The sequence below is a fragment of the Amblyomma maculatum genome, chromosome 3 (assembly GCF_055883805.1).
Source record: "Amblyomma maculatum isolate TAMU_Amacu chromosome 3, ASM5588380v1, whole genome shotgun sequence".
Lineage (NCBI taxonomy): Eukaryota > Metazoa > Arthropoda > Arachnida > Ixodida > Ixodidae > Amblyomma > Amblyomma maculatum.
Window position 1 is genome coordinate 39,232,442 of NC_139346.1, and position 72,089 is coordinate 39,304,530.

Here is a 72,089-nt window from a genome sequence, read left to right on the forward strand (position 1 = left end):
AGAAATAAAATTGCAGTTGTGCCTTATATACATGCATTGTCACATCGGTTTAAAAAAGTAGGCGCTAAATATGGCGTACAGGTGTTGTTTTCAGCCCCTAATAAGATTGGAAAGGTAGGTGCAGCAATTCAAAGAAAGCTGGGGGGCACAAGAAGTAAGAACAGATGCCAGGTTAATCACGCCAAGAGTTTCATTAGTTGTAGGATGGGTGTAGCATATCAAATACCATTGTCCTGTGGCCGTACGTATATTGGGCAGATAGGCCGTTGCATCAACATTAGGCTGATGGAGCATGCGCAGTTCTTAAAAAAGAATGAAACAAACTTAGCAAAACATTGTAACGCGTGTGAGTGTGTACCTTTCTTTGTTGATACTAATATATTGTTTCTTCATATAGACCAGACTACTCGAGAAATCGCCGAGGCTTTCCATATTAACCGAAAGCAAAATGTTTGTGTTAGTAAAACGGCCGTCGCATTGACAGAAAAAGAGATGACCATGCTGCACAATCGATAGTGCGTCGGCAGTTTTTACCACGTGCGTGTGATGGGGGGAGTTTTACATGTGTTGATATATATTTTTATAAATTTTGACTATGCGCATGTGGGCACAACAAGTGCGTGTACATATATATGCTCTTCCGTTCTTCGATTAAATCACTTGTCAGTTCTGCGCCGTCGTTGTCCACTTCTCTTTGTCTCGTCTTTTTGCGCACGTATATTACTGTCCATCTTCGAAATTGTCCTGGGAGGTTTTGCCTTAAATACCGAGGTGTTCACGTTTCAGAGTTCTTAAAGGCTAACACACAAATTGGAAGGCTAACTGCAAATATCGTACAATAATAGCTCAGCAGACAGTATTTGCTCGAACAAACTCAGGCCCTAATGTTTTTCTTGCTTTTTCATTATGCGTAAATGTCGCTATTACAAAACGAGGACAAAATTTTATTCTTAGTATTCGTCTATATTTTTGTCCTGGTTCGCTTAAACGGCATTAATATTTGCTCGCTTCTCTCGCAGCTGAGGCTACCAGTTAACGAATCAGTATAAAGAAAACGCAAAGAGACTTCTGGATTCTTTGCTGATCAGCGGTTATGCGCACTTCATGCTTGAGCTGCCTTGTTCGGACTCGATATTTTGTTTCGCAATACGATTGCCTTCCGCCACCGTTCACCGGCTCTAGTCCTCCGGAAAACCCAATAAATCCCTCTTTGTTTGCATGTGGTGTGGGGTAAGACCCGTATACGATCGCCGTGAAGCTCCGCAGCCGTACGATACTCATGACGACAAACGAGGTAGACCAAAGCCAGTAGTAGCGCCGTAGCAGTTCATCTCGTGCTCCGGCGCCATTAGGCAGCGATACCCGCCATTTTTAGCGAGCAGAGCGACCAGGATGTTAAAGATTTGTTATCCTCGTACAAGCGGGTTAGTCGTCATAACGACGGGGTTCACCGCATAAAGCTCAGCAATGTCATATTCTACATGAGTGACATTACTAACCTGTGGTAAATGAATCATGAGACCGACATACCCACTTCGGCCACCTTCACGATAATGTTCGCGGACGTTTTTAGTAGCCCACAGTACTGAAAGTATGCTCTGAACAATCCTTGCAAGTGCGAGCTTTGCATAAAGACGAAGCGTTCACTAGCTAAATTGAAAATGTCGTCGATTTATGCAAGCGTCTCGACCTATTATGGCTAAAGCTGAAAAGATAAACATATCGAAGTGCTCTGAGGATGATACATTCTGATATAAATGGTAAAGAACCACAGGACAGTGGCCTCCCACCCCCCCAACCTCTGTCAGAATTTTGAAGAGTTGCACAATCAATGCCTCTGCACTCGTCGCTCTCCAGCCCCTGCCGCGTCCATCTCTGGCCTGGCTGTGAGCAGTGACCTTTTGGCTCATGCCAGAGTTCGTCCGAGACGAAGTTTCCCCGCAGCTTTTGCCCTGATTGGTGCAAATCCACCGTCGCCCAGCTGTTTACACCTTTGTACCGACCCGCCATCAGGACGCTGCTTGTCGAAGCACTTCCTTTTTTGTTGGCAGCCGGCGCCAGTTTCAAATCAAGTTGATCCCGTTTCACTGCAGGCCACACCCGTTACTGCATCATTAACCTAAAGCTCCCTTGGTCGTACCGCCTCTCCCTGTGCCGGTTCAGTTGCCTCCCACGTATATTGAAGTAAATGCCTGGCCTTTACCACAGCAGCGATTTCCATACGCGTTAACGCCAGCTCCATAAAATCTTTGGCGCACGAATGATAACCGGCATTTCTGCTAAGTCTCCGGTATTCCAGGCCACCTCGCACGCCTATGTTACCATGCTCAGTGTCCCGCCCCTGCCCGCGCACTACACCTGACTATGGTTATCCGTGCGACACCTTGCGCCCACCTTCGATGACATCTCCAGGGCGCCCCGAGCACATTCCGTGATCTGCACGTCATAGTTAATTCTAGGCAATGCGGCTTCGCAGTGCGACCGAAGACTCGCAAAACTACCAGCCTCTGTTCCTGGGCCACGAACTGCGCACATTTTGTTTGCACGTCCTCGTCTGCCGAACTTTCTAAAAGTTTTCGTTGATGGTGCTCATATACTTGCTCTTGTTGATAACAGGGTTACACTTTCCATCGTTGGCAAAAGGTTTTGCCGCTCGCTGCATAAAATCACCATCCCACTTTCAGGACTTTCTCGATTCTGCCTTTGGAGCAACGCCAGGATCCCTGGATATCTGCGCTCCCGACGTCTTCACCGCACCCTCTATGTTTTCGTTCCCGCAAGCGTTTGGTCGCCAAGCTTCGCGTTTTACAACCCGGGGCGGTCTTCTGTATCAAAGAAGCTATCGCCCGGATAGCCGCAAATGACTCTTGGTTATTCCTCACCACCTTCGCTCAGATATTTGTGCCCATACAATGCCGACACGCAAAGCGCACATGCTGGCTTGCTGAAGACAAGAGCGTCTCTGCCAGCGGTACTACTGGAAGGGGCTGTGCAACGTTGTCCGCCGCAATGTTCACCCTGCCACTGCCGAAGTCGTTTCCGAGCACCTCCACAGCCCGTCCAGCTTCTTCCTTTTCCACATCGACCCGTCGATTGTGTCGGCATAGACCCTTCATCATCGAACGAAGGCAACCGATGGGTAATCGTCGCTGTGGACCACCTTACTCGGTACGCGGCAACTGCAGCGCTTCCAACAACTAGTGCTCGCGGCATCGCCTCTTTTATTCTGTATCAAGTCGGTCTGTATCAGCAGGTGCTTCGCGAACTTCTCAATAACCGTGGCCGCGTCTCCGTCTCACAAGTGGGCCATGAGCTGTTCGATATGTTTGCCGCACAATACAACAAACCGCCACTGCTTATCAGTCTGAAACAAATGGTCTCACAGAAATATTTAACCGGACTCATGACGATATGCTCGCCATCTACGTTTCTTCTAACGCCTAATATTAGGATCATTTGCTTCTCTACGTCACCTATGTCTACAACACTGCGTGTCAAGCAGCGACTGCATTTTCACTATTCTTTTTTTACACGATCGCAAACCTTCCTGTCTGCTAGATACTATACTTCTCTAATATTCAGACAGCTCAGAGTACATATCTCATATTCTTCGTAATACTGAGCAGTGTCACCAGCTGGCACGCTCATTCACATTCAGCATTCAAGATCTTCGCTGGCATGACAGCGGTCATGGAAGCCCGCTTCTGCGTTTCCTACTAACAGGCTCATTTAGCTGTCTGCTCGTGCTGATTCTAAATTCTCGACAAGGTATCATGGCCTTTACCGCGTATTAGAGCGTACGTCTCCAGTTAACTACATCGTGGTACCAGCTAAGCCTTCTTCGGACCCCCGTCGCTGCGGGCTAGAGGTTGTTCACATCAGTTGCCTGACGTAAGCTCTGCTAGGATCCCGTCGCATTTAGTCACCAGGATGACTCCCTCTTTTCGGCAGGGCAGTTGTAAAAATGATGACACTGCGCCGACGCAAAGAAGCGTAGGCTTCTCGGTTCTTCGCCGACCAGCTGTCGCAGGCACTTGAAGCTCGAGCTTCCTTGGTCGGACTCAATATTGTGCTTCGCAAAACTATCGCCCTCCGCCACCGGCCACTATCTCCAGTCCACCGGACGCCCCAATGAATCCCACTTGGAAATAAATATTTTCGGAGCATAAACGTTACTTTTTGGGAAAGGGATAAGAAAATTTCGCGTTTTGCTTACCTGTTACCAAAAGTGTACTTGCGATCAGCACAGTTAGTAAAATTTGCTGGTTCATATTTGGCTCTGAAAAAGGAAGAAATGCTCATAAAATAAAAATATCTAATCATTTTGTGGACGAAGAAAAATGCCTTGTTCTATAACAGGGGTAGAACCAGGGAAAAAAGATGTCTACACGGAATGAAAGAGCACTGAACAGGGATAGGTAGGGAGCCTCTGTTTGCAAACCGAGCCAGCCCTTGTTATGTGCTTTTGCTCCATCACCGGTAACTTGTATTAGAATGTTTTGTTTAGTTTGAACAGCGTAACTTCTTAAAGCAACAAGGCTATCATGGACACCATAGTTGAGGGCTATGGAAATTTCTATACCAGCGACTTTTTAACGTGCACAAACATAGCACAGTGCACGGGCGCCTTGCATTCGCCTCCACTGAAAAACGGCCGCTGCGGCCTCTCTTCGATCCCGCGTCCTCAAGTACCATAACTACGGCGCCACCGCAGCAGGTTAATAGAGTGGCATGCGAATATTTTTTTCTTGGTGGTGTGCGTTCTCGCACAATTCTGTAGCTCATCAATTTACCCTGCAATAAACGCGCAATCAGATCACCTCTGGTCTTTGTTAGAGCACCTTCGATCGGCACGGCAAGAACTCCCTGTATGCATATAGTCTGGCTTCCATCCGCACGCTACATGAATTAGTTTTCTAATAGCATCGGACCAACGAACCGTGTCAGCCTTTGGTCTCGTTCATATTCCCTTCACACAAAAGTCGTAATTGGCTTTACGCTCATAACTAATGCCCCGCCGGGGTGGTGCAGTGGTAAGACGCCCGACTACTGTGCCGGAGTTCCCGGGATCGAATCCCGGCCTCGGCGGCTGCGTTTCGATGGAGGCGAAACGAAGTGGCGTCCGTGTGCTGTGCGATGTCAGCGCACGTTAAAGATCCCCAGGTGGTCGAAATTACTCCGTAGCCCTCCACTACGGCCCCCCTTTCTCTCTATCCACTTTCACTCCCACCTTTATCCCTTCCCTTACGGCGCGGTTCAGGTGTCCACAGAGCAAGTGTGACAGATACTGCGCCTTTCCCTTCCCATGAACCAACCAACCAACCAACCATAACTAATCTTTTATTCTAAATAAAGCGTTCTAACACAATAATTATATTTAGTATGTAAACAGTACGTGGCCTTAATGAAATAATTGATTTCCACTATCTTCTTCATTTGTGGAGATGACTAGCACTTGAATAGGCATAAGTTTCGAGAACAATTCAGCAGCCGCGTGTTTATACCTAAACGTAAGGACTATCTCAAACAGCAAGCAGACATAATTGAAAGTATTTCCATACATGCAAAACCAGGACTGAGATACGTGGAAAATAAAGCTTGAAATTTGCTTCCTGAGGTTTCCGAAATTGCCAAAGTGAAAGATATTATATCTCCAAGAATTTAGCTTAGACTTGTAATTCCACTTACAGTTGATTGATGCAGGGAGGCAAACTCAGAAATCTTGGTGGGCGTCTGTTGCTGCCACCTTTTATCTGTTTTGGAATGGAATGTTCTAGACATTATCAAGACCATAAAAGGCGAAGCATTGCCTAGGGAGCCCACAGTCTCATCAGCCTGTTGTGGTGCAATAGCTTTCTTGCGGATGAAAAATATGTTACTCACTCCCTTACGCAACGCCAAGGATAATAATGAACTGTTGCAGCCGGTCTGTCATAGCACCAGCATCTATTCTGTAAAGCCACGATGAAGCAGTTGCACAGGTATCTACTGGCAGGTCCTCTTACGAGACGCATCTGCGAAACACCACAGGTGGTAAGGCTATACAATGCCAACGTGCAAATATTTCAACAGGCTTTGTTTTTTTTTCTTTTTCTGGCATAATGTTTAATTATTAGAATGCTTTTGGAAACCTCCTTGAGTCCAATCAACTTTATTTTTTACAGCGCAGACAGCAGATGGTTTAGTGGTGTTGGAAAGACATCTCACTATCCATTCAAATTTCTTCTTATTTTTACTCTTGTTTCCAAAGCCAATAATTACGTCGCACCATAGTTATTGTTGTTAATAAAGAAATTTGGCGGGAAGGTATTGCATGCTGCCGCCTCTCGTCAATGCTCGCGTGACGCAGTAAGCTAGATAACGCGCATCAAACTGCTACTGAGTGATGAATTTAATATCTCAGATTTGACGTCCACAGGTCTTGATTGAAGTGTATATATGAAACAAATAAATCAAAGTAGCCCTATTTCGCAACAAAGGTGTCTAGTCAGCGAGGTGTGAAAGCGTAGTCCACCGAATTTTAACATCTGCTACGACACCCCGCACTGTCAATCATTGTTTTTACTTCGACTGTATTCGTTTAAGCTTTCGCGCAACCACTCCTAGTTAACCGGTCATAAATATCGGCAGTTACATAGCTCTTCATTAGTAGCGGATCCTTCGTGTTCCTGACAGATGCGGGGCACTTCGGAGAGGGCTGGTGGAAGCGGCGCCATTCCACTATTTCATTCAACGTAGAAGAGTAGGCAGTTTGGACACTAGAGAATACGCGGATAAATATTTTAGTGCACCTTTGCAGAAAAGAGTTTTGTGCTGCGAACTCTTGGACACTGACAGCGATTATTGGCGGTTGAGCTTCGGGTAGGTCTCCCCGCTGGGAGCAGCTTTGTTCACGTTATCACTGCAGATCATGACACAGTTGTTTTCAGACGATCATGACATTTGTAGTAAATACATCAATACTCATGAGGCAGCATAAGGCATGTTATGATTCTTAACTGTGGCGCGTAGAGGCCGAATCTTCTAGTTCGTTTCAGCGAGACATTCGTTGCGAGACATCAGTGCCTTTGACGACTTCGGCGCTGCATGGTTATACACAAAAACAATACACACACAAGATAATTAAACCAGGCCGTGAACACAGATGATGCGCTCGCTACTAACTGCCAGTTTTTGTGGTGTGGAATGACAAACAGGGAACGGTTTGTCAAATGCCACACGGGTGTCGTGTACAAGATCCCCCTGACATGTGGGAAGGCCTACGTGGGGCAAACAGGCCGATGCATTAATGAAAGGCTAAGGGAACATAGAAATTCGTGTGCCACATTGTCTGTTCCAGGAAACCTGGCGACCCATTGCTCCCGTTGTAAAACGGATGACAATCAACAGGACGTGAGGGGCACCCATTGTGTACCAAGGTTTACCGAAACCAAAGTGGTGGCAGGCGCAAAAGACAGTTTTAAAAGAGAGATTATAGAAGCATTCAAGATAATTTCGGGGGAAGAAGGGGAATGCGCGAGTGTTTCGTCGGTGGCGCTCAACAGCAAGGAGGTGATACTTCTCCGTTTGGACAATGTGACAAAACGTTAGACCTAACTTCTCATTATTTTCGTTTTATTTTCGTTTATTTTTTCTGAATCTTTTGTTTACTTCTTCATATTGTAACCCCACGTTTTGTGTGAAGGTTTTTTCTTCTTCGCACCACAAAAAGTGGCATTTGGTAACGAGCGCATAATCTGTGTTAACGTCCTGGTTTAAATCTCTTGTGTGTGTATTGTTTTTTTGTGTATAACCATGCAGCGCCGGAGGTCGTCGGAGTCGTATAGCCAACTAGCCCGCTCGCAAGTACTACTGAGAATCAGTGCCTTCATTGAGGAGAGCAACCTTAGGACATATTTCTTACATAAAACAAGGTATTCACTATATACCGGTTGGCTTGCTGTCGATTAAGAAAGCGTGATGTGTACGCCGAGAAACTTTACTAGCCGAGTCCTTTACCAAGTGATTAATGAAGTGATAGTTTGGTCACCAGTTTTAGATTATTCCATGAAAGCCTGGAGTCCCAGCCTACGATCGAATTAAAGATTTTTTCGCTTTAACGAGAGGCCTTTCACCACAGTTCCTGAATTTTTGACACACCTATCAGGGACATTTGCTTTCTTGTCGTGCTGAGATCTTTTACGCATACCAAATGCTTTTAAGCACTTAAGCACTGATTGCTTTACCCAATGTATTTCATAGTGCCCCTAGCAGTGACTATAAAGAGCCGAAGATTGGTTCATAACTATCATTAGGTAATTTTAGTTTAAGGTTCAGTTTTAAACGCCTTTCATCGTAGTTCCCGAAGACCAAGTGCATCGCATCATTAGCGCAGAATTTAAACGCAATTTAAACATCATGTTTAAGTGTAACAATCCAGCTGTGGACACGCATAACGGCTCTCGGTATTGCATGACGCTAAAGCCGCACACATCTAAGCTGTACGCAGTATTGTGTGATGTTCATCCTATTCTCTATTTGAGCTCAAGCTGCTGGAATTCTTTCTCCTTTCGTTACATCGCTTCTTCGAAAATGGAACACATGTGTTGCTGTATGTGTATGGAGGAAATAGCGCAGTGCTTTTACTAGCATGACATTTAGGAGGAAAACGTTGAAATGCAGACTATCGCAACACGCGAAAGGCACATCAGGGAATGGAAGAGGTGCGCAACATGTCCGCGTTTACGCTGGATGTCATTGAGAAACTCTGCAGCTGCCATGCATTCCTCTTGTTTCAACTTGCATGATGCAGATTGGTACACCAAACGCCAGCGCAGTGGCATCCATCGCTGTCATACTAATACGAATCGGGAGAAGAGTCATTGAAGTCTCCAGTCCCTCTAGCACAAATGAGCGTCGACATGTATCGTGAACGAAAAAAAAGTAATGTCACTAGTGCGCACGTACACCGGTCCCATGCCCTCCTGCACCAAGCAATTACTCTGACCGCACTTTTGCGTACAGTTGATATATAAAATAATCGATATCATCATTATCATCATCCGCCGGATTATACTCACTGCGGGGCGAAGGCCTGTACGGTATTGCTCTAAGTAACCCGGTCCTCTGCATGATGTATATAATTGACCCTTGAGAAGGTGTTAACCTCATCCTCCCACCTAAATTTCTGTGTTCCTTACCTTGGAATCTAATTTATTACCCTTTGCGACCATAGGTTATTCTTTCTTCACTCCTCATACCCCGCCCGAGCCCTTGTTTTCTTCTTGATTCCCGCTCGAACATAACACTCGGCTTAAGCGCCCTTCATTACCGATGCCGTTATTGAAGCATGCTCAGTGGCCATGTAACTAAACTACGGCGGCAGCAACGCCACTTTCCTTTCATTGCTAATTCAGAACATTGAATAAAGCAATTAACATTGCATCCTCCTCTGTATGCGGCTCAGTCTAAGTATAAGCACAACTCTCTATAACAAATATATATGCTTCTGCTCCACTCAAGAAATTATTGTGATCCTCACTACCATTTCATATAACGCTGGTTGTTATACGGAAAGAGCAAGAAAATCTAATTCATCAATAAACTACACAACGCAATGGGAAAGTAGGTATTATTATGTCATTTTAAATTGTTCTTACGTATTATAATCGCCAACCTCACACGAAATGCAAAAACAATTCGGACGTCCTTGATCATATCTTGTTTTGTTTTTGCATTTCCGCGCTTAATTTAAAATTATATTCATTAATTGGACACTACACTATAATTCAAATTCTATCAGGTTATCACGGCCCACAATATATGTGCTAATGCTCACGATCTACTTTGGCATCTTGCCCAGATAGCATCCGCAGCGTAATTATATTTCACGGCCTCAGCGACCACATGTTTCGTTGAGTTTCAGTTCCTGCCTTTTCTCTTACTATGCCCGTTTTCAACGAATTTGCCATGTAGGGACCAATACGCATTATTGGTATATAATACTTTCGCGCCTTCAGGGAAGCAATACATGTAATTATATAAACATACTTTTACATGGTGGGTTTATTATTTACAACGTAAGGGGGGAATGCATGAATTCAAGTCACAATCAGAGATAACGCTGTCATTGACCCATTCCACGCGCTTCAACTTTGCCCTCCTCTTCTTCATACCCAGCGCCGCGTGGCGCAGCGTAAGTGACGTAACAGTTGTCCCCGGGGCAGATGAAGCTCGTCTTCGAGCGACTCAACTATATCTATGATTGCAGCGTTCCAATCGTGCCACGTGAGCCAGCTGCGTCTTCCGAGAACAGAGATTCGTCGATGTCACTTTAGCTATTCGCCGCGAGATCGACCTAGAGGTGTCGCCACCGTCGCTCCGGTAGTGTGGATCGGCGGCCGGCGGCACTCGCAGAAACGCACGCTGCGTAGGTCTGCTTCTGAGATTACGGCGGGTTTATTGGCAATGAAAACGTGTCTTCTGCAGTATTTCTGCAATTTTGGAGAAAAAAATCCAAGGATTAGGCCAATGCAGCAGAAGAAGCGCGGATTTTAGGAAAACAAGGCACGCTTCTTGCGCTATACCACGCTCACCCGCCTAATATATACTTGGCCCGCCTAATGACAGCTTTGGTTTTCTTATCGGCTTTTAAACAGTGTGCGCGTGTCTCATGCGAGTGAGACAGGTGAATTTAGTATCAAGCCCACGCAGATACAAGGTTCGTGCTCTGACCTGCAGTACTTTAGAATAAATCGAGAAAGCCTGGTTTATTATATCGTGCTTGAGTCGAGGACTAAGCAGGTAAATGTAGCACTGACAGCGTACTGCATGGCGAGTTGCTTTAGACTGGCTGCCCATCAACTCTGGCTAGACAACCACGCACAAATATTCCCCAAAAATGAGATCACGCCGACACTGTATTGGAAACCTCGCCGTACAGGAAAGCTGATTGTTCATATGTACAGCGCTGAGTGGATTCAATTTTTCAAGATCACAAAGACGCGGATGCTTTTTGCGGCCACTGTCATACAATGTGATAGTGTATTGCTGCATGCGCCACTAACTAAATGATTTCCTGAAACCGAGTTAAATATATGGGATTTCTGATCTGTGTGATGTTGATATATAATGGTAAATTAGTAGTGTAATTATTTTGTTCTGCAATGCCAAAAATTTCACCGTGTGAGAGAAATTTTACACACTTTACAAAATTGACGATAATCAGCAATTTTAAGTAACGTTAAAATGCAAGCTACGAATCACTCGCTTCGAAGACATCGTCATAAACCGCGCATGGGCACTGTTATGTTCTGGCAAGCAATTTTAAATGCTGAAGATTTCTTTATCACTAATTAATGAGCAGTGACTAAATGTTATGCAAAGTAAAATATTAGGGTCAATTCCAAAGCAGGTGCCGGATATAAAACTATTTCGAAAGAAATGGAGGTCATCTTATCATGCGACTATAAAGATGTATTCCCGAACTAGACACTGATAATTAAGCCCGCGTGAAGCTGTTTTACTCCCCTTGTCAGAAAAGGCGAGTTTGCTCGGAAGACAGCACTTAGACGAAAAGGTATTATAATGATTATAATAAGCGACCAGTAAAGTACATTCATCTAGGTGTATTTTCTAATATTTAGTGTAACAATTAGGTCCAGGGAAGATGTTTCCCAAACATGCGAGCATTTCTCCAAAGCAAAATGTGCTCACTACCACTGTTACGGATGCTCAGAAGCCTTCAACAGCAAAAAACAAAAAAAAAAGCATATTGGCATGGGTTTTAACGCATGAAAGCGCATCGGCTATGACGGATGATTTCAGAGGCTGGTTTCGGTGTCGTTCTTTTTTTTTTCATTATTACCACCACATCCACCACGTGAGATTGTTTAATGTGCAGTCAAATCCCACAGCAGAGGAGCGCTTTTCTAAACGATCATGATTGAATCCCCCCTACTCGACATCAACCGTCGAGCGCCCTTACCACTGAGATACCGCGACAGAGACTCAAAAGCAAAAAAAAAAAAGTACTCACACAACTCTATCATGCATACAGAAGGCATAGCAGGCATAGAGTGGCCTGTTCAGACTGCATTCTGCAATGAAGCAGTCTGCGGTGGTATATTTATTTATTTATTTCAAAATACTGCAGGCCAATATTTTGGCCCAGGCAGGAGTGGATACACAAGGCATTAAAACAACAAATAAAAATAAAATAAAAACAAAAAACAAAAAATAAAATAAAATAATAAAATAAAAAATATGTTTCAGTATCTGCGGTATATCAAACAGAAACGGGAATATGCGATTTCTGAGCGTTTGCATTAACTTTTATTGACGGCAGCGACCTGCTTGGCTTTGACACGGCGCTAACGACAGTACCACTTCGTTTGAGACACCGCGTGTCAAAGAATCTCAAGCGCCGAAGACCGCGACGGATGATGTCCTTATCCAGCATGACATACTCGATACGGACAAGTTTTTTTTTTTTTATGGAGCGTGGGATAATAGTCTTCATATTTCTTTTTCAAGAGGCATATAGGTAAGCAAAAGCGCACAGGAACCATGAAACAAACAAAACACTCCTGTACACTCCGCATGCGCGCGCATAAATCACTGCGGGCTGGCACGCGACGCGAAAACGCATCCACACTGAGTAGGTTTCGCCGCTGAGCCGCAAGGTGGCGACTCTGCTCGATCTGGAGGCCAATGACGTAGGTTACTTCGCTCAACCTACTTACAACAACAAAGGGTACGGGGAATCGCCAAATGAACTTTTGATAGTGTCCGCGGCGTCACAATGGCATGCAAAGTCAAACCAATTCTCCAGGATTGTAAGTAACTGAAGTATGAGCTGCATCATATCGAACCTTCTCATGGTGTTGGGAGGCAATGGTTCGCAAACGAGCAAGACGACGCGCTTCTTCAGCAAGACAGGGCGCGATACAGATGGGTCTTCGTGCACGGAGAATGGAAGAATTTTGTTGAGGAAGGTTTATGGTAAGCTTGCGTAAAGAAAGAAACAAAAATATCTGGTTACTCCATACTTAGCAATGTTATAGGGGTAGGTAACAAATGCAAAAAGGCTTCCCAGTTGTTGTGATGCAAAGCTAAATCTATCGACATCATATTGTGTAGATTACAGAAAACTCAATTTTGTCACTAAAAAGGACGATTACCTGCTTCCCGCCTAGATGACCCACTCGATGGACTGCGAGATGCCCGATACTTCTCGTCGCTAGACCTAAAAAGTAAGTACTGGTAAATAGAGGTGGATGAGACAGAACAGAAGACGGCTTTCGTAACACCAGATGGCTTGTATGAGTTTAGGGTGCTACCGTTCGGCCTATGCTCGGCAGCGGCCACGTTCCAACGCATGATGAACACCGTTCTGTCCTGTTTGAAGTTGCAGTCGTGTCTGGTTTACCTTGACGATGTCGTCATTTTTCAACTACCTTCGTCCAATACCTAGAACGGTTAAGCCTTGTGTTAAATGCTCTTTGAGACGCCAACCTGACAATCAAACCGGAGGAATGTCGCTTCAGCTTTGAGGAACTGCGCTTCCTTGGTCACGTGGTCAGCGCAAAAGGTGTTCGCCCGGACGCATATTGCCAAACCATATGCCGTAGGCGCACTGGAGCAGACGACGCTCTCAGCGAGTTAAACGGCGATTGTTGCTAGAAGGAATCTCGGAACGAAACCTAAAGGTAACGTAACTCACTGTAAACGGCGATTGCTGCTGAAAGATGTCTCCGAACGCAACCTAAAGGTAACATACACTCACTGACGCAGGAAGTGATAATGGAGAATGTAATTGTTAGTGTAACGGTTGTCATGCCGATTGTTGCTGAAAGTCTCCCTGAACAGAACCTAAAGGTAACATACACTCACTTAAGGCAAGATAAAATTGTGGTGAAGGCAATTGCAAAAAAAAATACATAAAAAAATCTACAACACAGGAGTCGAACAGATATTTAAGCGGCATCAGTGCATAGATGGGTGATGTTGATCCATTGCGCCACCGAAACTTTTTTTCTTTATTGCATGGAAAAACTTCCGTAAAAAGGAACAACTCCACTTACTTAAACATGTCCATGTCTAAAGTTACCGGGCTGCTTAATACGAGCCCGTCATATCCCCAGCCCGACAATGCACAATCATCAGAACATCAAAAGTCTAGGAGACATACACATGTGTCTAGATACGGCATCCAGCTTAAAGGTTCTTCACGTGCAGCATATACACTTCTCACCAAAGCACACTGCTCCCGAAACACGGATTTGGACGATCTTGGTGGCTCTGCATGCCTGTCGATCATGCGGCTTTTCCAAAGGCTGAACAGTCCCATCAACACAAATAGATCGTAAGGCACGACAGAGTTTTTGTCAGGAGGCAAAAATCTAATTGTATAAGGCGTAATTTCAATGTCCTTTTTAAGAGTTCACTGTAGTATGTCCCAAAAGAACATAGCATCACGGCACAGAATAAAGCAATGATCAATTGTCTCAGGCACGTTACAGAGACGACAATTTACCGACCAGGGCACAAACATCTCCTTATTGTGAAGAAATGTCTTGACAGGCAACGTCGCTGTATGTAATTTGAAAAAGAATGTTTTTGCAGCTGCCTGAATGCACATTTGCCTAACACGCTTTAGAACAGTTGTGTCCAAAAACCCCAGATAAGGCTGCCGATACAACGGTGTAGGGAACAGACTCAGTGAGAGCCTGGGTCATCTGCTTTCTCGAGAGGCTATACAAGTAATCTACAGAGAAACGCACAGTGAGAAAATCGAAAGTGTCAGCAACCTCCTTAAGAAATCCCCATAAACGCCCCTCACGAGTCTGCCCAGTTGGTGTGAATAAGTAAGGCAAATGTGGACTGAGACGCCTAATGAGCACAGTTACAAAAAACGGATGGTTTGCCGAATTGAAAAAGAAAAAAAAACGGGAAACAAGTTGATGCACAAACAAGTGAACAAGGCCCACTCCACCAGACTCTAAGGGAAGAAACAAGTTGTCACGCCGCATGGGCTCCCATTGAGAGCGCCACACAAATGTTGCAAATATTCTGTGTATAACTTGTACTTTGCTCCTCGCACAATGCAGGACTTGAAGGACATACGCAAGCTTTGCAAACAGAAATATCTTACAGACCTGTGCCCTAGCAAACACTGAGAGTTCCCTACCCACCCAAGCCTGCGTTTGTCGCCGCATGGGTACGATTTGGGAATCCCAGTAGGCTGCGCTGTTACGAACTTGGTGCAGCGGAACCCCTAGGTACTGAAGAGGACTACAGTCCCAGCATATGCCTCCAAACTGGCTTGGTCTAGTGCCCCAGTGTCCCAACCAAAAACCTTTGGATTTATCTAAATTAAGGGCCGCGCCTGATACATCGCAGAACTGTTCAGTCAAGTGTAAAGACTCAAGTACACTCTTTTTGTCAGAACAAAAAAGGGCGATATCATCCGCGTAAGCTAAAATCTTAACTTCACATTGAGCCAGAGAGAAGCCACGGATGGCTGCACTGTTAATTATACTGAGACAGAGGGGTTCCAGATATAAGCCAAACAACAGTGGAGGCAGTGGACATCCTTGACGAACAGATGATTCCAGTGGTATTGGTTTCGTTAGCTCCTGATTAACAATTAGTCTTGTATACGAGTTCATATAGCACAGCCTTATGCCTTTGAGCAAAACGTCAGGAATGTTTGCATTCTCCAAGACCGCGAACAAGAAATTTTGCCGAACTTTATCAAGCGCCTTCGCCAGATCAATTTGAGTCAGAGCTACTTGGCCTTCATCTGATACTGTCTCGATTACTTTTTTTCTCCATTACCTAATTTATTCTTAGACTTGGACTGTTCTTAGACTGTTGGGAAGCCTTTGTTTTATGGGACATTGTACAACGAACAATTAAAAAAGACCTTCCCCTGGATGCATTGCAAATTCGATTTTTACCAATTGAAGATGATGATGGGCTACCGCTGGACATGATCATGCTATTGGGCCTGCACAGTATCTGGCGACCCAGAATGGCTTTCTGGCATGCAGACGTTGATGCGAGTGTTATTGAAGTTCTCACGACACAAGACGAAGGGCCTGAGTGGCTTCTGAGAATGGAAGTGTTGCTGCTAATGCCTGATTTGTAATGGATCACGCAGCCCGTATCGGTTGGTTTTAACCCATGTTGTGTATTTGTCGTGTAATATTCTCTGTGTGTGTGTGTGTGTGTGTGTGTGTGTGTGTGTGTGTGTGTGTGTGTGTGTGTGTGTGTGTGTGTGTGTGTGTGTGTGTGTGTGTGTGTGTGTGTGTGTGTGTGTGTGTGTGTGTGTGTGTGTGTGTGTGTGTGTGTGTGTGTGTGTGTGTGTGTGTGTGTGTGTGTGTGTGTGTGTGTGTGTGTGTGTGTGTGTGTGTGTGTGTGTGTGTGTGTGTGTGTGTGTGTGTGTGTGTGTGTGTGTGTGTGTGTGTGTGTGTGTGTGTGTGTGTGTGTGTGTGTGTGTGTGTGTGTGTGTGTGTGTGTGTGTGTGTGTGTGTGTGTGTGTGTGTGTGTGTGTGTGTGTGTGTGTGTGTGTGTGTGTGTGTGTGTGTGTGTGTGTGTGTGTGTGTGTGTGAAATATTGTTCATTATGTGTAAAATCTGATTATTGCGCCACCAAAACGACGGGAACGGTAGCCTTTAAATGGGTTCTTATTCGTTTTAGACAATATGTACACTATTTGTCGCCAGGCGGCGCTGCTGCTCGAGTGCTCCTACGGGATATGGTTTGCTAATACGCTACCCGGACCCTGAAAAGACCGCTGCCGTTTCTGGTTTTCCGCGACCGACCGACAAGAAAGCTGTTCGACGGTTCTTAGGTTTGTGCTTCTATTACAGATGCTTTGTACCAGACTTCTCGCACATCGCGGAACTGTTAACCACACTGACTCGAGATGACGCGCCGTTCCTGTGGGGAAGTGAACAAGAGGCAGCTTTCCTAGATCTTTGCAGCCGCCTACAGAATACCCCGATACTCGGCCATTTTGATGGAAACGCCGCAACTGACGTCCACACTGTTGCGAGCAACGTTGGAATTGGTGCTTTACTAATTCAGTGGCAAGACGGTGCCAAACGGGTCATGGCTTACGAGAGCCGAACACTTACTCGCTCCGAAACCAACTAGCAACCAACTTCGTCATGTACGCCGGCTCTCCACTGACTGTCTCCGCTTCGTCGTCGACTATAGTTTGTACCAATATTGATGAGAGTCCCATTTAGGAGCTTGGCGCGGCCGTTTATCTGAGAGTGGTATGGAGTAGAATAACAGTATTCGGAACAACAAAGGCGCAAAACTTCTTCCACGATATCTGCTCTGAAATGTATACTGCAATCACTGAGGATAATTCGGGGCAAGCCGTAGCGAATGACGATTCGGAATAATAAAAAGTTCGACACGTCAGTTGCTTTGGCAGAAACGATTACAGACTTCTCCACATAGCGGGTCAAATAGTTCATAGCTACCATAATTGAATGACGGTCGCCAGACGCTTTCGGAAAAGGACCAATGAGATCAATTACAATTTTCTCGAATGGCGATGTAGTGGGCTTCACAGGTTGCAAAACAAGTGCCGGTGGGGTGGGGTTTCGCTTCAGGCGCTGGCAAGGGACAAAATGTGCTACATAGCATTTCGCTGCCGTGTGCAGCTTTGGAAAATAAAAACGTTGTCGGACTCTCGGTGTGCGGTAACGCCAAGATGACCTGAAGTGATGTGACCATGCATCGCATGTAGTAAGGCACCGCGAAGGGAAGCCGGGACGACAAGCAACAGACGAGCACCCTTAGTTGAGTAGTTCCTTTTGAAGAGTAGACCGTCTAGAATACCAAAGGATGCTTTAGATGCAGACTTGCGCGCCTTATCAAACAACGCAGTAAGTGCGCGGTCTTGACATTGCTCTTGCCGGATCTTTACGTGGCCTTGCAATGTTTTGATCACAGGCACCAGGCAGTGTTCTAGACCGTATTAACCGACTGCTGTGCATGGAAGAGGAAATCGTAAAATACAGTCAGAGTTAGAGTGGCAACGGTAACTCTTATAGGACACAGAAAAGACATACTCCCGAAGACGTAATGCCCAACGAGCTTGTCGACTGGAGAGGTCGCGCAGGCAAAATAGTCAACGCAGGGGGTGGTAGTGAGCAATTGCGTTAATTACGTAATTAAGTGGCGGCAGTACAAATAGGGGCGGAACATAGTACTAGCGAAGACGACGGTGAGGCGCTCAATTTCTCTCACAGTATAGTTGCGTTCTGCTTTAGTTAATGTGCGGTTTGTGTATGCGATAACTTGTTGGGCGATGTTTTGGAGCTGGAACAGAACCGCGCCGTCGCCTACGCCGCACGCATCAGTGTGAACCTCGGTTGTAGCAGCCCGATTGAGATGGCGTAAAACAGGATTAGATGTGAGTAGAAACTTCAGCTGTCGGAACAATGACTAGCATTTCGGGGACAAATCCAATGGAGCGTTGCAGGGGGGAAATCAGCGGAAAAGCAATTTTGGCGAATCCTTGAATGACACGCCGGAAATATTAATATTAAATATTAAGCTCCTTAATGCTTTACGTTTTGAGGTCACGTACTGCAATCGTTTGGAAGTCGGGCCTAATACCTCCATGATCTAGTAAAAATCCCGGCACCATGGTCTGCCGCTCACCGAAGTGACACATTTCGGAGTTCAAAATTAGTCCGGCGTTTTGAACCAAGTCCAGCACAAGACTAAGCCGCTCATTATCCTCCCGAAAGGTATTTCTATAGATTATGACGTCTTCTAGGTAGTACATGTATATTTCCCGTTTCAAGCTACGCAGAACTGTGTCCATAAATTGTGCGAACGTCTCTGATACATTGCGCAGTCCAAAGGACATCACATTGAATTCATAAAGTCCGTCAGATGTCACGAAGGCTGTGTTGTCTTGGTTGGACAGATGCATTGGTATATGCCAATAGCCAGACCGCAGATCTACTGATGAGAAATAGGCGGATTGAAGACAATTTATGGCATCGTCGATACGTGTAAGAGGGTAGACATCATTTTTCGTTACTGCGTTTGACCGACGATAGTCAACACAAACTCTCCATGAGTCGTCCTTCTTCCTTACTAAGATTACGGTTGTCACATCAAGGTTGACAACCTTGATTTCAAGCAGCAATTCCCTGACGTCATGCCGGTGTTCTCAGAATGCCTCACACCTTTTTTTTAACACACAAAGTACTATTTAATGGGTTTATTAAGTTTTTAGATCTCTCGCTTCATTTCACTCCATCTGATATTTGTTGGGCTTATGAGCCCGCGCTGTTAAGCCAGTCTTGCTATTTTCATCAGCTCACTCCACGCTGGTGAACAGAGCAATTGTACATACTGTTTTAGCAACACAGTGAATAAATCCTGTGAACACAGGTTGGAGCATAGCTTCAGTAACCAAGTAGACCGCCTGGCAAAGGATGAATACCCGTTTGAATTATTAGTTTCCGTGGCAGGAAACCTACAGAAAAAGATAAAATCAAAGGAAAAAGGTGAATGTATGAAATAGAAGAAGAAAAGGAAGATTGTTGTGTTGCCATATCTTCACAAATTGTCGCACAATCTAAAAAGAATAGGAAAACATGCAGGCGTTGACGTCTTCTTTTTGGCCCCCAAACGATTATCCAGCCTGATTAAGAATGTAAATTCAGGGAATAAAGGATTGCGCAAGTCCCTATAAAGCGCGAAAAACAATTCGTGCCAATTGCCAGGAAGGGGTTGCATATACGCCGCCCCTGTCTGGCGGTAAGCGATACATCGGCCAAACTGGCCGCTGTTTTAACGAAAGACTCGAAGATCATCAGTATAATGCCTCACGTGTCGCTATCACTGGCCACGTGGCGAAGCACTGCAGGCACTACAAATGCAATGAAGATGACGATGATACCAACGTCTGTGCGCCAAACTATAAGGAATGTACAGCGTTATGAAAGAACCGTGACTCGTTAGCAAGGAAGGTAATAGAAGCTCACCTAATAAGAAGGCTCTCGGAAGAATGCATCAGGGCTTCATCTGTCGCGTTGTCAGAAAAAGGAAGACGGTACCTATATTGCGAAAATACACAACAGTCTACTCACTGATTATGTTGTATTCATTCGCATGTGCTGATGATGATAAAACTGTATTCACAATAAGTGGGAGGAATAGGGAAAATCAGCTAGCGTGCCGCAGGCCGTGGAGTGGCAACGCCGGCCCATTCGACGGCCTTGAACTGAATTCCAGGGTCATCGCTGGACCTTAGCTTATCCCAAGCTTCTTTAGAGGGATCAGGCAAGAGTTCTGAGGGAGGCGCGTGTGATTTCCATGCTGATACGTGCCTGGTATACTAGTATGTCATTCACGCATGCAAGTGTGGACTGTATGTTTTCTGGCCGCCAGGAAGGTTTCCATGCTGATACGTGCCTGGTATACTAGTATGTCATTCACGCATGCAAGTGTGGACTGTATGTTTTCTGGCCGCCAGGGAGGTATTTATACCTGCTGGAATCCAATGAAACTTAAGTTGTGAGTCAGCGCTGTGTGGTGTCCCTCCTTCATCTCTTTCCTGTTGTTTGCGCTGTAGGTATGAATCATAACCATCTACGACTTACACGAAGGCACGATCGGCGCTAACAAGTTTTTCTTCGCGGCGTTGCTCATGTCTGCTACACTAAACCCAAAGTGGGTGCCTGCTTATTTGAAGGAGGTGTAGACAGGCAAGAACATTGCAGCTATTGATGGTAACAACATGGTCCTGGTGACATAAAACGCTGGGTCGCAAGGATAAGGTGAGTATTCCACGAGCGCAGAAAGAATATTGCGCCGCAAAGAAATTCCGCCTGCTGCACAATTGACTTATTAACCACATTCGCGGGAAAATTGATGCCTAGAATACCATCATGGGCTGCTCGGGCTAAAACTGCAAACTCTACGCGAAACGTTTCACCAGCAGTGATGACTGACACTCAGTACAGACCCACCGGACGCAAACATTCTAACTCAACACCACGAAAGCTGACACGTCGATCTCAAGCAATATTTACTGTCGGTCCAAGGCAATTTTGGAAAGTGAGACTCATTACAGAAACTGTGGCGGCGGTGTCCACTAAAGCTAAAGTATATACAGTTAACACTAAGCGCACTTTGGTCTTCAACATAAAAGCAGTTGGAGAAATTGGTGAAGATAACTATTCCGCAATCTCACCTCCATCGGCCGCTCCTGCTAGCCTCCCGGCAGTGGCTTAGGCGAGCGTCGACGTGAAGACTGGGATCGTTCTTGGCGCTCGGCGGTGTGAAGCTGCGGTCACAAGCGAGATAATAAGTACGGAAGGCGCCTGGGCGAGGCAGTCGCTGGCGAGCCCGGCTACCCTCAAAGTTGTCATTGTTGCGGAAACGAACCGAAGATCGGGTTCAAAAGAGGGCCCAAGAGAACTAAGATGTAAATTTCGAATACGCTTTTTCCGCATGCGAGAAACAGAGGCAGAAAATCATTTCATGTCGTTTGATGCGTTAACCCAATTCGAAGAGCGCAGTGTTCCATGCAACGGCAGGGCTGGAGGCAGCAGTGGCGGTGACGTCTAAAGACTCATGACCTGTGTTCGGCTCGGCTGGCACAAGGCGACGGAAGTCGTGCCGGAGAGCTTCCATCTCCCCAGCCTGGGCAGTCAGACGGGCCTCCCATGCGTCCATCCGCTGAGTAACTATATCCAGGAGGCGCTCATGCGAAGGACCGAGCCCCTCCGAGCGCCTAGGTCTAGCTGCGCCAGCCGCTGCGTCGTCGGCGCCATCGCCTGGTGGCAGAGTCCTGTCGTCTGGCACGTCGGGTCCTTGACTTTGGGAGCGGGTGAGTGGCACGATCCCTCTTCTGACACCAAAATGTTGTGGGACGCTGTGCCCGCCTAGAGATAGACACAGAAGAACGAAGGAAACCAGGCAAACACCACTTGCCCCGGCGCTCTTCTTTTGTTCTCTAACCCTCGCGCTGGCGCCGCGCGCTCGTCCCGCGCTCGTCCCGCGCCTCTTATTTTTCTGGCGCAGCGCTCCTCGGCACGCGACGTAACAATATATTTTCATAGAACATAGTATATTTCAAATGGGAAGATTTTATTACTGTTTGTACTTCAACCTGTGTAACCAAATCAAATAAAATTAAAGACCACAACTTCCATGTTGCCGTAGTTTGTTGTAATGCATCGTTTTATAAGCACGATAAAGACTGCAAGAAAAGATAAAGATTACAAGAAGAAAGAAGCCGTATGACACCTACCTTCAGATTTCATGTTTACAAAAATGGTTTGGTTTGGTTTTGTGGTTTAACGTACCAAAGCGAGGGACGTCGTAGTCGGGGACGGCGGAAATTTCGACCACCCGGCGTTCTTTAACGTGTACTGACATCGCATAGCATACCGGCGCATTGCTATTCGCCGCCATCTTTCCAGAAATGTCTGATGCTCGATGCAATGGCGACCAAGATGCGAACTATAACAGTGACACAAGCTTCGCTCCACGGTACCCGGTGTATCGCTGGCAAGATGAGTATATCTCTGTTTTCGTTTTGCTCCTAGGTTTGTCTTGCAAGTGGTAAAAGAGAGACATCGCTGCCCAGCAAAACCGCCATATCGGCAACCATCGCGAGTTATAGAGCATGAAACCGCTTTGACCCTGTTTAAGTAGGCTTAACCTAAAAGCTGCGTGTCTTGACAGCAGAAGCCAGCCATATTTTTACATATGAGCACAAAGAACGTAGCTAGTGTTTTTATGCTGTGGAACATGATCATATTGTTCACATTCTAACCCTATATCCCCTTTTTCTGCCGGCGGCGTGCCCACGGTCCCTTCCCGAGGTTTTCCAGCGTGTGTATAATGCTTTATGAGGACAGTAAAAGCTATCCTCGCTTTTAAAATAGAGCTGACATATTGGGTTGAAACTAAATATATTCAGATCCCCTAAGCTCCGCCTGAGCTGAGGTGAGAGGGACTTAAAAGCGGTATTTTATTCCGCAATTTTTTCTGTTCTCTAAGCATTTAAAATTTCAGTTTAAATCTTTAACCTCAGCACATATCTCAGTTCAGTTCAGTCGTTCAGTCGTGTACGACTCTTCGTGACCCTATGGACCATATTACGCCACGCTTTCCAGTCTCTCACTATCTTCCTAACATCACATCAGCGCCGCGAGGCTGCCATCTAACCATCGCGTTCGCTGCCTACCTCTTCTCCGGTGACCCCCAACCTTTTCCAACATCAAATCTTTCTCCAGCGACTCCTCTCTTCTCATCAAATGACCTAAGTAGCTGAGCTTTAACTTTAGAATCTGACCCTCCAATGAGCAGTCAGGTTTTATAGTCGAAAATATCGACAGGTTTGATCTTCTGGCCGTCCAAGGAACTCTCAAGAGTCTCCGTCAGCACCACAATTCAAACGCGGCAATTCTTCGGCGGTCACCCTTCTTCATAGTCCAACTCTCGCATCCATACATCACAACTGTAAAAACCATAGGACGAATTATACGGATCTTGGTTGGCAGTGTAATGTCGCTGCTCTTTACAAGGCGGTCAAGGTAGCCATGGCTCTTTCCCAGAAGCAGGCGTCTCCTAATTTTATGGCTGCAGTCTCCTTTGGGGGTAATCTTGGAGCCCAAGAAGAGAAAGTCTGTCACAGTTTCCACTTCTTGTCCCTTGATGCTCCAGGACTTGATAGGCCGAGACGCCATGATCTTTGTCTTTTTAATGTTCAGTTTAAGTCCAAACTTCTCACTTTCTTCTTGTACGCGCATCAGAAGTCTCTTGAGTTCCACTTCACTTTCTGCCATTAAAGTGGTATCATACGCATATCTAAGGTTGTTGATATGTTTCCCAGCAATCTTCACTCTAGCTGAAGACTTGTCCAGACAAGCCTTCCTCATGATGCACTAAGCATATAGGTTAAATAGGCAGGGAGACAGTATGCAGCCTTGTCTCACTCCTTTCTCAATCGGAAACCAATCAGTAAGACCATGTCCAGTTTTGACTGCGGCCTCTTGCCCTTCATACAGGTTCTTGAGGAGACAGATGGGGTGAATTGGAACTCCCATCTCTTGGAGAGCTTGCCACAATCTACTGTGAACTACGCAGTTAAAACGCTTTCGCATAATCAATAAAGCAGAAATAGATGGGTTACTGGAACTCTCTTGCTTTTTCCATGATGCAGCGATGGTTGGTAATCTGGTCTCTAGTTCCTCTGCCCTTGCGAAACCCAGCTTGCACGTCCGGAAGCTCCCGATCCACATACTGCTGCAGCCTATCTTGAAGGATTTTCAACATCGCCTTGCTAGCATCAGAAATAAGTGCGATCGTGCGGTAGTTGGAACAAGCTTTGGCACTGCCTTTCTTTGGAATTGGGATGTAAATTAACCTCCTCCAATCCTGTGGCCACTGCAGGGTTGTCCACATTTGCTGACAAAATGTATACAGAACGTTAAGAGCGTCGTCATATGGTTGAGGTTTTGCAGCAACGCAGCTCCAATGACATCAATTCCACTACCTTTGTTCTTAGCAAGGCTAGCCAAGGCCCATTCAACTTCACTCTTCAGGATGCCAGGCTCGAGATCAGTAATCAGAACCGTGTTATGTAGGGTTCGCATATCCGGGTCCTTCTTGTACAGTTCTGTATATTCCTGCCACCTCTTGTTTATCTCAGAGGCTTGACTAAGGTCCCTGCCTCGTTTGTTCTTTATCACGCCCAGCTTAGCACAGAAGCTTATTTTGATATATTTGATTGTCTTATACAGAGCTCTTGTGTTCCTCAATTGGCTGTTGTCCTCAACTGCTTCGCACTGTATGTTCAGGAAGGCAATCTCTTCTTGCTATTATCTGAAAATCCACATTGAGAACCTTGTATCTTTCTCTTTCCGCCATAACTTTGGCCTTCCTCCTTAGCTCAGCTATTTGCAAAGCCTCTTCGGATAACCAGTTTGCTTTTTTGCATTTCTTTTGCTTTGGAACTACCTTAGTAGCAACTTCTTGTATTATATCACGAACATCAGTCCACATCTCTTCGGGCTCTTTGTCTTCTAGATCTAATTCTTGAAATCGATTCCTCACTTCCACAGCATATTCTGACGGAATTTGATCCAGATCATACCTGAAAGGCCTTCTAGTTTTCTGCCTTTTCCTCAATCGAAGCTTAAATTTGGCAACAAGAAGCTGATGATCGGCGCCACAATCGGCCCCAGGCCTTGTTTTTGCTGCTTGTATAGCGCTTGTCCATCTCTGAAGAAAATATAATAATCTGATTCCTGTACAGACCTTCCGGTGAAGTCCATATGTACAGGCGCCTCTTCCCACGAAACACAAAAGGGGCTAATTGACATCTAGTAAATGTCTAAGCCAAGAAATGGGCACTTCTAAAAGAAGTTCCAGTTGAGACGTTCTTTAGACCCCCAAGGCTACAAGCCTTCCTGTAGCTCCGGAATAGCTGTGCTAACGCTACGCTAGTAGAAGTCTGGAGAACTTCTCACCTAGAAACTTTCTATACCTGTTTTAGACATTGCTTCTAGCTCTAGCTATACTATAGCTGTGCTAGTAGACGTCTTTAAATAATCCTGCAAATTTTATTATTGCGTCTATACCATCTATCGATATTGTGCCATCTCCTGCTGTGCCTGTCCGCTGCTCAAGATTCAAACCTTTAGCAATTCACCCATATTTTTCCAATTTTTTGTAGCTTAAGTACTTTAAAATAAATTGAGAAAAAACTTGTTCGTCAAGCAATGCGCTGTACATGTGACTTCACATGAGGAACTGAGGGCTACAATTCTACACTCAATGTGAACAAACATGCTAGTGCACCAAGAACACATGCTTCTTCAATCTGCGTAACTTTTTTATTGTACTGAATGTACAAAAAGCAACTGTCAAATCAATTAACACTATATAGACTCTTGCAGCAGCTGAGCATCTTCTGCAGAAGCAAAAAAGCCAAATGACCTGCACAGGCAAAAAAAAAGAAACTTAAGGTCATTGGCATCTCTGCACAGTGCGCTGGCTTACCGGAGTAAAATCAATCAGACCCGTCCACTGAGGAGGTCCTGCATGAAAACAAAACTCCCGCAACTTGCAGAGATACACAACTATGAAGTGAGCTGAAGGTAGTGGTAGCTAAGCTTACCGTAAACATTAGTAACTGCCTTTCCTGGTGGTCCTGGAAACAAAATTTTAATTGACCTGCAGATTGAAATTATCAAAATAAGTTGAGGCGATTGGCATCAGTTTAAAATACACCGACGGTAAAACACAGCGACCCACCGTCAACTCAGTAAAGCCGAAAGCCACTCCACACGATGGGTCCTGCATGAAAAGAAAATAATTTTTGCAGCTTGTACCACGAAGTGTGGAGTCTAAGCTGTGTGCGACGACTTACCACGTCTTCCAGAGTGCTTTGAAAACAAATTTCAATCAACCTGCACAAACAAAACAACCTTTAAGAGAGCCGAGGCCAACGACGCCTAATCAAAATGCACGGGCTTACCATAAATGCAAACAGAACCATCCACACAGGGGGTCCTGCAAGAAGAAAAAAGATTTCACAGCTTGCAACGATACACAAAATTATGAAGTAAGCTGCAAGTAGTGGCATTTGAGATAAGTGCACTGACTTACCATAAACATTACGAGCTCCTTTCCTTGGCGGCGTTGGAGCAAAAATATTAATTGACCTGCACAGATACAAAATACTGAGTTCAGGTGACTGGCATCAATTTAAAACGCACCGACCTACCATCAACTCAGTAAATCCAAAAAAGCTATTCCACACAATTGGTCCTGCATGGAAAGAAAACATTTTTGGCTACTTGCATCATGAAGTGTGCAGTCTAAGCTGTGTGCGACGACTTACCACGTCTTCCAGAGTGCTTTGAAAACAAATTTCAATCAACCTGCACAAACAAAACAAACCTTAAGAGAGCCGAGGCCACAGACGCCTAATCAAAATGCACAGGCTTACCATAAATGCGAACAGAACCATCCACACAGGGGGTCCTGCAAAAAAAAAAAAAATTCCATGGCTTGCAAAGATATACAAAATTATGAAGTGAGCTGCAAGTAGTGGCATTTGAGCTAAGTGCACTGACTTACCATAAACATTACGAGCTCCCTTCCCTGGTGGCGTTGGAGACAAAAATATTATTTGACCTGCACAGATACAAAATAATGAGTTCAGGTGACTGGCATCACTTTAAAACGCACCGACCTACCATCAACTCAGTAAATCCAAAAAAGCTATTCCACACAATTGGTCCTGCATGGAAAGAAGACATTTTTGGCAACTTGCATCATGAAGTGTGCAGTCTAAGCTGTGTGCGACGACTTACCACGTCTTCCAGAGTGCTTTGAAAACAAATTTCAATCAACCTGCACAAACAAAACAACCTTTAAGAGAGCCGAGGCCACAGACGCCTAATCAAAATGCATGGGCTTACCATAAATGCGAACAGAACCATCCACACAGGGTGTCCTGCAAGAAAAAAAAAATTCCACGGCTTGCAAAGATACACAAAATTATGAAGTGAGCTGCAAGTAGTGGCATTTGAGCTAAGTGCACTGACTTACCATAAACATTACGAGCTCCCTTCCCTGGTGGCGTTGGAGACAAAAATATTATTTGACCTGCACAGATACAAAATAATGAGTTCAGGTGACTGGCATCACTTTAAAACGCACCGACCTACCATCAACTCAGTAAATCCAAAAAAGCTATTCTGCACAATTGGTCCTGCATGGAAAGAAAGCATTTTTGGCTACTTGCATCATGAAGTGTGCAGTCTAAGCTGTGTGCGACGACTTACCACGTCTTCCAGAGTGCTTTGAAAATAAATTTCAATCAACCTGCACAAACAAAACAACCTTTAAGAGAGCCGAGGCCACAGACGCCTAATCAAAATGCACGGGCTTACCATAAATGCGAACAGAACCATCCACACGGGGGTCCTGCAAGAAAAAAAAAATTCCACGGCTTGCAAAGATACACAAAATTATGAAGTGAGCTGCAAGTAGTGGCATTTGAGCTAAGTGCACTGACGTACCATAAACATTAAGAGCTGCCTTCCCTGGCGGCGTTGGAGACAAAAATATTAATTGACCTGCAGAGATAAAAAAAATAATGAGTTCAGGTGACTGGCATCACTTTAAAACGCACCGACCTACCATCAACTCAGTAAATCCAAAAAAGCTATTCCGCACAATTGGTCCTGCATGAAAAGAAAAAATTTTTGGCAACTTGCATCATGAGGTGTGCAGTCTAAGCTGTGTGCGACGACTTACCACGTCTTCCAGAGTGCTTTGAAAACAAATTTCAATCAACCTGCACAAACAAAACAAACCTTAAGAGAGCCGAGGCCACCGACGCCTAATCAAAATGCACTGGCATACCGTACATGCAAACAGAACCATCCACACGGGTAGTCCTGCATAAAAAAAATGGCTTACAGCTAACCGTAGATGCAATAAAGTCTGCACTGAACTGAAACATTTAGCAGAATGCGCAAATGCCATTGCATAAACTTACCATAAACGTGACGAGCTCAGCCACAAAAAGGCATTTTCGAACACATCATTCACTGTTTGGAATGGCACCAGACCTGATGCAGAATAGATGTTCAGACAAGCTCAAGGAAGCAAAACAGTACAAAATGGCACAAAACAACTTAAAGCAGTCACAAGTCGCATTACAAATGAGTTCCCTTACATGCTTATGTTACATAAAATGAAGTATTTCCTCCATGTTTCAGTAAAGTGCTGAAAATAGGCCCTAAATAATAATAATAATATGGTCGTCAATCCGACTTTTCGGCCTCTGTAGGGCATGTCGAAACGAACAAAAAATGAAATTTTGTATAAGAAATCACTTAACATAAGCTTCTGATTTCCACTATGATGGAGGAACGGGTCAGAAGCCCAGTCTGATGCTTGACGGTCATGCTGCACAATGCTTACACAGACAGGCGGTAACCAGCGTTCGATGGCTGTACTGCTGTCGGCACCTCGAGGGCCAACACGGTGGCTTAGACAGTGTAGACATGAAAACAAACCTGCCACTGCCGGTTCGTTGAGTCGATATGTGCAGCTACTGCGTCACACTGCATACAGGGCCCCATATTTCTAGCTTAAAACTTTTTTTATATAATCACATTTTTGACCCCCTTGAAGCCTGGAATAATGACCCTCCACAATACATATTATATGGAGGCATGGCAATTAGCAGTGGTGCCGCAGGGAATGCGAATGAAGTATGAAAAATCGAGCAATCTGTTGCGATGATGCAACCGAAATTTCAGGAGTTCATATACATTAGTTGTATGAAGCATGTTGCAGTGAAACATGCGGTGTTGCAGTCGGCGACTGTAAAATATTAATTGCAGCACATTACTCAATGATATATTTACAGCACCTTTTGAAACTAAAAGATGTGCTATATGACAAGTACAGAATTAGAATATTGCAGATTTTCACGTCTGATCATAAACTAGCTATACGAAAGTTTAATTTCCAATTTATAGGCACCGACAATGCTATCTCTGCAGAAAAAGCTTGTGAGAAATGACATGGTAATAAGTAATCAGCAATGTTCACTAATAGCTTTTAGATAATCATTTATCTAATCATTAAGCTCTATATTGCACATGTCCACTTTGCTGTAGGCAAAAAAGCTGCACAGAACAAAAAGTCATCTTCAAACAATATATACAAAAATGCGCACCTTTTTTGTGCAGTGTTCAGGCGAGCCTGACAGTTTTTTAGCCAGGCCATTATCCCAGCACGAATGTCTGTGTCAGATGCCAAAGAAGTAGTGGGATGTTTTCGAATAGACTCTGTAGAACACAAGTCAAGCGGGATGATAAACAGCACCGAGTAAATTCTACTGATAACTGAAGTATTCACAGAAGTGCAAGCACACAGCTAAGTTGTCCAAAATGTAACAACACACTTTGGCATGCACAAAACTTGGTGCCAGTAGTCTTCAATTTTTACCTCATCAATGAACTACCATACTGGGCTATGTGGTATTATGTTTCAAATGTTTATTTAAAAATCTAAAATAAACAAGTGAATTGATAGCAGGCAGATTACTAGGGCAAAGCCTAATAAATGCAAAACACAAATGCAGGATTCACTTACCCACTATTACTTGATACAGCTCAGTGTCAAGCAGACGCCTCTTCCCCTTCTGTCCATAAAGACTGAACAGGATACCAACGCAGTCATGAAACAGGTATTTCATAATGTTTGCCGTCGTGGTACGAACATTGCTCCCACCAATAAGGGATAGCTTCTCGCACTATTAAAAAATCGGCACAACTTATGGTTAGCCGACTATAAATTAAAAGCACTCACCAGTTCCTTGCGAGCTAGCCGCGAGTTTTTGATGTTGTCTTCAAGTTCATCCACGCCAACGAGAGCGACCAAAGGAAAAACACGTTCGAGCAGTGGCTCCCCAATCTCAGTGTCTACGTGCCGCTGGCACAGAGCTTTCAGAATCTGGTTATTCTGTTCTTTGATAAATGCGAGTTCTTTCAGTATGGTCTTTGTAGTCACTGAAACATGAAAAGTAAAGCACTGAATGTAACAAAGCAATATGATAAAGCAACCACTGACAAATGATACAAAGTGACTGTACTAAAAATAAGTATGCACACAATGCATGAAAAGCTGTCCTGTAAATATTTCTTCATTCTTTCATATACCAATTGGCATTGTTTCACTAACAATGAATATAAAGCAAAAGCTGGCCAGATGGAAAACTGTAAAACTGCTGGTGTTTTTGCAGATGCCACCAGGTTAAACAAGTGAAATAAAATAAAGGTGAAAAAATTATGCACTGGGCGAGAGCAAAAATAAAGCAGGAAGCAAATAGAGCTAAATAATGGTTCAACAGACACAAACACAGTACTACATTTATATGCAAAATTTGGCACAAAATAAGCAGAAAACAAGCATCATTTCAAGAGCACTTACAAGCCATCTCCCTTTTCCCAAAGGACTCCGAACTTTCTTCATTTCCTAAATGTTAAAAGCAAAAATTAATGTTACTTGCAGTCTTTGCGTAGTGGCTCAGTCCTTTTGCATACAGAATGCATACATGCAAGCTGCAGCATGCGAGCATGAGCCGTTCTGACTCACCACGGCAACTTTCTGTTTGTGACACCCAAGGCTCTGCACAAAAATATTTATGCTTTATGTACTACTGATAAGACCTTTCATGAAAAAAAATTAATGTTTGCAAGATTTCAGAAAGAAATGAACATAAGATTCCTCTCAGATACCTTCTTCCCGTGTGAGGTTGACTGATCGAGCTCTGCTCATTTCACCTGAAAGAACAAACTCATACTTCAGTCCACAGATGGTTATGATGACTACTGCCAGTTCAAAGAGCATGAAATTAGTGCATCAAATCTGACTGCAGTATTATTTGCTGATATTGAAAGATATTTGGTTCAGTTAACGGCAAGCAAATTTGGTGCTATTATTGCAATGCTCTTTATGAGGATCAGTAGCAATATCTGGTTAAACAGATGATAAATGGATTTCAATTACAAAATCTGCACTGCTTGCTGTGAGGCACATCACACTGAAGGACACTAAATTTGTGCTACTGGCCTTCATCAATATACGGGTGAATCTGCAAGCAAGTAGTTATTGGCAGCCACCTAGAGAGGCACTATTACACATATATCTGAGGATGTATGACAGCCTATTGCTCACCTTGTCGACTGAACCGAAGTCCTTGTGGCGGGTCTGTGAGGAACAAACAAAAGAAAAAAAAGAGACGACAAAGGAAAAAAAAAAATAAGTCAGCAGCAGAACCTCAAAATGCCGCTCACAAATGTGCTTGTACCTGAGAAGCAAGAAAAGCGAATACAGTTACAAACACTGATTAGTGTTTGTGATGCCTCTATTACTACTATATAACACCCTACAGGTTAACTATCTAATTACTTCATAAATCAGATACACTATGAACAGAAGATATAATTCGAACAAAGGCAGCTCAGCAGCATATTGCAAACAGTGTTCTAACGTCAACACTGAAGCTATTTCAAGACTGAGCCGTCAAGATGTCTCACTTATAGCCATTGAAACAGTCATACACAAGCTGCAGCAACTAATTCGCATGAAAACAAAAATAATATATGAAATTACACGTATACAAAAGTTTAAGACAGTGTCACGCAAAATTAATATTTTACCTTTGTGGCAAGGCTCAGACAAAAGAATAGCATGCAAGTAGCTTTCTTCACTATCATGTCGAAAGCATAAAAAGAGATGTCCATATCACCAGTATCAGCCAAAAAGTATGCCACGAGACCATTTTCTATTACCTTCAAAATGAAATGCTGCATGCTGTAGTGAATCTGCAAGAAAATAAAACAAGAAAAAGCTTGAAGTAAAAAAATTACCAATATTTACAATATCTACCAAAACAGTATTATGCAAAATGGGCATCCCTCACCAGTACGGTGTGGCTCAGGTGATGCAGCCAATGCTAAATGACTTTCTCCTGCACATTTTGACATAAAATGTATATCTTGATTATGAGGGCTCTCAAAACAGTACCTGCAGTTAACTTCTTACCAGGATTAGAGGAAGATGCTGCACATAGCTTGTTTCCTATATTGGGTATTGGGAAACCAAAAGACGTGTATATAGTTTGGTTGTCAGTTCCATCATTGTCCATAAGCAAATGAAGTTTCAAGAGGATGCTCAGAGGGCAAGACAGTGTGGCTTCATTCTTACACTGCAGTGTACATGGACGAGAACTAAAGGAAAATACTTATTTATGTGGGCTTCTGTCTTTCATCCATGTCTGCGTGCACTGCAGCCCAGCAAGCCTTTCACTACTAACCTTGAAAAGCAAATGAACACTATTTGAAGAGTAATGGAGGAAAGTAAACATGTTTGCATGAGTTTGGAAAAAAAAATTTGCCAAAGGTCACCGTACCGTGGTATCCAATCCTGAAGTTTAAATGCTCCAAAGTTTGTGAATACTGAGGTAACATATCTAAGCAAAACCAAAGGTCTAGAACACTTTAATAGCCCTCCTCTGTTAACACAGAACATTCAAATTATTCCCTACTGATGAGTCTCAAGTTTCAGACTTGCCTCCAACAAAGTAGCAACGTATGTCAAATGCAAATAAACTTACCATTCTTCTCCTTTCTTATCAGAGCATTCCTGTTAAAGATACCAAATGTAAAAATCAGCCACATTACATTATACATAACAACTGACTACCTTCGCAACTGAAGTGGTGCCTCTGGTACATCAAGTTCCTCTGCTCCCACTTCTGACTGATCCGACTCGTCAGATGAGTATGGTTTCAAAATTATCCTCCGCCGCTTGCCTCTTCCTTTCTCTGTGAAAACCATTAAAATGTTAGACAAAGGTATCTTTAGCACAATTAAAGACACACTCACCTTGATCCGTTGTTGCACTCTCATCATCAGTGTATTCTGCTCTTGGCAGTTTTCGCCTTGCTTCATCATACGATGCTGAAATAGAGAGTGACACTTATAAATAATAAAGCCAAAGCTTGGCAATGTCAAATATGTGCCGCTTTCCTCATTAATGTAATTTTATATTTTTATACTATTTGTAGAAGTATAAAGAATTCCAACAATTCAATTTATGGCATACATTTACTAACAAATTGTTCAACTGCTATGGTCAGATATAACTCAAGAAAACACTGGGTCTTGCCCCTAAAATCATTAAACAAGGCTCCACTTAGAGGTGTTATATTCATAGACAGCTTTTATGGCTCCACAGCAAAGGCTAGAAGTGAAAGGGAAGGAGGCGGACCTTTGTCTGCCTTGGAGTGCAGTAACACACAGTGCCAAGCAGTTGAGGACAACAGCCAATTTTATTTTATTTATTTATTTACCAAATACTGCAGGCCCTAACTGGGCCCTAGCAGGAGGGGCGAAAAGAATACAATGCAATAAAATATGAATTCATCAAAATTAACATACTAAACACAAGTGACAAGCAAATTACGATAAGACATGTTGAACACTAACAAGAAAATATACACCAATATGAAACACGACTATGGTTAGTACGCCAGCAATTTATCAATAGATTCAATGGACATTGTTACATCAGAAGGCAGCTTGTTCCATTCTTCAACAGTACGAGGGAAAAAAGAATACTTAAATGCATTGATTTTGGCTTGATACGGAGTTACACATTGTGCATGATGATGTCTTGTTGGACGTGTTGTAAGGGGCGTAAGGTAAGGTTCAGGGCTCATAGCAAGTTTGTTGTTTTTTAGCAAAAATAGATACTTCAGTCTCTGAATTTTTCTTCGTATTTGCAATTGTGGGATGGAGTTCTCATTCATTAAAATGGAGGGAGAGTCAGATGTGCGGTACTTTGAAAATATGAAGCGTACGGCTTTCCGCTGGATAGCCTCCAATGCCACAATATTCTTCTTGGTGTAAGGATCCCAGACTGTACAAGCATACTCTAGTTTGGGTCTGATGAGGCTGTAGTATGCTAACTGCTTTACTTTGGCAGGGACATTTTTAAGTTTGTGGCGAAGAAGGCCAAGTTTTCTGTAGGAGGATGAGCATGTATTGGCAATATGACTGTTCCAACTTAGATTGTTAGTTATGGTAACACCAAGGTATTTATATTCTGTAACTTCTACAAGAGGATGCGATGGGAGGGTGTATGGAAATGAATGTACTAGTTTTTTGTTGGTTATTTTCATAAAGACAGATTTTGCGGCATTAAGCTGCATATCCCAACTACTGCACCATGTGTGAATTTTCTGGAGGTTAGAGTTGAGGAGAATTTGATCTTTAGGGCTATTTATTTCGTTGAACAAAATGCAATCATCAGCAAAGAGCCTGATTTGGACTGGTTCAGATATGGCAGTAACGATATCATTTATATAAATGAGAAATAGCAACGGCCCTAGTACACTTCCTTGTGGAACGCCTGAAGTAACTGGTAATGGATTTGAGTGATAACCATCAACGTTAACAAACTGTACACGGTTGGTGAGATATGACGAAACCCACGTGACTACAAATTTAGGTAGACCAATTAGTTCAAGTTTATAGATTAGTTTTGCATGTGGTACAACATCAAAAGCTTTTTGAAAATCTAAAAAAATGGCATCGACCTGCCCTGAGCGGTTAAGGACTGTTGCAAAGCTGTGGATAACCGATATTAGTTGGGTCACAGTGGATAAACCTTTCCTAAAACCATGTTGAGCAGAAGAGAGTACACCATTGTCATCAAGAAATTTGGTTATATAATTAGCTAAAATATGCTCTGCCAATTTACAACATGTGGAAGTGAGTGAAATGGGACGATAGTTAGCAACAAATGCCATGTCACCCTTTTTAGGAACAGGCACAACGCAAGCTGCTCTCCAGTCGGGAGGAAAACAAGAGCTCAGTACAAGACAATCGAAGGATTAACCGTAACAATTTCAAAAAACCAGTAGACGTCATTGCTGAACGGCCTCCTTTGAGTGGCACCTGCCACTTTTTTTTCTTGAGTTGTATCAAACTATAGCATATCAGTCTTAAGAACAAGAATATTCTGCAAAACCATGAGGAGGAAGAAAGTCCTAATTATATAGTCCCAATGGCACATTACATTTGCTATAACTTCATGTATTCAAGAACAATAGAAGGTCACAATTTACGAAGATTAGTTGTCAATGCTGTCTGTGTCGTACCTGTTTTCCTGATCACCTTGACATCATACACTTCAGAAGAATTGACGTCAAGCTCCAGTCGTGTCTTCACGAGCTTTTGGATAAGTGCAGTATTTTTTGTTGTGGGCCAAAGGCATTTTGTGCCATTTTCTACAAGCCAGTTGGATGCCACCACAGCAACACTGTTTCCTTCCACAAAATGCACTATAGCATACATATCCTATTAAGAGATAGATACATCAAACAAAATTACTGCTAATCAAGTTGGCTTCCTGAAGAAAGGGCACTTTTCACACCCAGAGATGAAATTAAAAATTCTGGCGCAGAACATGCACTAACATCACAACATCACATAGCACATGGATATGTCTGTGTGCTGTCACTGCACTAGGAACAGGAGGAAAAGTCACAAGTAAAATGTCACAGATACCCTTATATCCTTGCAAGCTGAGCAAAAACACAATTAAATGAGATACAACCGACTTCAGTCTGGTATACCAGCAACCATAAATGAACACACAAAAAGATGCCACAGAATATGTACAACACATAGGCACATATCTTAGATGTGTGCCAACATCACAAATGTACAGATAAAAGACTTACATAATAACCACTGAAATGAACTGCCTACACATACCAGAACAGCATTTCTGTTAATTTATGTACATTTCACATCTAACCATTCCACATGTGTACATACACTGCATTGAGAGGGGTCCTACTAGTGCCATTTAAAGGCACATGGACACACACACACACATACACACACAAAAAAAACATGTCAATGCAGTAGGCAGACCACAGTACAAATAATTTGCCACATGTAGCAATACAAGGTAACAGGATCAAGCATTCTACAAAGCAGCAGCACATAATTCACACCATGCCAACAGGTGAACATTCACAAAGGTTTTTGATAAAGGAGACATACAGCCTGCCGCATGCACACAAGGCAAATATCAAATTAAATGCACCTACATCACAGGCACATATCAAGATCTGAAAGAGTAAAGCAGTTTCATGCACAATTACACTCAAAGTAAACAACTGCCCATTCAGTGCTTGTAGGATCCATTCAAGTGCTGATTAAATGAATAAGTGGAAAAATGGCATAGTCAGACTTAGACTCTCCAAAAGGTATCAGGACACACTTTGTTTTGATGTCAGTGACCTTCCATGACTGAAGAGGCCTGTCAGTTTCTCTGGCAATGAAAATTCCCAATTTGGATGATGCACAGGGAGTTGTGTACAAATCACCAAGGACCTTCAGCTTCTTTCCAATTATCACTTTGTGCCCATGATCATCATGAGCAAAGTTTACGATCATGACCACAGTTGAATCAGCCACAATGCAAATGTTGTTGCCCAGTGATGTCCTCAAAGTGAAGTGTGGCAGAGTTGCAACATGAAACTGTGGACCAAAGCAGTGTTCTACCAGTGGGCCGTTGCTGTGTGTCTGAGAGTATTTTACTTCTTGCTGAGATTGCTCCTTTACACTAAAGAAGGTTCCAGTAGCCATACGTTCAGCAATGCGATTGCCAAGCTGCTCTAGTGGCCTCTTAGAGTGTTTAACTAACTTCTTCAGGTGACGCATGTAATCCTCGGCAGGAAATGCACTAAAATTGTCAAGTGCACCATAGTTGACAACATCATCACACAAATGCACCAATGAATGAACATTGTATGAAAGGTTCTGCTTTCCATACATGCCTTGAATTGCGTAACAAAGCAAACAAGGAGGTCTTTTGCATAGTTACAATACTGACGACACATGTCAGTGCATGAAAGAATAGTTATTGAAACATGTAAAATTAGGAAATGAGAGTACAGCTTTCTTGGCAACACATCATGGAGTACTGAAAGGCCAAAGTAGAGAAGAAAGCAACGCAATTCAGTTGCTTTCCACCTGTCAATATCCCTTAAGGATCGTGCTTTACCAGCAAACTCCTCGCACTGGGTGCCTGCCAGCACAAGCAGCTGTTGTGAGATTTTGTCAACTGAAGAAGAAGGCAAACGATGTGCCAATGAACCTCGCATCCACATTAATATCAATTTTTTTGTCACTCCAATACAAACCAAATGCATGTAGTCCAATGGAAATTGTGAAACTAAGCCAATTGGCAATGCAGAGAGAGGGGTATCTGCAACGTGGTGTTCTTCCTGAGTTTTTTGGGCAAAGTCACTGTCAGTACGCAATGGCGCCTCTGTCTCTGGGAACACTACTCTCCCATCCACATACTCCCCTTTCTGCTGGCACTTCCCACAGCCATAATAACCTGAGTGTAGCTTAGTGCCTAAAATGAAAGCTCGCGCTGGGGCGTCACACACAAATCCCTTGATAGTTACTGAATATGTCCTGTCGCCAACTTGAATGCCTTCATTCAAAAGTTCTAGTAAGTCAGAGACTAATGGGCCAAGGTAATCATTTAAGGATGCAGGTTTCTTGTAGCCATGATAGCATCCTACAAGGAAAACACCAGTACCTGGGAGGTCATCTGCTCTGGCAAGGATCGGCCAAAACTGACTTTGGGAGCTTTTAGCGAGTGGAAGGCCATCAATAAAAAACATTAGTCCGATGCTCTGCGGGAGTAATGCTCTGTCAGGCAATTTACCCAAGATGCTTTTCAAGCTCTCCGCGATTTCGAAGTGGACGTACGATCCCCCAGCACAACTTTTTATCTCAGCAGAACGCGGCGTTTTAAGCAGAGTTCGTGCATCGGAAGGCAGCTCTGCGAAGCACGTGTGCGTCTTCAACAACTTGAGCAGCAAAGAAAGCGCCTTTAGTGAAACGTTTTCCTCGCACGCCCAGTTCGCTAGTTTCTGGGCTATTTGGAGCAGATCATCTAAACAACCACCCGAGCTCTCAGAGCTAGGGTCACTAACACTTCGTTCGCTGTAGTCACCAATTGCTAGCTCCGATTCATGAGTAGCTGAGAATGAAGGCATAATTGTGGAACCTATGTCTTCCATATTATGCTCGCCGACATCACCCACCGCGGAAATAAAATCAACACCAATGTTCTGCTCACTTGATGTGCTCTCAAAAGAACCACGAGAGGTGCTTTCTGCGCCAGTATGGCCGAAGCCACTAGTTGAAGGTTCGCAGTCGCGAATATCAACTACACATTGTTCAGTTGACGCTGCACGGCCGATGTCACTCGCTGAGGGTCGGCCACAACCTACCAGGCTTTGTTCAGTTGATGCACTGAAACACGGTTCGTTTTGTAGAGCACTCTCTCCTTCTATGCTGCGCATTAGTGGCTCTACAGCTGCATCTAGTCGTCGGTGCTTTTGCCGGCGTGACAGGGTGCGTAGGGCTTTCTTCTTTCTTTCCATCGCCGTATTTTCACGGCCTCACAAAAGCAAGTCAAGTATAACAGCACTTACTTTTGCAGGATGACGGTTCCCATACGGCACTACACTTCCCGTTTTCGCCGTTTTCAGACGACAGCAGCAGGTGTTGCCAAAGCGAGGCTAGCCAGCCAGACAACCAGAACAAAAGGCATACAAAAGGCGCCAAATCCAACAACGCGATAGCAACACCGCTATGCGGGTAAACCGGTAAACTGGCAAGTGACAAAATTGCTAAAAAACAATTGTTAACAAATTAAACTTCAAAAAAACTTTCGAATAGTTGGTTTTAATTAAAACAATTGTAGATAGGCATTTTATTTTCAAACTTTGTGTGAGGAGGATTTAGAAAAAGATACTCGACTTAGGCAGCCATATGCAGCCAAGTCAAGGCACAGTATGCTGCCAACATGGCTGCCAAGTTGCTGCTTTGTTTATGATGCTGCTAGGCGTTTATAGTTTCAACTTTTGGCATTTATGCTGAATAGAGGCATACGAACTTTTGCATTGATGCAGTATACAAGCTTGGTGAAGATTTAACTTCGAAAACGCGTCGTTAGATGTGAGTTAAAAGCATCTCGTTAATCATTTACTGTGGAGCGGAATTGCGAGCACGAAGTGACGGATATTGGGCTTAATTGTTGGATCGCGAGCGCGTGGGAACATTACTTTCAGTAGTCGTTGCCTTGCGTTCGCGTAGCTTAATTCCACCCCGCTTTGAACAACTGTGAGATGAAAGAGGCATCGGAAGAAAGGAGCATAGCAAGCATGCATTGTACAGTCGGACGGATGTCAATCGTGCTCGGTATATCACCCCTTCGCACAGAATTAAGCGCACGAGTATACGTATGTACCTGCATGTTCAAAACAATGACAGCAATTTTAAAGGTTACTAAATAATGCTTGTCGTGATCGCGTTCATTCCGCGCGTTAAATAGCTCTCTAATGCCGGTGTTGAGGTATGGTACGTGAACATGCAATGGGATTTTCTACACCTCGTTCTGACTATCATTATACTGAAATATATATATTTATGAGCATGCATCTTGCTCGAAATGTCCCTTCAACGTTTCTGAACTGACTTCTTGTTGGAGACGTCGTTTAAACGTTTCTTAATAAACTTCTTCCCGGAGACGTTTTTACAACATATTCATCTAGCACAAGACATTGGTGGACGTTTGGAGCTGTGTCAAGATGTCATTAAGACGTTTTGTGTTTCGTGGGTTGTGCTGGTGAAAATGAGTATTCGCTATGATCATGTTGTTTCTTGACAAAATTCTGCTTGTCTCTGCCCAGCCTCATTTGGCTCACGACGACCGAACGTGCCTATTATTCCGGACATTTCTTCACTCCCCACCTTAGGATTCCAATCTCCTGTGAGAAAAAGGACGTCTGATGATGGAGTGCGTTCTAAAAGGCATGTCAGCATAAAATCTCTCAACGTCAGCTTCTTCACCATGAGTGGGTGGTGCATAGACTTGGATAACTGTTATGTTGAAAGGGGGACCTTGGATCCGGAGTGAAATCATTTGGTCGTTTTTTTGGTTATACCCTAGCACTGCTTTGCTCATTCTTCTGTTTACTATGAGAGCGACCCCATTCCTTCTCCTGGATTCGTGCCCACAATAAAAGACACAATGGTCGCCGGAATTCAATTCTCCCACTCCGGTCCACTTGAGCTCGCTGATACCCTAGATATCAATGTTCAATCTGTCCATTTACTTGCGTCATAGATCGTACATTCCATGTTGCTATGTGATATATCTCCTTGCAACATCGGACTTTCCGGTCGCTTCCCGACACATCCACAACTGGGCTTCCTTTTGGCTTCATCCGAGCCGCTTCATTCGTCCTGGAGCTACTAGGAATCGCCCTTTGTTCATCCCCAGTAACGTGTGGGACGCTTTCCAACCTGGGGGCCTCATCTTCTGGCGCCATATCATTAATGCTATTGTGACTGGCCATAGGGTTTTCTTGGCAAGAAATTCTGGAGTGGGTTGCTATTACCTTCTCCAGTGAATCACATTGTGTCGGAACTCTCTGCCGTGGCCTGTCTATCTTGGGTGACCCTACACAGCAGAGCCCACGACTTCATCGATTTTCGCAAGCCCCTCCGCCACGACAAGGCCGTGACCTATGAATGGGATCACTGCCACATCTCAAGTACCTGCAATTTATTCACGCGCTATAACCTCATAACAAGCTTATTATCAAGTACGCTTGGTTTCAATGCCAAAAAGAAAGATACTCTTATTACCCTACGCACTACGTCCCCACCTGTAATGCAGAAGACGGGTTAAGACAACAGTGACAAATTTACTGAATTTCGTATTTTTTTTTTCGCAATGTTGCTGTGTTGCGACTCTAAATTCCTTCTTAAGACGACGGCTTTTAGGATGCACAAGTCCTTAACGCTATCGCCTATAACTGTTTCCATGGTTCAGTCGTCTTTCATCTTCTATTGTAACTCTTTTGCAGGGGAGAGTGTATTAAAGTGTCTTACCTTTGCTGAAGGGAATGAGACTAGCAATTGACATTTGTTTGTGTAGCGCCTTCCTGTTATTACTAACGGGGCCTTCATATTTTCTTACTTTTTCTAACTACGCTACCCAATAACATAAGAGGACTACGCAGCGTTTCACTTTCTTCAGCCTACAGCATAAACGCGGCCGACTAATTGTATACCTGTTCCCCCTTCATGAGCAGTAGCCTACAGGAGGCTTTTCGTCACTACAAAACTGCATGTCTCTGGGCTCGCGTTCGTGCAAATAACTCTTGCGCAGGCACTCAATATATTTGTGGTCCTGCATACGTACATTACAATGAGGAAAGTAACGAGGAGTTTTCATTACAACGAATAAAGCCGATGCACAATCCTTGTAGCGCGTTACGAAGAAGCAGACTTACGTCTACAAGTTCCTGCTTCGCTTTAGATACCAGTCACCCCGCCAAGCCGCCGGAATAAAAAAATTAAAGCAAAAGATTGCGAAAGCGCAGATTCGGTTCTCACCCTTCCTTACCCCGCATGGCGCTTTTCTACTGAGCAGCGTACCTCTCTCGATGAATACATAACTCCAGGAAATACGCGTATGTTACATATAGGCTACGTCACCGTGCGTCACATGATTGCGCACCGAGAATCTGCAATAATATCCTTAAGACAGTCAAGAAAGTTGGCACTGAAAGCTAGAAGTCAACTATTGAGAGAAAATGTAGCTCATGAGTAACCTGGACTAAATACGGCTTAAGCCGGACTGCACGCCTACCTTTAGGATGTGAGAAAAGGCGTAATGATTGCCGACTTCCGCTGGGAAGCACCTCGTAGTTGAAGTCACTGGTGTGACAAATAACCGTGTACGGTCAAAAGTAGCGCTGCATAAGATTTTCCGACAAGCATCGACGGCCACCCTTCGCCCAAGCCCATACCTTATCATCTTATCAAATCAACGTCACGTCTCCTGAGGTTGTAATGATGAGCTTCAGTACGTTGTTTGCACTGTATGTGGAGTCGTGCCAGCTGTAGATTCTCCTCCGCACGCTCGCTACTAGTCGAGCGTCATCGGCGCAGCCGTAGGCGACTCGTGCGGCAGCGTAGCATCGAGCATTGTAGAGACCTTTCTCCCATGGAGCAGCTGGAGCGGTGACATAGGTATTGTCTCCTAAACAGCAGTAGTATAAGCGAACGTAAAAATTCCGACGGTCAGCGTATACGCACTGCCTTGGTCAAAAGACGTGAAAGATTTTCACAAAAATGAAGCCATCACCTAGCCATTAATAACTAAAAGACCACGACATTATATGCGACAATTTCTTCGTGTGATAAGAAATCACCTCCCAGCATTTTAAATACCATTTGGCCTTTATTGTTGACGTGCCGCCTCCATTTTGTTTCTCACACTAAAATCCGTTGGCTTCAAACCTTTTGACTAAGACTCTACAAGGCGATCATATCGAGCATATGTTGCCTCTCCGTGAGCCCATTGGCAAGGCCGCTCAATGGAGGCGCACTTGGTGCTACCCGTCGCGTTGAGTCTCAATGGCTGGGGAAGCGAGTATTCGAAGAAGTTAGTCTGTGCCGTCATTCTCCGCGGGGCGCCACCATTCCGTGACGAGGCGCCACCGGCACCGACGATCAAACGACGCGGAAGAAATGCGCTGGGTGTGTCGGCGCGTGTTTTCGTTTTGACTGCTCAGCACGACTGCGTGGTTCTGCTAGTTCTGCGTGAGTGTCAACGGTGCTCGTGTCAACAGCGTCCTAGGCGCAAGCGGCGCCATGCCACGTAACTGCTGCGTGCCGCTGTGCACCACACACAAGATCCGAAGATTGGTTACCATGAATTCTCGTGCGATTCACAACGTCGGGCAGCATGGCTGAAAAAACCTTTCTCGGGAGGGCGCGACTGGAGGATGCCGGTGGAAGCCGAGTGACAAGTCAATGGTATGTTCACTGGACTTCAGAGATGACTACAGGAAGAATACAAAACTGAAGATCCTGCTTCCATCAGCCGTCCCCTCCGTGTTCTCTAACTACCTACATTATATGCAACCAGCATGTTCGTAAAAAATGAGACTTCGTGTTCGCCACTCTGCTGATGGTACAGTTCGGAGAAATTTAGCTGAGTGCGACCGCTGCGAGGAGTATCCAAATGAGAGTGGATATCGCCATTCGGATTGCTACCACGCTGTTGCTCGTGCAGTAAAACGCAAATGAGCATCAAAAGTAGCGCGTTGATGGAATATGCATGCCGGTCTACGTTGAACATCTGTGGCCAAAGTGTTTTGCTGGTTGCTGAGGCTTGTCGGCCCCTTCATGGACCACTGCCTTGTCGTGGCGGAGGGGCTTGCGAAACTCGATGAAGTCGTGGGCTCTGCTGTGTAGGGTCACCCAAGATAGACAGGCCACGGCAGAGAGTTCTGACAAAATGTGATTCACCGGAGAAGGTAATGGCAACCCAATCCAGTATTTCCTGCCAAGAAAACCCTATGACCAGTCACAATAGCATTAATCATATGGCGCCGGAAGATGAGCCCCCCGGGTTGAAAGGCGTCCCACATGATAGTAGGGATGAACAAAGGGCGATTCCCAGTAGCTCCAGGAAGAATGAAGTGGCTGGACTAAAGCCAAAAGGACGCTCAGTTGTGGATGTGTCGGGAAGCGACCGGAAAGCACAATGTTCAACATGAAATGTAATATTATGACGCAAGGTAAACAGGATGTCCTCAAGTGAGAAATGGACAGATTGAACATTGATATCCTGGGGTATCAGCGAGCTCAAGTGGACCGGAATGGGAGAATATAATTCCGGCGACTATTATGTCTTTTATTGTGGCCACGAATTCAGGAGAAGGAATGGGGTCGCTCTCATAGTAAACAGAAGAATGGGCAAAGCGGTGATAGGTTACAACCCCAAAAACGACCGAATGATTTCACTTCGGATCCAAGGTCACCCTTTCAACATAACAGTTATCCAAGTCTATGCACCAACCACTACTGCTGAAGAAGCTGACGTTGAGAGATTTTATGCTAACCTGCATTGCCTTTTAGACCGCACTCCATCATCAGACGTCCTTTTTCTCATAGGAAACTGGAATGCTAAGTTGGGGAGTGAATAAATATCCGGCATTACAGGCAAGCTCGGTCTTGGTGAACAAAATGAAGCTGGGCAGAGGCTAGTAGAGTTTTGTCAAGAAAACAACCTGACCATAGCGAATACTCATTTTCAACAGCTCAAGAGGCGCCTGTACACATGGAATTCACCGGAAGGTCTGTACAGGAATCAGATTGATTATATTGTTTGCCGGCAGAGAGGGAGAAGCGCTATACAAGCAGTAAAACAAGGCCTGCGGTTGATTGTAGCACTGATCATCAGCTTCTTGCTGCCAAATTTAAGCTTCGATTGAGGAGAACGAAGAAAACTAGAAGGCCTTTCAGGTATGATCTGGATCAAATTCTATCAGAATATGCTGTGGAAGTGAGGAATCGATTTCAAGAATTAGATCTAGATGACAGAGAGCCTGAAGAGATGTGGACTGATGTTGGTGGTATAATACAAGAAGTTGATACTCAGGTAGCTCCAAAGCAAAAGAAATGCAAGAAAGCAAACTGGTTATCTGAAGAGGCTTTGGAAATAGCTGAGGAAAGGAGGAGGGCAAAAGTTATGGCGGAAAGAGAAAGATACAAGGTTCTCAATGTGGATTTTCAGATAATAGCAAGAAGAGGTAAGAATGCCTTCCTGAACATACAGTGCGAAGCAGTTGAGGACAACAGCCAATTGAGGAACACAAGAGCTCTGTATAAGACAATCAAATATATCAAAGGAAGCTTCTGTGCTAAGCTGGGCGTGATAAAGAACAAACGAGGCAGGGACCTCACTGAAGCCTCAAATATAAACAAGAGGTGGCAGGAATACACAGAAGAACTGTACAAGAAGGACCAGGATGTGACAGAAGACGGTTGTGATTACTGATCTCGAGCCGGGCATCATGAAGAGTTAAGTTTAATGGGCCTTAGCCAACCTTGCTAAGAACAAAGCTAGCGAAATTGATGGCATTCCAGCTGAGTTGCTTCAAACCCTCAACCATAACGATGCTGTTAACGTTCTGTTTACATTACGTCAGCAAGTTTGGACAACTCTGCAGTGGCCACAGGATTGGAGGAGGTCGGTTTACATCCCCATTTCTAAGAAAGGCAGTGCCAAAGATTGTTCCAACTACCGCACGACTGCGCTTATTTCGCATGTTAGCAAAGCGATGTTGAAAATCCTCCAAGGTAGGCTGCAGCAGTATGTGGATCGGGAGCTTCCGGATGTGCAAGCTGGGTTTCGCAAGGGCAGAGGAACAAGAGACCAGATTGCCAACCTTCGCTGGATCATGGAAAAAGCAAGATAGTTCCAGAAACCCATCTACTTCTGCTTTATTGATTATGCGAAAGCGTTTGACTGCGTAGATCACAGCAGATAGTGGCAAGCTCTCCAAGAGATGGGAGTTCCAATTCACCTCATCTGTCTCCTCAGGAACCTGCATGAAGGGCAAGAGGCCACAGTCAGAACTGGGCATGGTCTTACTGATTGGTTTCCGATTGAGAAGGGAGTGAGACAAGGCTGCATACTGTCGCCCTGCCCGTTTAATCTATATGCTGAGTGCATCATGAGGAAGGCCGGTCTGGACGAGTCTCGAGCTGAAGTTAAGATTGCTGGGAAACGTATCAACAACCTTAGATATGCGGATGATACCACTTTAATGACAGAAAGTGAAGTGGAACTCGAGCGACTTCTGATGCGCGTACAAGAAGACAGTAAGAAGTTTGGGCTTAAACTGAACATTAAAAAGAGAAATATCATGGCGTATTGCCCTATCAAGTCCTGGAGCATCAAGGGACAAGACGTGGAAGCTGTGGCAGATTTTCTCTTTTTGGGCTCCAAGATTACCCTGGAGGAGACTGCAGCCATGAAATTAGGAGACGCCTGCTTTTCGGAAATAGAGCCATGGCTAACCTTGACTTCCCCGTAAAGAGCAGAGACATTACTCTGCCAACTAAGACCCGTATAACTCGTGCTATGGTCTTTCCAGTTTTGGTGTATGGATGCGAGAGTTCGACTGTGAAGAAGGCTGACCGCCGAAGAATTGACGCGATTGAATATTGGTGCTGGCGGAGACTCTTGAGAGTTCCTTGGACGGCCAGGTCATCAAATCAGTCGATATTGTCGACCATAAACCCTGACTGTTCATTGGAGGGTCAAATTTTAAAGTTAAAGCTCAGCTACTTAGGTCATTTGATGAGACGAGAGGAGTCGCTGGAGAATGATTTTATGCTGGGAAAGATTGAGGGTCACCAGAGAAGCGGTAAGCAGCGAACGCGATGGTTAGATGGCATCCTCGAGGCAAAGCAGATGAAGTTATGCGATGTTAGGAAGATAGCGAGAAACCGGAAAGCGTGGCGTGATATGGTCCATAGGGTCACGAAGAGTCGGACACGAATGAACGACTGAACTGACTGAGGCTTGTCAGACTGCGTTTTACCTCGTGAGCGTGATGAACGATGCAAAGAAGGCCGAAAACAGGCTGACATCGAGTCACTCGTCAAGAAAAAGCACCGAATAAAGTTTATACCAAGCACAACAAACTAAAATAGCGCTTGCAAGGTTGTGAAGACAACATGGCGGTTCAAGACTTCCTGAAGGAGCTAAAATCAGCCAAAGTAGAGGACAAAACCGCTCTTTTCATAAACAAATTTCGTTGTCAACTGTTTCAGTCAACACACTCGGCCCAGTGAGCTTGTTCTGAGAGAGTGTATACTTTGGAAAGTTTGCTCAAGCAAACGCTATGAGAACGTCTGATGAAGAGGTCTTTTTAAGCTGCCGTGTGGTGCCACACTGAGCAAGTATGTTGATAAGTCACCAGAAGTTGGAGTAAGAGCCCTGATCAAAGAACGTCTTCGTGTGGAGTAGGTAAACCTGAGTGTGTCGCAAGATACGTAGTGTACAATAATCCTTGATGAAACAGCTATAGCTCAAAAAGTCATGAATTACCAGCACGTCGACAAGGTTTTCGGTTTCATAGACATGGGCTTTTGCAGAGTTCTCAAAACCATCTCTGAGGTGACAAACAGCCCGCTCTATTTGGTTTTAAGAGGCTTGTCAACATCTTACATGATACAGAGTGGTTATTTGTTCACCCAATGTCTCAACAATGACAGGTTTTATTCAATGACCATGGAAGTCATATAGTCAGTCTAAAATATGGGGTTTTGCATCGCCAGAATTGTTACGGACAACCTCCTAAATCAACTTCGTCCTGTTCAAGAGCCTTTAAGAGTACACTGTCAGAGAAAGTAACCCCTTTTTTGGCGTTCGACCAAAACCACATGACAAAAATATCCGTACCAACTTCCTGGAAAGAGAAATGGTAAATGAGGGACACGCCATTCGAGGTGGATTTTACTTGAAGGATATTTTTAAAATTAATCCCAACTGCTAGTTAAATCTCTTACGTTCAGGATGTGCAAAGTGGCTTGTTGGCCGAGTTGGTTCATTATTATTTTAAAACAGATCTAGGATACGCACAGATAGGATGTGTGTTTGTCTTTCTATTTGTCCTTGTTCAAGCGCTATTTTAAAATAAAATACTGTTAAGTTCCTCAAGCAGGCTCATGTTGAGCCAAACAACCTTGGAAAAATGAAGGAGCGCAGGACAACAGATATACTTTCCCCACCTGTGATAACTATACACTTGAGTTCCTCCTGGACAACCCGCAGTGCCATCCTGAAGCATGTGAGTTTCAAAACAGTTCTGTCACGATCCCTTTTATGAGAATGGTTTTAAAATGGTATATGCATTGAACAACATCGCATTTAAAGTTAAAGCTCAGCTACTTTGGCCATCTGATGAGAAGAGAGGAGTCGCTGGAGAAAGATTTGATGCTGGGAAAGGCTGAGGGTCAACGGAGAAGGGGTAGGCAGCGAACGCGATGGAGATACCAAATTAGTCACTGTATCTGTCAAATGACGAACGACTCTCTTGGTTACAGGCGGACTTTGGTATATCGAGACATTCAGGTCCGCGGAGACGCGTCGAAACAAATGATAACCAAGAAAACGTACGAAGCAGCAATCATGACATTCACATCAGCAGTGGCGCTAATTGAATGCCTCTTTGATCAAATAAAGTATGTATCTGTACAACAATTCATCTTTGTGCCTTACTAGTGCATATACCTTACCCGAATCTATTAATTTTAGCTTCCGATACGTCCTAACGTAGGCCCTCAACAGCGATGCTGCAGAATCGCTTTTTAGCCGCGTGATGCAGTTCAATGGCCGGAACGACAGAGGTGATGAACGAGCTGCAGTTTTCACATAAGAGAAAGTACCGAAGGTCCTATTACCGGAAAAATATCTCAGCGGAAATAATACACTTTTTGTCGTGCTTTGTGTAGGTTGGCGCCCTATAAGCTTCAAAATCTGCAAATGCACCTACAAACTCTGTGGCAACGGCAGCTATAAATCTAGACATCCAAGATTACGAACGTCGTACCCTGCTCGCTGCAATCAAGTCTACTGCGAGAGAGTTTTCGAGTCAGCTTGGGTTCGTTCATTAGTGGTGGCAACCAGCAGCTGGCATAGAATTAGCCTCGGTTGCATACTTGGCTGGTTACCTTGCACGCGCATGAGAAGAGAAGGTATGAATGTTTTTACAAAATGCATGAAACTAGTTTTGTCTGTTGTTTTCAGTGCCTGTACTTGTTTTATTTATGTATATAACCAAAGTCTAAATATAGTCGAGCGCTAATAACACTGCCAATAATTTTATTGTATTAGTCCAGATCCTTTTAATAGCAATTTGTACTCGTTTTCATGTATCCTGTGATTCCTGCAAAACTCTGTTGCAGCTAGCAGTCAACTGAAGCAATTTATGGACTTATCAAGAATCTTTATGACGCACGGCAAAGGTATCCGAAAATGAAGGTAGTTGCCTTGTCCAAGCTTATATGCCCATTTGTTAGCAAGGTGATGAAGTACGAAAGGTGAAAAGAAATGTTAACCTATGCAACATGCTGGTTTCATCCGTTCTTCATTATTTTGTGCAATGCCCGTAGTTTATTTGCGAAAGAGACGACCGCAGTCACACCAAGGACATCTACAAAACATTTCTACCAAAGCAATGCGACCACTGCTGGCCAGCTGTGCTGGCAACGTCAATCTAACAGCGGACAAAATTACGCTTGAACATAAACCTCTTTCGATGAAAGTTCTCGCTTTGTAAAATAGACTTGAGTGTCTTCTGTGCATCACGTGCCTTCAACGAAAACAATAATGCCTGAGTCTGCGGGCTTCTAGCCGAACTGGCTGTCTTGTGTTGTTTATTTTGCAACCGTTTGTATGAGCTAGTATATTTAGGTCATGGTAACCACTTGAAAATTATTCCCAGCGAAAACACAATGAACAGTAATGCTGGACGCTACGTCCTGAAATGTAAGTTTTAAAACTGCGCATGCCAAATAAATGGCCCGAAAAGTTGTCCCACGCTCAAGAGTGTAATATGTAATACGTTATTACTGTGGCTGAAACTCCCGTAACTAAATGAGTGCGTACTCGGCGAAGTGTACTGCTGCTTCGATTCTCGTTGGGACCGAAGTACACGTCTGACTTGGAAAAGTGCAGTGATAGCACACGCCGCTATCACCTTATAAATAGCAAATTTGCACGTGGCATCGCCATAATCTGTGAAAACGCCGCTTATAAATCTCAAAATGATAAAGCGCGGACGCCTAAACGAAACCCCAGCTACGGCTGCTGCTCACAGCACTCCGCCCGGAAGCGTCAGGAAGCGGTGCCGATGAGAACTAGGCACAATACGGCTATTTTGGGTGACGTGACGGGCCGCATCCAAGTGCGCCTCCACTGAGTGGCCGTGCCATTTGTTTGCGGATAAAACGCAGCAGTGCTGCAGTGGCTGGAACCGCTTAGACGCAGGATCCTTTGTAGAAGTTGTGCCGGAAATGCGGTACCCTGGATAGCGACTAAAAGTGCCGGTGCGCCATGCCTGAAGGGAATACACTCGATGAAAATTTTGCTGCCCCCGCAGCCGTAGCAGACGGATCTGCGCGGCACTCCACATAGCGCGTAAGGTAGTCTGTCGCTATGATGATGTATTTGTTACCGAACGGACTGGGACGTAGGAAAGGTGGCAAGAAAATCCTTTCCGACTGTGTGGAACGGAGCACTCTGCGGTTCAAGTTTGGCTGAATGGGATGTGCTGTGCCATCGATAATAATTCTGTGTGTTTTGTTGCGGGTGTCTGGTGAACACTGGGTGTCATGGTGAAACTCTCATTCTAGCGATATAAAAGTTAAAAAAAAATCATGCGTCTCAGACTACAACTTTTATATACATTTCGTTGTAAGGTCTATTTTTCTTCTGGCCCGGGTATGTCTTGCTCGGGAAACGCAACAGCCTCGTGAACGTCAGTAATTTCTTCCATATGAGTTGTACCTGCCCATTTCGTCGGGTGTTTCAGCTCGTTCCTAACGTTGGTAATGATGACGTTGATTTGCCCTTCGTTAACATTTCCTATCACTCTCACAATGCTGATCACCCTCGTAGGCAGCACTTCAGCACTTCCTTCTATGATAGCTCGCCCCAAGCAGATGACATGGCTCGAAGAGGCAGAAAGACTGTCGACATTCGCTGCAAATTTACATTTTCGGAGTGTGCTCGAAGCACAGCTTGGTTTGCTGTACGAGCCCTCGGTGATACAGAACGTGTACAGAGTGTGAATTTGTTCTGACCCTCATCGATCACTGCGCCATCTCGCGAAGAAAGTTCATTCCCAAAATAAAAGCTTCCGAGCAATGCTCTAAAACCACTAATTCCGCAAGGAAAGTCTCACCAAAAATTTCGATGCGGGAAGAGCTTTTTTTTATGGTATACCGGGTGACCTCCCGCGATTCGTATTCTGGGCCATCCCACGAGTTCACAGTCTCACAGTCAGCAGCGAAATTCTCCCCTAAATTTTGAATAATCAGCACAAGCCTCACCGAACGCGAGGCTCTCTTTTTTGGCCAACTTCGGCAACGCCACCGCCAGGCTTCGCCGTACGCAGTTTTTCCGACGAGGAAAAGGGGCAAGCTCTGACTGCGAGACCTGCGAGGAGGGGAAACTTGGCGATCTGGTGAGGGCAAGCGAGATTGATGTGGAGCTTACACCAGCGACGAAGGACTTCTAAGGTACTCTTGGATCTCGGCGGATGAATCCTGAAAGAGCGTGTTTTCAATACGGGCACAGACGATACGTGTCGTCCGGCTCACCGCAGTGTAAACACAACTTCACAATATCTTGCAACACAAATTTCCTTAAAGTATTCTATAATTGGCCGTTCATCAAGATTAACATGAATCAGTGCCATCCTGCTTCTCCGTATACTATGCAGGCCCAACGGTATTAGCAGATCATATGGAATACCGTTCTAGTTTTCAATTGGGAGATACATAATTCCTTGAGGATTGAGTGAAAAATACTTTTTCAGAGTCCTTTGAAGGACTTCTAAGACGAAAACTGACTCCCAAAGTCCAAGAAATCATGCTGTAAAGTTTCATCTACTTTACGTAACAAACAGCGGACTCGTGATGGGACTAAAATTTATTTCTCTTGCAACCACGCTTTAAATGTCAAAGTCCGGCTGTGCAGTCGAAAAACGAAAGTTTTTGCTGCAGAAGCAATGCCCATTTTTCAAATCTTTTAAGCACATCTTGACAGGGCCTGCACTGTACATGGTGCTATACAATGTGGAGAAAACAATGAGCTACATAAATAAATCTCTGCCTAGTTTCTTCTGCGTCGCATGACAAAGAAACTGCGATGCAAATCATGTATAACGAATATTACAAGCTTGATCTATTGTTTTCAATTACCCCTGAATAGTTTTTTGAATACTGTGTGATGTAGCGCCAACTGCAGGCAAACCTCTCCCCAGTTCCAACTGAATAACAGTACGCAAAACGTCCTTAGTATCCCTAACGACATAAAAAGGTGAACTGTCGAGCAAATAAATGACAAACGAAGGCCATCAGTGCGCACCCTCCGAAACAGGTCGATTCGACTGGTGCTTTCCCAAAAGGTACGCCATTCAAACACGGCAAACTCCCTCTGCAACTTTTGCACATTTAGACGGAAACACTGTAGCGCTTGCATCACGTACCACAGCTTGCTGACCAAGGAAAGATTGCAAACTGTGGCACGTCCAAACAATGAAAGGTCCAATCCACCTACTCCTGTTGTTTTTCTCAGGCTTACTTCTGCAACCTTACTTCGCCAATAAGGTTCACTGTCAGGGTAAAATTCAAGAGAAGAAAGTAAGTACTTAGATGGAGTTGTTGTGTGCGTCATATTGGCGAAGATAGCCGGGGTCCGAAACCATCCTCCGTGCCAAAGTCCCAAGCACTTTCCCCAATTGACTGCCTTTCACTTGCTTCACAGGAATCTTTAACCTTTCTAACCAACTCCGATGCGCTTTAGTAATTAGAGAAGGAAACAGCAAAATCATCAGCGTATTCCAGCCCACGAAGCTCTTCTTTATGCAGTAGAAATCCTGCTATGCATTATTATATAAGATAATTAAAGAGAACAATGGCCCCAGAAGTGACACGAACGGCTGGATTTAAATGCGCTCTTATCCCTTTTAACAATATTTCCGCTATTTGTGGGCATGTGACGCTGTTGAGAGAAACCTACCATCGAGAGAACGGAATCATATGCCAGACCGTCATCTGCTCGAGTGCGACTACGGGATATGGTTTGGTAATACACCGCCAGGCGTCCGGTCCAAGCGTCCGTACTGCGCATTTCATTTGGCTCTTCCTTGAACGCCGCACCACTCAGCATTCAGAAGCTTTTGCAGTAAAGCAGGAATCAGAGGCATTTCAAATAAAGGCATTCCCTTCATTGCACTTTAGTGGTCTATAGTGCCCATTACAATGTTTTGCAGACCGCCACCTTATTGCACCACCAGCTACATTGACGACACACTCGCTGCATCCCCTCTTTTCGAGCATGAACCTTGCAGCCTTGGATAGACATATAGTTGCGCCAAAATTCTGAATTTTGAGGCGCGCCACACTAGTGCCTGTGACCTTCTTTGGTTTGGCTCAGAATGTCACGTGCTCGATGCCTCGTCCTTTGCTGTAGGGGTCAACGCCGCGGCCAGAACATCACCAGGCACGAAAGTTGTCAACCGGTAAAAGTCCCGAACACCACGGCCGGGCCTACTAAATCGACAGGGAAACGTGGAGTTCAGAAGTTAATTGATGACCCCGGACGTAAGTGGCCTAGTGGCGTGCGTCTGTTATCGCATACACACCAAGTATGTGCACCCGCCGAGGTACTGCAGATCCAGCACTACGTCGGCACCAGTCATCACGACGGCGTCAATGATGAAGTGTTAATGACTGCAAGCGCCTTCGGGCGCTACAAGTCGAAACAGGGAGCCTTGGGAGGAGGATCACGTGCCCTATGCTCTCAGGACTCCGGAACGCGATGGTTCGAGACGCGAGCCCCGATCGGAAGATCACAACTGACAACCGCTATCAATTAGTTGCACATGGTAAAGAGAAGTTTATTTCAAACGGTGCAATAAATTTCAAAAAATACAAAGCAACACTACTCTTCTAACTTATCTGAGACTGGCGAGCAATGCACAGTGCCGCCGCACAAAGCATGGCAATATGGTAGTAATGGGACCGTCACTATACCCTCGCGCAGGACGATGAAGTAGGTCGACCACTTGCGCAAGAATTCAGCTTCGCTCATTGATACCGCGTCCACACACGCCTGCTCAAAGAGGCGCATGCGGAGACGCTGCAATAACGGAAACATCGTTCTTTGCCGGCGGCCTTGTAAGGAGGTCATTATTGCACGCTGCCTCCACAAAAAAAAAACATGCTGACACACAACAGCATATTGGAGAATGCTACGCGCGAACTAGTGCGCGCTTCCAGGCGGGTTACAAACATGCGTGACGTTAAAATCCAAAAAGTACGTGACACTACCCAATGGAACAATGTGTGCCGTAATGTGTCAAAGAGACCGCACTGCGGGCATCGGGCTGAGGGCGCCACACCCCACGCAGCAATGCGGTCTCTCGTGAGCAAGACCCGCCAGCCTCGCAGGCATCCGAAGTCCTGAAATCTGCCCTGGAGAGCAGATGAGGTCAGCTGGCGCCAACGTGCCCGCCTCGTTTTCTGGAGTTGTTCGCGAGACTACTGCACGATTGCTAGCGCTTCACACACACTGGAGGGCGGGGTTTCTTCTAAATCAAGATTAGGCAGGCTGGAACCCAGTGACGCCAGTGTGCGACGCACATTAACGAAAAATGCCGGAGGCTGCTCGGCTGTAGGGCCAACCGTGTGTTGCAAAAAAAAAAAAAACAAGTTACGCGATGTACCTAGGAAGTATACGAGGAGTTGCCTCCCGGGATAGTCTGGGTTGCGCACGAGGTTGCGTACTCCTCGCAAGGCGAGCATGTTACACATGGGGAAGATGCATGGTATACTGAATCCACCCATGCTCGTTGGTAGGCGAACGAACAAGCGTGACAGAGGTTCATTCCTGCCTGCCCAAAAGAAAGAGAAACATGAAGTGGTTAGCCTGTGTGCAAACATGCGAGGTGGGCTTTCGACGAGGGCGACAAAAAAGCACGCGGATAGGACTGTGGACTTTATTATGTAGCAGCGCTCTGCCAATGAAAGGCGGAATGTCGCCGCTACAGATAGTCGTTTCTCAGCGTTTGCGCCGAGGTTCGTCTACGCTTCGCGGGCTACTTCTCCGCTGACGAAGAATAGTACTCCAAGGACTTTCACTTCCTGCACCCACTCCACTTCGCCCGAAAGGGTTTACGTGAAGGTGCCAATTACCTCAGCGCTTTGTTTTTTTTTCCCTGTTCAACAGGGCTCCTGATATCTCACTGCACTCGCGAAACAGGCGTGAAAAAGCTGTGTAGCTATCCTCGTCCTTCAGGAATAGCGACACGTCGTCGGCGTAAGCCGAAACTTTGAGTTGGCCCTGACCAGGAAGAGGGAAGCCGCCTATTGATGTGCGGTCGATGATACGCCGGACGAGTGGACCTAGGCATAAAACCAAAAGCGTTGGGGAAAGAGGGCAGCCTTGACTAATACCCCGGATGACTGAAAAGGAAGCACTATGACGGCCGTTTATGGACAGACGAGCATTGAGGTCGGTTGCTCGTCATGAATTGCACATCAGCGTCATTCAGGTGCCGCAATACCAAGAACATACCGCTTAACGTTGACCGGTGCTTTTTATGCTCATTTGACAGAGCCCTTCACTACTTGTCCTCTATGGAGCGGCAATCGCTCCTAATTCATCGCTAAGAGCCCTTCATTTGGCGTCAGCTCTCTCCTGCTGCTATCACAATAGTGATGCAGACATGTCTTGTGCAGAACTCTCAGTTGCAGCACACTGTTACTTTTATTTTTCTGCCTAAGTCTCTTCAATCGGCTAGTATATTTATCGATAAGAATTCGAACCCACCTATGTGCTGTTACGATTTGCACCGTCATTTCCGACAACCCGCGCGCCCCCAGCATAATGCAGCGAACGCAATAACATTAGTCGAAGCAGAGAGCATTTCGGCCATTTCAGCGCCGTGCAATCGGCCGCCCAACACTTCCTCCCGCGGACATGCACTGAAGTGTTGAATCAACACGTGCCGTCATGTGTAGGCGTGCGTATGTGTGTAAACGCTGGCCAAACCCGGCGCTCTAGGGAGACAGCGTAGCCCTCGCCCGTTAACAGGAGGTGGAGGAGGTCCTTCCCCGCCACCGCTACTGAGTCAGCAGAGCATGCTCTGGCAATAATTCTTCTCCCTTTCTATCTGAATTGCCGAGCGTATAAAAAGCAGCGGCTGTTTCTGCTGCGAGATAGACTACAGAGAGACTACGCAGAGATGACGTCAGCACTTGCTTTGGTAGCGTGTCAGTTTCCTCTCCGGGCTTGCTTCTCGGCCCGTTCCTAAGTGATGCTGTACTAAACATTGTTTTTTTTTAGTCGACGCCTTGTCTTTTCCGGGACCGCTGATGCCTCCCGCCGAGCCACCGAGCTGCAAGGCTAATGCTGCCAATGTGGCCTCGAGCCACATACAACTGGTGGCAGCGGTGGGATGAGCCAAGCGAGACCATGGTCTAAAGCCCCCGCTCCATGGGGCGTACGAGAGGCGCATGAGTGAGGCGCCTACGCGCCCAGTGCCGCGCCTTGACAACGCTGGAAAAGGTACGCATCTCCATGGAACGTCTCTGGCGCGAGCGCTACTGTGTTGTTGCGAGACTTCGTAAGCTGAAACTGGCCGAAACAGTTCGACGGCTATTTGAAGCTTGAAGCTTCTAAAAACAAAAAGACAAGACATTTAATAAATAAATTTGGTTCTAGTTTGCAAAACAGGCTTTTCTGCCCACAAATACATCATCTGTACATTGTTTCAGTTATTTGCCATATGTGCAGCCTGTCCAGCGTCTTCGGCTTGACATTCCATGGGAAGGCTTTCGCGCGCATTTCAGTCTCGTCGGTTTTTCTGAACAGCTGTACCGTGGGCGCGAATCAATCATGCAAGCGGCGTGCGCCCGAATGAGAGTTTTGCTGCTCATCATAAGAGCAGCCCTTGTTCTCATTCTGCGGAGGAGGCAGAAGCCGGACCAAAGGAGACGGCCACGTTGGTGGGTTCGGCCCGTGTTTGCTGCGCGCAGGCAAGGAGGCCTCTATCATACCGCGGTAAGTGGTTTCATATTCCTCAAACTGATAAACTGACATCACCACCAATCAGACGACTCGAGGTGAGGGAGACAGCGACACTTTCGGTAACGATGCAATTAGGGAGTACGGATCCTGGAATGCTGGTATGATTAGCTCAGCGATACAGCTTATATTCACGGGCAGCTGACACACATAGGCTTTTACCACAGTTATTCCAACGAAGCAAAAAACGTAAAACAGCTACTGCCTTTCCAATCGGGCAGAAAAACGGTTTTATACCGACTACGACGGGAGAGAGCTTTCGCATACAGATGGAAGTTCAAGACAACGACGTGCAGTGCACAATGTGTGTGTGGGCTGCGATCTGCACGCGCGGCGATTGTCGGCTGCTGCTGCGACGTTCCGAGCTCGTGTCCCACGTTACATTCGTGGGTTCAAATCCGCTTCGGCTTTATTTTTAATGGTAGACGCACTATATACGACCAGACATGCAACGATTTTGCTAGAATCTGAACGTCCAGAGTAATAGTTTTAATTAGATGCACTCACATACATTAGTAACTTTCACTCCCAGTCTCCTAACAACACCAACGTTATTTGGACGACTAAACGAAGTTACAAAATAAGCAGTAAATACCGGTATGTTTCGTGACACTCTACACTGCTATGTACGATGGAGTGAATTTTAGTGGCAGTTAGTGTTCCATCTGGGCAGAACACACAGCAATGAAATAAGTTCGCAGGAAATGATTGATTAATTCATGCAATGAAATACACATTTCCTATAGGCTTATGGTGTTTTTATACATAGCGCAGTGACTGAGCCTAATATCCTTACTTGCTTATGAGCCCTGAACATTCTCCTCTCCTCGTTTGCGTCTCTCATAGCCTGAGTCGCTTTGGGACGTTAAACCCCGCATACCAAACCATCCTCTCCTCTTTTTGTCTTCATCAATGGTATTCGGTACTTCCCATACCTCCCATGGTATTCAGTACTTTCATCATACCAAAAATCCAGCATCATCCTACCTTCTTTGATGTAGGAAGCTGCTCTTTCAGGTGCCAGAAAAGTTTTCATCACATCCAAGCCTTTCTTTATAGTGCTGTTACAATAGGCTGTGAAGTTTTTCATTGCCCATAAAAGCCTGACAAATGAGATAAGAAGCCCACATCACATTAGCAGAGCTTCGACTCGTATCAATTAAGCATGATCTGAAATGTGCCTCTTGCTTGTTTCCTAACAGACCGCAAATTTTTTCCCCAAGCGTGTAGGCGACCATGGTCTTTTCTTCAAGTTTTTTTAGAATGACTCCACAGCTGTTCGACGAACTTCTAAGTCTTGTTGCAATAGACTTGACAAGGCAGCATGTTGTTAGAGAGCCCCTGGAGCCAGGCGAGCGACTGGCCATAGCATTAAGGTTTGTACAACTAGAGTGCTGCTTTGTAAGCAGTGGTATTTTGCAATCTAGTGACACGTTAGTATGAATAATACGCACATATGACCTTTTTAACCCGTTAGATGGTTGTTTATAAAGAGAATAAAAATGAGCAGAAGATTGGATCAGCAGGGTGGTGCCATGTGTAAGGCCAATAATACAAAAAGAATGCTCTAAGTGACCACAAAAGCATTTATTTTATTTGGCCCCAAAAGGAACTGGTGTAGGACATATGCACCAAGGTGCAATATGAGTAAACATAAGAAAAGATGATTAGCATAGACCAGTTCAGATAACGGCCTGCTAGTAAGGAAGGTGGGCAGCACAGGCAGGCAGGGATGCAGCAGCTGGAAACAAAAGAGAGGAAAAGAAAGCAGAGGCAAAGGAAGCTAGGAAAGGTGGGAATATATAGCAGTAAAATGGGATTTAAAAGATCAGCTGGTATTGAATGTTACACCAGATAAGCATTATTTTAACCGAGAAGCACTGCAGTACAAGACATGAGACGAGGGAGGGAAGAAACGGTGGCAGTGGTATGGCTTGTGCCATTGTTAAACTGGCTCTGTGTCTGTGTGTAACTCAAACTACGCTGTTACGATACAGTGCACAGTGCACTAATGGTCAACAAAGAAGCAAAAACCCTCTTCTCAGTAGGTCGTGGCAGGTTGTCTAGAAGGCCTTTAGGGAGACAATCACCTCCACCTCAGTTTTCTATGTGGTAAATGTAATACTTTCAAAGAACACTTACTTGCATGGTTCCTTGTTATGAGCCACTTGGTATTTAAGGAGTGAAAGTAAGTTACACATATGCTTCCATTGCATTGCCTCTTGAATACTTATTAACAAGCACAGTGGTTTTTGCTGGAGCATGAGGGTTGGTGCCAGTAAGCAGTGCATCTTTGTGCAATTGTGTGCTCAAAAAAGTATTGCTACAAAAATAGGCTAAACTACAGATGATTTCTTGAGTGCTTATTCTATCTGTGTGGTATTAAGGAGCTTTTTTTTCATGTTTACTCATCAGTGCTTTGTTTTCCTGGCACTCCTCTCCATTTAGGTTTGTTTTCATTCTGGGAGATATATACATGGGGGGGGGGGGACCTACACTCCTGTAGTAGTGCATCATTTTGGGTAAAGGTACGGAATACTCAGTCCTTTGGGGAAATGTACTGTGAACGCTGGCGCAGTCCTGCATGTTGGTTGCACAGAGAATATTTGAGCGAATGTGTTGTACTTGCAATCTGGAAATGCCTAAACGTCGACACCTCATGCCGTGAAGTAGCTTGGTCTGCCATATCACTAAAAAAAGGTGCACATGAAACTCGGGCGCTATAATGCAAAGATTAAATAGAATCAAAATTGTTACATGGAGGTCGAGTTTGTTCATGAATGCGTTCTATTGCTTTGTCTTGTAGCTACCTTGCTTCAGGGTAAGACATCTGCAATGTTGTGTTAGCATACCGTGTGGGCATCAAAACAGCCAGAAGATGTATTCATGCAACCTGTCGAGCCATTTGGGCAAAGCTGAAAGATTTGATTATGCAGGTAAGGCGGTCCTTTGCAGAAACATTTGTTCCTCATTGCATTTTCCTTAAAGTGCTGGATGTTGCAATAGGTGCTCTATGATTTCAATATTGTATACCTATTCTACTACATTTAACTGTTGTTGATCTTTCAGATATGTAGGTTTTTGTGTGAAAGTTATCATGTCTTCAGCTTCATAGTTGGCTTTTCCTTCATAAGGAACAATAATTTTAGAATAGAATATGCACTAAGATTTTGGACCCATAGCCAAGGGTTAGAAGCTGAAAGATTTGATTATGCAGGTAAGGCGGTCCTTTGCAGAAACATTTGTTCCTCATTGCATTTTCCTTAAAGTGCTGGATGTTGCAATAGGTGCTCTATGATTTCAATATTGTATACCTATTCTACTACATTTAACTGTTGTTGATCTTTCAGATATGTAGGTTTTTGTGTGAAAGTTATCATGTCTTCAGCTTCATAGTTTGCTTTTCCTTTATAAGGAACAATAATTTTAGAATAGAATATGCACTAAGATTTTGGACCCATAGCCAAAGGGTAGTGTCGGGCCCATACACAATACAATACTGAAGCACGAGAAGATGAACACATTCCATTCATGAAATAAACATCAAAAATTCGCAACACATCAAGCGAAAACAAGGATAGCGAACACAATACACTTATCTTCAAATAAAAAAACTAAATTCACACCATAACGTCACATGTTCATTAGGAACGTTTTCAGAGTTTGCTGTACCAGCTTACAGGCAATCAATTGTAGCTTCAGCTTATCATTATAGTGTATTGAATAAATCATTGCTGCCATTTCAGGTCCACATCAAGCATATGGTTATTTTAATTGTTCTATATTAGGAATTTAGCAAGCCGGTATAATATATAGTCATGTGGGTGACATAAGCGTTATGTGAAGCTTTTGCTGGGAAAGAACCTTCAGTATTCACTGATGAATTAAAGGTTCTTTATTTTTAGGGGATACTCAAATCCTCTGAGCACATCCATGTACCCCAGTGTCCAAATAATTTGTCTGATCACGAACTAAGGAATGCCTGCGGAGGATGCTGTGGATAGCTGCAGCCGTGGCATCCTCCAACGCAAAGCAGATCATTACTGAGTAAGCTGAGTTCACTATGATATCCTGGAAATAGTTTTTCTGTGTTTACTAGACTACACATTCAAGAAAAAAACGCAACATGACAGGATAAATCTTAAAAAAGCCTATCTCTCACTGCACGACGGCTTTCTTTCACATGATACTTAACAACATTGCTACTGTTCACCTTACAAGAGTGATGCTAACTGCTTCCAGACACCTACTAGGGAGAGGTTGTTGCCAAGGAATTCGGCTTGCGATGGCAGTTCCCCACTTGTTTAGGAGCAGTCGACGGCTAGCACGTGGCCATCGTTTGCCCTCCAAATTCTGGGAGCAGATATTACAACTACAAAGTAAGATCACGCATATTCCGTACTTTATTTAAGCTGAAATGAGATCTCTCGGTCAATTGCCATTGACTAAATTTTTCCACAATACACTTTTGGAACAACATGCAGTTGGAGATGCCATATTTGAAGAGCAAGAATAATTTTATCCTTGTGAAGTACTTAAGTTGGATGCACATGCTTGCTAATGCAAGTTTACAAAGCTGGTCATATAGTTCCGTGGCAATTTGTGGGCAGTATTTTGGCTATTTCGGCATCGTGTTGCAGGCGTACAGTGAGTAATATCGCTGCTGGTGTTTATGCCTTGTTGGCATTTATATCTGACTCCGAAGCATATGCTACTTTGAGAATGTAATTTATATTATCGCCTTACTTGTATTCAATATAATTTAATCCTTGTAGCTTTTGGTTATATTGAAGTAACTGAAAATTAAATGCTAGGGGTCATGTAGATTGACCAGAGGTAGCCTTGCCCATTGTTATAGTCAACTGCTGACATGGAAGCAAACAGTGTTCAAGGTTCTTCAGTTTACCAATTCCTAAAGAATGTAAAATTAAAGTGACACTGTAGTGCACCCAAAATTATTTCTCTTGGAATTGGCCATGTACCAGCAACTTCTGGATCCACAGACCCTTACTGCAATGTTGTGGTCGCAAATCCTCTTACAATTTGAGATTTACACAGCTAGAAAATTCTTCCAACACTAGTGCTTAAATGGATGCATGATGCTACCATGCCGTTAAAAATGGTCAGGCCTTTTATTTCAAGCTGAGTGTACTGTCACTTGTCCTAAATATGTGTGGTGCTATACTTTTAATTTCAGGGCACACACTCTATAGTGCTCATGGCCATTGTGGACAGCCACTGTAAATATATAACGGTAGATGTGGGGGCTGAAGGCCGACTGAGTGACGGTGGCCCATTCAAAAAATGGGACTTCGGCCGTGACTTGAGTGACGGAAACCTCAACATTCCCAGACTTGGGGAAATACCTGGAGTGTCAACACCTGCACATTTTGAATTTTTGGGAGACGAAGCCTTCCACTTAAGGACAGACTTCATGCGTCCATACCCATCGAGGCAGCTGAATGACCAAAAGAGAGTCTTCAACTACAGGTTAAGCCGAGCCCGGTAAGACATCGTATTATTTAATCGAGCCTGATAAGTTTTCAGGGAAAAAAAAGGTGGTAGAGCAGAGTAGACTCCGCAGAGATCATTTAAATATACTTGTAGATTTGCTTTTTTTTATCCACAGTTGGGATTACTGAAAGCCTTTTTGGTAAACTTACTCACTGAAGAAAAGTGTTTGTTTGGATAAAGAGGAAGTTGAAAGCAAGAACATTTTTGATAGATGCAATTCTAGTTCATATTTTTAGCTTATTCGTTACTGTCTTAATATCCCTGTATCAGTTTAATTTACAAAATAATTGCACGGAATATGCTTGCACCTTTCTGTATGAATTATGACTTCAATTGCTGTTTTTTTTGTTTTTAGACGGTGTGCAGAAAATGTTTTCGGCATTACTGCGGCAAGGTGGCGCATCCTTTTGCGCACAATTCCCCTCCTCCCTGAAAGTCAAGGCTGCCTGTGTCCTCCACAACTTTTTCACTGTCCGAAATCCTTGGTCACGGACTTTCACAGACAGTGAGGACATGTTTGGGAATGTTGTGGAAGGACGGTGGCGCCAAGGCATTCAGGGGGTGTTGGTGCAAAACTCTGAAGAACGTTACTTCTCCCTTGAACCGACTCGTGCAAGGAACCAACCACCTTGCTGATGCTGCTGCGGCCAGAGACTAGTTTGCCGAACACTTTTGCAGTACGGCTGGAGAAGTTGCCTGGCAGTGGCAGCAGCCAGGGATTTCGAAGGAGGCAGCCATCAGGGGAATGCAAGGACAGCAGCAGCATTCTCGTCACTGAAGGTAAGCTATTATAGTGCGTAAAAGAATGCATACGAACCTTTTACTATATAAGCTAAGGTTGCTGATAGTGTTCAAAGCTACCTGCAACCTGAACCGGTACCTTATGCCTTCAGGTAGAATGGAACGAACACATCGTAGCACCACACCGACATGGAATGGAGTATGTGAAACATGTTAGCATTGCACTAATTTTCCAAGGACAGAGAAGTTAAAACTGGTCCGGTTTGTATGAATACATGGTTGAAGGAAGAGGAAAGGGATGTTTTGTATGAAAAAAGAAACACTGGAGAAAATGAGGGCTAACATCAAGTGACTCGTTCAATATGAACTACTTCCAACTTGCCCAGTATAGCGTACTCCTCAAGCTCATTGGAACTTTTTCTGCTTGTGTCCCACGTCTTCCTTTCCGCTGGAATAAAGGCTGATTTGATGTTATTTGTATAATTTACCCCCAGCGTGCTTGAGCAGTTGATAGCGCTGCCTATGTGCTGCATGTAAAAATTCTATTTCAGTGAGGGGGGGGGGGGGGGGCTAAAAACGGGAAATGTGTACTTTTGAATCTTGGTGTGTGTCAGGTACATAACCAAGCCGACGATGACCAAATACAATGTCAGCATTATTGTGACAAAATTTGGGTGCCGCAGTTTAAGGCGAAAGCCTTTACTTCCTCATCGTTGTCGTGAGCAAAAGCGTTACGCGTTTGCAGCGGCTCTGATTGGTCAAGACGGAATGGAGTCATGGTCTCGACCAATCACAGAGCACCGCCACGGTATGCGCGAATGCATGCCTTTTATGGCCATATGTCAATGATCAACGACTAATTAAAACTACTTGTATATTCGATCAGTATTTAATAAGTGCTAATTAGTGACTGATTAATTCATCAATGAATGCCTAAAATAACCAAGTACTATTTAATGAACATTTAATCAAATAAGTGCTAATGCCTAATTACTAATTACCAATTAATCACTAATTACTCGTTAATGCTCAATTATGAGTTAATTGCTATTAATGGCTGATTATTTAATAATTATTCATTGGTGCGAGTGGCATAAGGAATTATTACTAATTTATGCTACTCACCCAGTAAAATCAACTACACAACAGTAAACGTAGAACAACTGCCAAGATAACAGGAGTGCGATCTCATCACTGCCAAGCAGAATTCACTGAATAAATTAATTCGCAGAATGTGAAAGAGTGGTCGCTCGCTTTGCTCATAGCAGCATCAAGACAAGTCCACTTGTCGAAACGTTGGCTCGACCAGCGAATTGAGGCGTCGCCCCCTTTTTCCTTGTTCAGTGCTTCTTCATACCATCTAGGCAATGTTATACTGGTCGAATACTTGTAGTAGCCTAATCCGCAGTCCAATCTGCTGCTCCTCTGGCACTTTCTTCATACGTTTCGCCAAAGAAAGGCAAAAGTGGTCACACTCATCGAGTGTGTCGTATGTGCGGAGTGCGTCCGTCAACTTCCCGAGATGTTGGGATATCGTGGCATCCTCACCACTTGGTTGGTTTTCATTTTTCTTTTTGCCCTGTGCAGGCGCATGCGGTGGCACCTCTGATGCCGTATCTGGAGGCACCGACTCGAAGGATGCCTGCGCTGATGGCACCGACTGACTCAGAGCAGGCGACTCCGGCAAGATGTGCTGGGGTAAGGCCTGCGACGAGCAGTCAAGTTCCCAATGCTGCAACTCTATCACGTCTTGCAATGAATTATCATCTGCGCAGCTGGCCTCTGGGCCCAGGACGCAGCTTGGTTCTGGTTGCCTGCTTTTTGACTGGCTGCTCAGCGACTGGCTGCTCAGCCACTGGCTGCCATGTTGTTGGCTTGATTGCGAATCGCTGGCTTCTGAATGGTTGGCTTGACCTCTGTAGTTGCCTGAGGTCCTGTATATAAAAGTGAATATACCATATAAATACTCGCTTTTCTCATGTTCATCTTGTGCAGCTGTAATATATTTTTGCCAAATACTGTTGCAAGACCTTTCTCTACCCTTGTACCCCAAGTGTCGGCATCATCCTCACCTATATTTCATGGCTCAAATTCATGCAATTCTGCGTTGTATAGCCCTATTCATTCGACAGTATTTCACTGTGAAGACTGCATTTGGTGTGTATAGGGAAGTTAAGCTGAATCCATCTATATTTTGTTTAATGCAGGTTTGTTTTTGTTATATTGAATACACGTTATACAGCATGACTGTTTGTGCTTTGTTCTGAATTTCTACTCATAAGTTCTTTGAACTCATGCCCTTCACAGAACATATTTTGAGTATGTTTGGCTCAACATGTTCACAAGGCCTTTCACATACATATCATGGGAATGATGTTTCAGTACAGAGCTAGTGCTATTCTGGTTACCTGAATACTTGGGAGCCCCGAAAGAAGTCTTCATTTCCAAATCACCTTTCTTTCGCTCCACGCCTTTCCAAATGCCTCTCAGCCCACGCTTAATAATGCACTAAGCTTAGGTCTACAAATTCAATTTCTTTCTTTTCTTAGTTAGCAGCATAATAATTTTACTGATTCATTAAATCTATTCATCTGATAATATTGTTTTGATGCGTTTTTGTGTCTGTTTGCTGCTAATATTGTATAATGTTGTTCTTTTCTTTATGTAACAATGCAAAATGAAATTAATAGATTTGAAACAGCACCTGAATGTTTAAAGTCGCGATTTTCATACACACCATGGCTCAGCAGCTTGGTATTCTGCTTACTGAACATAAAATAGGTTCGTTTTCCAGCGGCAGCTGTTAGACACGCTCTCCTTTGAATTCATAATCATGTGCAACAGCTGGCTTAGTTGAAGCTTGGTCACGTAAAACGCATGAAGACATTATTATTATGCACAGTTAAATTGACAACACAGTCACACTGACGTCAAGTGTGATCGCCTTTTAGTACATATATATCTTGCAAGCGTGTCTCGCCAAAATAGTGCTGCTCACGCTCGCCGATCGCCGCAACGGTAAAATCAGTTTTTTTTTTCGAGGTTGTTCCGCGGCTGCCTGTATTGTATACAGATGATTCCCGGCGGCCGGAGCCTTGGGTGGATGACCCTTTGGGCCGAGCCTTCTCTCCGCACCTGTGTGTGTATGTGTGTTGTGCGTGCCCAGCTGGTTCACCTGTATGCGCCCATATTGTGTTTGTATCACCTCTTGCCAACACTATAAGAAGACGAACAATAATCATGTACCCTCAGTCTTGAGAAAGGCAGGGCTCCTGCCGGAACATCGACTCCAAAGAAACTTGGAAACAGTATGAAGCAGTTTTTCACTTGTATGTAACCTCTAGCAACCAAGTACGTCTATTTACTTATGCTATATATATATATATATATATATATATATATATATATATATATATATATATATATATATATATATATATATATATATATATATATATATATATACCACTCCTTATGCTCAAAATAAAAACAAACCTTGTTCCTGGCGAATGATAGCCTGAGTTGCTTATGCGCCAAAAAGCCATATACAATACAATACAATACAATGCAGTATTGACGCTTAATAAACACAGTGTTTGGTGCTTGCATTGTTTTTTACAAGCCTCAAAACAGCTGAACACTTCGCAGCTATCGCCGGAAGAACAAAGCAAAGCTGGCACTTACCAGGTGGTGCAATGCTGTATTCCTGCAGCACCCGAAGGCAGATAAAAGTAGAAGCATTACCTTGCATACTGCAAAACAGTCCACGAAACAGCGGAAAAGCGGCAGCGCGTGGCTATCCGGACCGCTTTGCTACACGGCGCACCGGGCACTCACCAGGCGAGGGTGGCCCTACGTTGCTGTCGCCATCTCTCGGCAGCCAGCGGCGTAACTTGCCGACGGAGGAGGAGCGGCGGCGACGGCCGCGGAGCGCGGAGATGACAGGCACAGAGTGTATAACGAGGGCTATGATATAACCTATTCCGCTTTGCACCGTCATCCTGTAAGAGGTGTAGTGTAGTGCTTGGCATAAGTAGCAGGATTCGTGTGAAAATATGACGTGTTAGTCACGCGTAGAGTATGCTAACTTTACTTGCTCAGTGATACATGGGCATAATGTTTCCAAGAGAGACTGCTTCGTACCAAAAGGGCAGTTCACACTGTGCAGCAGTGGCACAATACGTCTAACTTGCTTTTGAGGATATCTGAAGCCAATTATCTTGCATAAACAATCCTGGGTTTCAGCTTGGGCATTATAACGGGTGATAAAGTGGCTTACATGGATGTGGACATCGTGTATAGACCCTATTCACTATCAGGTTTAGCAGGCGGCCGTTGTGGAAACCCTGTATTGAGGATACGCCATAGCGTTGGGCGGTTCTAAACTCCTCCTCCCTGCTCCCTCCCTGCGTCCTCCCAGCTGCGCGCCGCTCATTTGTCGGACACATGAGACGCCGTTTGGAACGCCGTCCAACCAGAGCTCGGATTTCACCACCGCTGAACTCTGATTCGCCGTGGGCCCTCTCTCTCTTTCTTTCTCCCTCTCTCATGTTACGTTGTGCGTGCCATGGTTGCCAGTAAAGCAGAAATTACGTCACGTGAATAAGCTCTATAGGCAAGTGGCTACTTATGCCTGTAGAAAGGTTGCATCGAGTATTGAGTAGGCGAGTTACACTTGTCACCAATCAAAACATGCAATTTCAGCGTTATCCGGAATTTCACTCATACTTCGCATTTTGCTTTGGTTCCTAGCGGTTTTTAACTGTGAGCTCCTACATAAACATTCTTCCTAATAATAAGCGCTTGCTAGCTATTGTATTTTCTACCCTATCATACGTATGTATTTTCATATGCGTGTACATAAATACATTGGTTAAAATCCCATCGCATGTTAGACTGTCTATATTTCTTTCTTGTGCAACAGTTCCTATGAAACTGACTCTACAAAACATTATTAAGTCTTAAACACAATCTTAATTTTAGGAACCTCCTTAGACAACTTTCCAGCAATCTCGAGTCAGTGTGCAATCAGGCCACTCATTTTGGACTGTTGAATTACACATACAGTGCAAGCGTGTCTACAAGAAATCATCTCGAGCTGCCTCATCTTGCTTTGCCTTGCATTATGCTTACACTTGACAATATATAACATAGTCTATCACTCTAACGCTCTCCGGAAGGACCAGTAGTATTTTTACTGTCGTATTTTTAGCCAGGGTGCCTTCATCCTGCTGTAGTCAGTGTTTGAAAATTGAGGTGTCATATTTTCGCCTTTGTATTTACAGGATTTTTTTCGTTGCCTGTCTAGAGCTGAGGAAATTTAGAACCTTGTTTCAGACTCTATTGCTGTAATTTCTGACTACTAAACTCATATAAGTTTATGCAATTTTATCTGTCTCCCTGCCCCTTTCAGTTATGTCACCGGCTGTTGAAGTAGTTTATATAAATACAGGAAAACGCTTAGCATGAGCTCTCACGTTTGGTTCCTGTTTCAGCGGCTGCATTTTGATGGAGTAAGGAGGCAGAATGCAAAAAAGTGTGTGACTCAGGTGTTTTAACATGCTGAAAAAAATGAAAAAATCCATGTGGCTGAAATCAGCGAGAGGCCTTTCTTTGCATACGTCATATTGTAGTGATTGAAGAGCGGATATCACGAAGACCAGGAAGAGAACGACGAAGTGCTGCTGCGCTGCTCGAGCTTGCTGGTTTGTGCCTAGACGGACTGTGTGTTTGTGCTGTGTTCTTGGCTGCGATTTCAGTTTGATTTCAAAAAGCTCCGCTTCTAAATTTCGCTTTTAAAAACCAATTGCTTGAAGAGAATAGTAAACCAGCATTTTTCCACATAGTGCGCATGCCGAAGCTCTATTGACTAGCTCTTTAGAGCCCCTTTAAGGTGTCCGCCTCCGCTAGGGGCGAGACGACCCCACGACTCGCTCCCCGCCTGCTTCCTGAAACGATTGTTATTTTACCTCCATGCGGGCACTGTAGTCCGCAAGGAAAGTAGTCTTCATAATATGAGTTGGACATTAGAACCATGAAAAAGACATATCATTGTCGCTCGTCAAAAGTACGATAAGTATATGACAGCTGTGGTGGCCTAAATGCAAAAGGTGGTGTACTGATCTATTCCAGCAAATGCCTCATGGTCCGTATTGGAGGGACGAGTGCTAGAGGTAAGCTGGCTATTGCGATATTCATGGCTGCATGGTTTATGGTGTTTAATGCCTACTAGCGACTCGCATGTGAGGTACGGAGTAGTGGAGGGCGCCTGATATTCCGCTCATTTGGATTCGTACTGTGCACTGGCAGCGCACCGTAGCACCTTGCGTTTCATTCCATGGAAACGCAGCCGGTGCGCACAGGATCGAAGACGAAAGAAATGAAAACAAGTTTTTATAATTGTAGTAATAATGCAGCAGCAACGGTTATAGTAATACGTATCACCGCGTGCGTAAAAACGTCTACCAGATCTTATTCGCAGTTCAGGTCAGTTCAGTTCAGTCGTTTAGTCGTGTCCGACACTTCGTGACCCTATGGACCACATCACGCCATGCTTTCCGGTCTCTCACTACCTTCCTAACATCACATAACTTCATCTGCAGCGCCTCGAGGATGCCATCTAACCATCGCGTTCGCTGCCTACACCTTTTCCGGTAACCCTCAACCTTTCCCAACCTCACATCTTTCTCCAGCGATGCCTCTCTTCTCATTAGATCACCAAAGTAGCTAAGCTTTAACTTTAGAATTTGACCCTCCAATGAGCAGTCAGGGTTTATGGTCGACAATATCGACTGATTTGATCTTCTGGCCGTCCAAGGAACTCTCAAATGTCTCCGCCAGCACCACAATTCAAACGAGTCAATTCTTCGGCGGTCAGCCTTTTTCACAGACCAACTTTCGCATCCATACATCCCAACTGGGAAAACCATAGCACGAGTTATATGGATCTTGGTTGGCAGTGTAATGTCTCTGCCCTTTACTAGGCGGTTAAGACTAGCCATGGCTCTCTTTCCCAGAAGCAGGCGTCTCCTAAGTTCATGGCTGCAGTCTCCTTCCGGGGTAATCTTGGAGCCCAAGAAGAGAAAATCTGTCACAGCTTCCACTTCTTGTCTCTTGATGCTCCAGGACTTGACAGGGCAAGACGCCATGATCTTTGTCTTTTTAAAGTTTGGTTTAAGCCCAAACGTCTCACTCTCTTCTTCTACGCGCATCAGAAGTCTCTTGAGTTCCACTTCACTTTCTGCCATTAAAGTGGTATCGTCCGCATATCTGAGGTTGTTGATACGTTTTCCAGCAATCTTCACTCCAGCTGAAGACTCGTACAGACCGGCCTTCCTCATGATGCACTCAGTATATAGGTTAAATAGGCATTGCGACAGTGCGCAGCCTTGTCTCACTCGTTTCTTAATCTGAAACCAATCAGTAAGACCATGCCCAGTTCTGACTGTGGCCTCTTGTCCTTCATACAGGTTCCTGAGGAGACAGATGAGGTGAATTGGAACTCCCATCTCTTGGAGAGCTTGCCACAATCTGCTGTGATCTACGCAGTCAAACGCTTTGGCATAATCAATAAAGCAGAAGTAGATGGGTTTCTGGAAATCTCTTGCTTTTTCCATTATTCAGCGAAGGTTGATAATCTGGTCTCTAGTTCCTATGCCCTTGCGACACCCAGCTTGCACGTCCGGGAGCTCCCGATCCACATACTGCTGCAGACTACCTTGGAGGATTTTGAACATCACTGCCTTTTTTTTGGGATGGGGATGTAAACTGACCTCCTCCAATCCTGTGGCCACTGCAGGGTTGTACAAATTTGCTGATATAATGAATGCATAACTTTAACAGCGTCGTCATGGTTAAGGTTTTGAAGCAACGCAGCTGGAATGCCATCAATTCCGCTAGCTTTGTTCTCAGCAAGGCTGGCTAAAGCCCATTCCACTTCACTATTCAGGATGCCCGGCTCGACATCGGTAATCACAACCATCTTATGTTGGGTTTGCACATCCGGGTCCTTCTTGTATAGTTCTTCTGTGTATTCCTGCCACCTCTTCTTTATCTCTGAGGCTTCAGTGAGGTCCCTGCCTCCTTTGTCCTTTATCACGCGCACTTAACAGCAAAGCTCGCGCCACCTCGTGGTTCTCTTTCGAAATCGCACACTGGTGACAGGCACCGCCGGCGCACTGGCTAAAGCGCCAAAAATGCGGTCTGATAATAAATCAAACATTCTGCATATTTAGACATACACGACTTGCGGTAGGAGGCCTTGACCTCAGAAGTCCTTAGGAGTGATGCCGAATGCGGCATGTGCGTCGCCACTTTAAAGCCGCAACACGCAGTGCGGCGAGAATTCAGTGTCGCTTACTCTCAAGAAAGAGGAGTCTGTGGTTGTGTACCGAGAACCAAAAATGTTCTCAGGGAAGCCACCAGGTTTCCAGTGACCTACACCTCCCACACGCCTGTTTTCG

At 44.6% G+C, this 72,089-nt stretch overlaps 2 protein-coding genes and 1 long non-coding RNA gene across 4 annotated transcripts; all 3 read right to left on the minus strand.

The window, feature by feature from the left end:
- Positions 1 to 25,858: 25,858 nt before the first annotated feature.
- On the minus strand, positions 25,859 to 28,452 carry LOC146194597 (uncharacterized). 2 transcript variants are annotated; one of them, XR_014705460.1, is made up of 8 exons: positions 28,195 to 28,452; positions 28,074 to 28,130; positions 26,996 to 27,030; positions 26,888 to 26,927; positions 26,299 to 26,340; positions 26,162 to 26,217; positions 26,044 to 26,081; positions 25,859 to 25,980 (listed from the first exon to the last, which is right to left on the minus strand). It is a non-coding gene; the product is annotated as an uncharacterized LOC146194597 (long non-coding RNA). The 2 variants fall into 2 exon arrangements; XR_014705459.1 differs by lacking the exons at positions 26,888 to 26,927; positions 26,996 to 27,030; positions 28,074 to 28,130; positions 28,195 to 28,452 and adding exons at positions 26,414 to 26,453; positions 26,522 to 26,553.
- Positions 28,453 to 29,799: 1,347 nt separating this feature from the next.
- LOC146194598 (uncharacterized) lies at positions 29,800 to 33,193 on the minus strand. Its single transcript, XM_084596085.1, has 10 exons — positions 32,620 to 33,193; positions 32,498 to 32,545; positions 32,367 to 32,399; positions 31,750 to 31,782; positions 31,311 to 31,355; positions 31,168 to 31,200; positions 31,003 to 31,047; positions 30,382 to 30,581; positions 30,166 to 30,227; positions 29,800 to 29,858 (listed from the first exon to the last, which is right to left on the minus strand). Exons 1-9 carry the CDS (start codon positions 32,720 to 32,722, stop codon positions 30,192 to 30,194), a joined length of 576 nt encoding a protein of 191 aa, XP_084452211.1. The 5' UTR covers positions 32,723 to 33,193; the 3' UTR covers positions 29,800 to 29,858; positions 30,166 to 30,191.
- An 82-nt stretch (positions 33,194 to 33,275) lies between these two features.
- LOC146194599 (uncharacterized) lies at positions 33,276 to 39,210 on the minus strand. The gene is made up of 4 exons (XM_084596594.1): positions 39,110 to 39,210; positions 35,741 to 35,939; positions 33,462 to 33,536; positions 33,276 to 33,400 (listed from the first exon to the last, which is right to left on the minus strand). The coding sequence occupies exons 2-4, from the start codon at positions 35,934 to 35,936 to the stop codon at positions 33,276 to 33,278; spliced, it is 396 nt and encodes a 131-aa protein (XP_084452720.1). The 5' UTR covers positions 35,937 to 35,939; positions 39,110 to 39,210.
- Positions 39,211 to 72,089: the final 32,879 nt, after the last annotated feature.

Bases quoted from the DNA above. Each gene is read 5' to 3' on its own strand.
- LOC146194598 (XM_084596085.1), bottom strand. From the start codon at position 32,722: ATGGACAATGATGGAACTGACAACCAAACTATATACACGTCTTTTGGT. The intron at 32,400-32,497 runs GTGAGGGATGCC...ATTTTCTTGCAG, and splicing joins ACCTGAGCCACACCGTACTG to ATTCACTACAGCATGCAGCA. The intron at 30,582-31,002 runs GTAAGTGCTCTT...TTCATGTTTCAG, and splicing joins TGGGAAAAGGGAGATGGCTT to TGACTACAAAGACCATACTG.
- LOC146194599 (XM_084596594.1), bottom strand. From the start codon at position 35,936: ATGTATGCTATAGTGCATTTTGTGGAAGGAAACAGTGTTGCTGTGGTG. The intron at 33,537-35,740 runs GTACGACACAGA...TCTCTATTTCAG, and splicing joins CAAGGTGATCAGGAAAACAG to CATCGTATGATGAAGCAAGG. The intron at 33,401-33,461 runs GTGAGTGTGTCT...TGGTTTTCACAG, and splicing joins GAGTGCAACAACGGATCAAG to AGAAAGGAAGAGGCAAGCGG.